This window comes from Convolutriloba macropyga, unplaced genomic scaffold, assembly GCF_964194025.1.
Source record: "Convolutriloba macropyga unplaced genomic scaffold, txConMacr16.3 SCAFFOLD_576, whole genome shotgun sequence".
Lineage (NCBI taxonomy): Eukaryota > Metazoa > Xenacoelomorpha > Acoela > Convolutidae > Convolutriloba > Convolutriloba macropyga.
This window is the reverse complement of record NW_027451316.1, coordinates 1-72,089: the sequence shown is the minus strand read 5'-3', so window position 1 is coordinate 72,089 and position 72,089 is coordinate 1. Positions and strand designations below refer to the sequence as shown.

At 37.6% G+C, this 72,089-nt stretch overlaps 1 protein-coding gene across 1 annotated transcript; it reads right to left on the bottom strand.

The window, feature by feature from the left end:
* Nucleotides 1–49,490: 49,490 nt before the first annotated feature.
* On the bottom strand, nt 49,491–69,195 carry LOC142356566 (uncharacterized; the record flags this gene model as incomplete). Its single annotated transcript, XM_075408439.1, has 7 exons — nt 49,491–49,936; nt 52,058–52,192; nt 56,956–57,158; nt 62,337–62,579; nt 62,994–63,211; nt 66,603–66,811; nt 69,041–69,195. Coding segments are annotated over 7 exons (1,407 nt in total), but the record flags the coding sequence as incomplete, so codon positions are not given.
* Nucleotides 69,196–72,089: the final 2,894 nt, after the last annotated feature.

The following is a 72,089-nucleotide window of genomic DNA, read 5'->3' as shown; positions in this document are numbered from 1 at the left end:
TGGAAAAGTTCTTTTTAATACGTTTTTAATTGTGTTCAAATTATTCTTTTTAACAGTCGGTTCAGTTCAAAATCCGTTTTCTGATCTAAATATTAGCTGGTGAAAAGAAACTACCATGAGCGATTTTTTTTTTCAAATTATTCAAAAGACCAATTTTGTCTATAAAGTAAAACAATACCGACGGATTTTTGTCGGAACATTTATAAGATCAATTTCATCCATAAAAGACAGTACTGCGGGGTTTTTGTTTACATAATCAAATGTCTATCTTTATCTATAACGAAAAACAGCACTGAGTTATTCGTATTGAAATAATCTGACAGTAACTATAAAATGGAAGCGCAGCATAAAATGGAAGTGGAACCAATAATCATGCTCAAAATTGCGGGCACTGATAAAAATTTCTCCACCCACAACTTGCCGACATTCGTGAAGTAAAAACGTGATTTTACGGGACCGGTGACGGAATTTTGTTACGATTGTCCGTAGTTTTTCTTGTAACTGTTGTCCACAATTTAACCAATCTTAATTCTACGCGAAATGGAGAGACAAAATGTAGCCACTCGTGTTCGCAATCGTGGACTCCACTGAATTTGTAGGATTGGCGACGTAGAGACAATTTCACAATTTCCAATTTTCCAATTGAGGATAATTCAGCTATTGAAGATAGTTGAGGAAAACTATGTCGATTCTAATTAGTCCTATTAATGCTATTAATGGAGATTTAGATCGGTGTGAAAATAATGAGGCGTAAATAAAAAGTTTTTGCAAATTATCCTATTCACCCAAATTTATTGCTAAAAATAAAGTTGAAAATTGGGGAGAACACAACGGGAGAACACACTGGAGAGAACACTTAAAATTTTGTTAACAAGATTTTCACCCGCAGCGAACTAGTAATCTCATCAAGCACCTAATTTGGCAACAAAAAGTAAATGAAAGTGAATCGAGCGCATTCAGCAGAAACTTTGACCCAGGTTTAATCAATTGATTAATTATGCTTCAGATTAGAGGTTCTCAAATTTAAACGTGTTCAGTCAAGGAAAAGGCACCAAAAAGTTGTAAATCTCTACCAAAAACGATTCAGTACTCATTCATACTTAACGATTCAGTAAGTCATTCAATGGCTTGTTTTAGTACTTAATCGTTTTTGGTAGTGATATACAAGCTTTTGAGCATTTTTTCGACTGATAATTAATCAAAAGATTAAACCAATGATCGAGGTATTCACTAATGCGTGAAAATTTTATAAAATGAGCATGATTCCATTCTTGCACAACTATCAGCTTAAACAAGGTTCGCAAATTTAAACAAGGTTCGCAAATTTAAACGTGTTCAATCAAGGAAAAGGCACCAAAAAGTTGTAAATCCCTACCAAAAACGATTCAGTACTTATACGTGATAAGTCATTCATTGGCTTGTTTTAGTACTTAATCGTTTTTGATAGTGATATACAAGCTTTTGAGTATTTTTTCGACTGATAATTAATCAAAAGATTAAACCAATTATTGAGGTATTCACTAATGCGTGAAAATTATATAAAATGAGCATGATGTCCATTCTTGCACAATTATCAGCTTAATTTGTCGACAAGTGATGAATTCAAGTAAGAAATGTGACTTCTATGAATATTCATTACAATAAGCGTTTATTTATGCAAGATGTCAGGTTGAGGTCCAGACCCAAATTGGTTTATGATCAGACTCAGTCGAGCGCACACCCGTGTGTTCCCAGACCGAAATTACAGGGTCTGGAAGGAAGTTCGACCGCACTACAGTCTGGGCGATGGTCTGGTCGATTTGGTCTGAAAAGTCTGATCATAGGCAGATTCGAGCGCACTTGGGTCTGATCAGAGCCGACTTCGAGCGCAATTGGGTCTGATCATAACCTCTTCGAGCGCACTTTTGTCTGATTAGAGGCGACTTCGACCGCAATTGGGTCTGATCATAAATATTTCCGAACGCAATTGGGTCTGATCACGGACCATTTCGAGCGCATTAATTTTTTTTAAATTTTTTTTTAATGAGAGATGCTGGCTCTGCCAAGAGGCAGCCACAAAGCAGTATTCTGATCAGAGACCCACCATAGGTCCGATATCTCTGATCAGAAAAAAGGAGTCCAGCTGGTAGCAGAGGCCGGTCCCCTTCAGAAGAAACTTCGATCAACTGGAGACCACGATGTTTCATATGGAAAGCTGTCTAAACTCATCCATTGAGTCAGAAACATGCACTAAACTGTACACTAAATTAAATTTGTTCTCAACAGTTGGGTTTCGTTTCCTTTAGCGATTCTTTTATATTTGATTTTTCCCTAGATGAATTAAATATTGCAAACATCAGTTTTTATGAAAACAATATATTATAGCAAAACTAAGAGGTTTTTTCATAAGTAATATTTTTCCCTGATCAGACTATTTTGAGCGCACTTGAGTCTGATCAAAACTGGTTTTGAGCGCACTTCAGTCTGATCATAAATGGCTGCAAGCGCAATTGGGTCTGACCATAAATGCTTCGAGCGCAACTGGGTCTGATCATAACATTTTCGAGCGCACTTGCGTCTGATCATAGTCTGATTAAGGTCTGGGCAACGGCCTGAATTTGAGTCTGGACCATGGTCTGAAGATGGTCTGATCAGAACACCTTCGGTGTGAAAAGACTGATCAGAGACCTTTTGTGTCTGGAATGTCTGAGCAGAGGTATTTTGGATCTGAAAAGTCTGATCAGGGTGAATTTCCGTCTGGAAAGTCTGATCAGACGAAAATTTGGGTCTGGACCTCAACCTGGGATTTATCCGCTGAAATATAACTTTAACAGCTATCAGTGCTTTTCGTACATGTTTTTCTGGGGTTAAAATCTGGACTCGGATATGACTGAAGTGTTGAATGAATTCGAAAAGATGATTGAAACAATTTAATTAAACTTTGTCTCTGAACGCCCATTTTTTGTGGAGGAAACATATTGACAAATACATCATTCGAAGGAATGAATACATTCAGGAACATGATTTAAATTACGGTACAAACATTGGGACACGGTACAATTGACAGTTTGTGATTAGGCTCTTCGTTAAATTTACTTTCGTTACCACAATTTTTTTTGGAACAGAAAGTCTAACTTGGACGTTTTCGCGGAAAGAAAATTAATACTGACCTTGAGGTATCCCCATCCAAAACAAAATTTAAGCTTGAAACTGTACAAAGAATAAAATTCCGAAGTAAATTAAACCAATATGAGAAAAGTTGAATAACTAAAAGTTGAGTCTGATAAAGATAAATTTAACAGTCTGCCTATAAACTTTCACCCACTTAAAAAAACTTTTAGATTCCAAATATGTGCTCTACTGATAAAAATTTAGGAAAAGCCTTCCTTAAACAATCCAACTTTTCCTATATGATGATTTTACTTTGGCTAAGACTCGGACTCAAGAAGAAGAATCAATCATATATTAGCAGTATCTATCCGACTCTTTCTGAGCCAATTATTTGGGAGACCAATTGGTAGGTTTAAATGGGGACAACTGCGGTTGGCACCAGGAGGCTTCGTTTCTCAGAGTATTAAGCAGCCGCGGTCCTACTTGGAGACGACGGAGAATATAGCATTGCTGACGGTACGACTGACTACTCTGGAAACATTGTGAGCCAGATTCACCCCTTTAGTATTGATGGTTGAACCAGCTAAGCTCCCAAGATGTCTACAGTCAACATAAGTTTCTGAAAGGCACTGGCTGAGCGTTCCGTTCAGGTTGGCTCATACTCTTCTGGATTAGTTTGAGAGTGACCGCCGAAAAAGTCCTTGCCTCATCTTCACTGCCATTCCAACAATATGTGTTGATCAAGTAATTAATGAGGGTAAATTCAGAACCTGGTATATTTCCAATTCGTAGAGTCAACCATCAATCTAATTGTTAATTGCTAACGCATTAGAAATCTGGCGTTTTACTCAACTTGAAAAGGCATTAAAAATTAGGCGTTAAGGTTGGAATCTATAATGATCGTAATTCAATTCTGAAAGTCAACGTCAACAACCTCACTAAGCTTTACGAGGTGATGAAAGTAGCGAAAACAACTCCGCTAATGTTTCAGTGGAAGAAAAAGAGTCTTACAAGTTGGGCGTACAGGGCGGTTAAAGGGGCTGGAGAACAAACTCAGACATCAGAACTGTCAAGACAGACTCTCTGGCCATTTGGTTAATTCTGGAAGGTGACAGAAGCAATAAATATTAGAGGTGCCTTACATTGGGCTTTCCGTCATCATCTGTAGAGCAATCGATTTAACTATGGAAGACAGCCAAGGCGACTCTGACGGTTGGAGTACCACGGCTGGCCTCCATGATGCACAGAGCCAACCTCAAGACGTCAGACGAAGTGAAAATGTGGGAATAGACCAAGACAACGAATAAGGTATATATAAAAGGAACATTGTTAATTTCCTCTGGTACACATAAGTATAAAAAGCAAATGGTAAAAGAGGCAATGTGAAAACTTCAAATTATACTAGAAATACTTGCCGCAGAACAGCATCAACTGCAGGCAGACCTTGGGAGGTTGCTTCAAGGGCAACAAATTCTCCTTGAGCAGTAGAAACCAACAGCCAGATAGAAAGTGCGATGGAGCAGATGCAAACAGAGTGGCCTCTTTAGCAAACTGAAGGCCTTAAAGTTTTTGCCCAAACTGCAGAACATCGTTGAGGCCACAGCCAAGTTAACAGAGAATTTAAAAAGAGACTGTGAAAAACTTTAGATCGGGTGTGATGAATTTCATTTTTGCGAGAGTTTTTCTGTTAAACGCAATTAATTATTCGTTAGTACATATAATCCAAATTAAAATAGATGTTGTTTTGTATACAAATACTTCAACACAAGACAAAGAACCTAACATAAGAAAGTATTAAGACTTTATTTTCAAGACCCAATCTCTTTTGGTGACTACCGAGGGTTTTCTTATTAGAAAAAGCTTTCCAAAAATAGAAACCAGTTTTCTTGTAAAAAATCTTTAATTGATTCTTCAACCTCCGATTCCTTTACGTCTTTGAGGGCAAAAATTAACGCAGTTTATGAAGTAGAGATTCCCACGCGAATAATGAGAGAAGGGTGTCTGTCGTACACTTTCAAACATATTTCTACAAAACCCGCTCCGTGCGGGGTTCGAACCCGCGCCCGCACCATCTCGAAGTTTTTTGAAATTGGGCTTAACCACTGCCCCAAAACTCATTCTCCCGAATTTGTTCCGAGCCTTTTCAAACCCATTTCTCATCGTCAGTTGTACTCCTTGTGCCCATATTAGTTCCTAAACTAAGCAATTCGAGTCAGAATTTATAGTTTCTCTTAATATCAATCAAAATACAATATTTTTTCGAATTTTTGTTCAAAACCAAGGCACCTTGGTCTTTCAGGAATGTCTAAACACAGTTAAATGCTGCACATGTATTCTACTGCTCAATGTGGTTCAAATCCTGAAAGACCGAGCTGTCTTCTTCTCTTTAATAGACAATTTCATTCGTAATAAAAATTGGTATATCTTATCTGGAAATCGTTCAAAATTTTCTCTCTTTCCGTTTCATTTGCTTCAAGGTTGTCTTCTAAATCAGTTGTACAGATGAGTGTTTCGAAATATTCTTCAACAAGTTACCGCTTCATTATATATTTAGCAAAATTACTTATTCCTGCAAAACTCTCGTCGGAAACAGCCGTTTCTCAAAAAAGAGGAAAAAACATGAAGCAAGTGAAGCTTCACTCTCAATCCAGAATCAAACTCGTGCACTCCTTCAGTGGGTTGATGCTCACACCGATTTCGACTTTGCAGTTGCGTTTCATGAGGCTGGCTCAGAGAACGCTGGTAGCTGCTTCCGCTGGTGTGAAGATTTAACTTCAGATCATCAACACATAACGGTATGCAGCGACAATCCAAAGCAGATGAAGAAAACAATGAAGGCGTTTGTTACAGCGTAAATGAACAATCTATTTAAATGTGCTATTCAAATCTATCCAGCGAGAAACTTTATTCCGTCATTATTTCTTAACCATGTAAGCCTTACAAAAGATTAAATGCACACAAAATACGTTCTATTTGGCATTGAAAGCTCGGAAAAAGTTCGTTAAACATAATTTTCGTTGAGCCTACTAATATACTGAATCGATTACGCTCTTTTTAGGCTTAATATTTTTATGTTTCGAAAACGTATCGGTGACCAATGTGAGTCGAAAATCGGCTCAGACAAAATACCTGCTAAAAAAAGATCAAGCTAGATTTGCCTTCAAAAAAAACGATGCTTTTGCCTTTAAAAACGTTGTGAATTTACAGTTGCTTATCTATATGAATTGAAATTCCGATGAATTAACATTATCGAGCGAAAGAGTGTTTTCCGTCACCTTTATGTTGGTGCCGCTTTCCGGCTTTCGAGAAGTAGAATTATGCTTTAGCCTAATTGTGATAAACTTATTAAATAGATGTTTTGAGTCTTCACAACGTTATCAGTTTAAACATATTCCCTAGCGCGATGACATTACATTAATCAACAAGTTACTCGATGTAATTTGGCCATATTATAGCAAATGAGGGTCTCAGCTGTTGTAGTTTTCAAGAATCAATACAAGTACAGCGTTACAGAGATCTTCAAGACAACAATTGAAACGAGGATCTCGAAGCAGTGCGTAATCAGCATGATCTGAGGTGACTGATCCGGAGCTGAGGTCTTACACAAATACACGCTTCTTACAAGAACCAAAGACCTACAAAGGCACAGCAGTTTAACAAAGTTCTCTGTTCTCATGAAGATTCAATGACCACTGTAGATGTCTGAAGCCTTTGCAAAAATGCTGATGCGCACTGGTGTCAACGGAGCGATCAATCTTCAAAAAAAGAGAAGTTACAAAAAAACTGTAAGACTCATCCTAAAACTTGTGATGCTTTAAATTGATTGTCCGGCAAATCTAGCCTCCCAGAACCCATTTCCTATCCCATATAGCAAATTTTTTTGTGTTCACCGGTCACCAATAACCCATCCCCATATATTTTTTTCCTTGAAAAAACATCGAATTTGAAAATTTTTGGTCAAAATTTTGGAATTGACCAAATCGGGCTAAATAATAGTTATTGGAAAGGGTAAAGTCTTATACGAAAAAAATCACGCGAAGCAAGAAAAATGTTTGAAAAAATTGACCAGATTTGAAAAAATTGGGAAAAAATCTATCCGATCATTCTAGCATACTTATATAGTAGTTAGATAGATTAAAACGTTGTAAAAAACAAGTTTGGTCAAGTTTTTCAAACTTCACAAAAAAGAAGATCAGGTAACTGATTTTTTTCCTCAAATAAGCGCTTATTCTTGGTAACTCGTGAAAATCGTGCCTTTAACATCAAGGTTCGGAGTTTGAGCAAAGCTCAAGTCAATTATGTTGTAAAAAACATTATATGGTTTTTATATTAGCTGCAAGTTCACTGCATCACGCCATAAAAACCTTGCCTCAAGCGTTACAAGACCATTATAAAAAAGGAATTTACGCATTACGGGGTCTGAGTTTTAATCCTAACGCTTTGAAAGTCCGAAAAACCGCGCAATTTCAATTGAGTCACTTCTTCCGTGATAAAAAGAGGCTAGTTATATGGCATGATGTGGTGAACAATTTATTGTCCCGTCATCGCAGTAACAACAATAAGCCTTTAACACCTTCGCAGCTTATTGAAGTGCTTGAAAAGTATCAGGAGCGCATGGAAGCTAGAGTGTATTGCCCCAGAGAGAGAACTCCTGATATTTACAATCAGCTCAAGCGTAGTACTCTAGTTACCATCCATTTAGTGAAAGACATTGTTTCTAAACGTAAACAGAAAGATCTTAGTTTACTTAAAGAGTACAGAGCATTACACCAAAGGCCTGCGCTTGAGCTGAAAACACTCACTATAGTCTTAGCTCATAAGAACAACCTCCGGTCCTTGATAACACGCTCCCGACCGAAGAAACTTTCAAAGCGCCGTCGAAAAACGCTTCGCACCCGTCATGCGTTTGAGGAGGCAGAAATCACACAAGCCTTTGTTAACCTGAATGTCACTTAGTCTTGCGCTGCTGTGGGAGTCTACCCGCTGACTGGCGGTGTGACTTAGTTAACTCACGAGTTACGGGTTAGTTTGTGGTCGGTTCTCTCCAATAGCGCTTTACTAAACGTTTCGCTCTCCCCATTCTTCGAGTTTTTCACTACCGTCCGTTTTCCGCAGGTTATCTGGTTTCATTTTCCGCTTCCGTCCTTTTGTTTCCGTGTCTCTTTGTTTCTTTCTATGCCCCGTTTATTTGTTGTATGATGTAGTATGCTGAGTTTTGCTGTAGTAAAATTTCTTTCTGCTAGTATGCTGGTTTGTTGTTTAGTCTCGTTCCTTGCTAGGGTGTGACTTAGGTTCATTCTGGAGTTACGGCTGGTTTGTTTCGTGACTTTCACCACACTTGTTTGCTAGCAATTTGTTATAGCTTTATTAATTTTTGTAGTATGCACTTTTGTTGTCTGGGTATGTTGGTTTGCTAGGGTGTGACTTAAGTTTGTTCTGGAGTTACGGCTAGTAAATTTCCTGACCTTCGACTTTTGGTTATACTACATCGTTGCCGTAAATTGTTTCATCTTTGATGTTTTGATGCCGTCGATAAAGCCCCATAATGTTTTGTGCTTGTTTACCTGGCAGTAGCTCCTCTCCTTCTTTCTAGGGTGTGACTTAAGTTTATTCTGGAGTTACGGCTAGCTTGTTTGGTTGAGTTTGTTGCCGTGGTCTGCTAGCATTGATCTTCCCGCCTCCTCGCTTGTGGTTTACCGTCTCCCTCCCGTGCTATTCCGGCTTTCCGTCCCGTCGCGCGCTACCCGCTCGACGTTCCCTTCTCCTCCGTACCGTTTTCCCGTTTCGTCGCGAGCCATCCGCCCGACGTTTCCGCCCCGCCCGTGCCGTTTTCCCGTTTCGTCGCGCGCCATCCGCCCGACGTTTCCGCCCCGCCCGTGCCATTTTCCCGCTTCGTCGCGCGCTTTTCGCCCGACGCTCCCGTTTGTCCGTCCGGTTCCCCGTTGCGTCGTGCGTTAATCGTTAGACGTCTCTTCCCGCCCGTCCCGTCTCCCGTTTTGCCCTTTTTCGCGCTTCCTGCGCACCGTTCTTTCTTTCTTTCGCCGGGTACTTTTGTACTCGACGAACATCTTTGCTCTTTGGCGGTTTGCTAGGCAAACCGTCACACTAGGGTTCGGTATAACCCATTTGTGTTGCGCTGTTGCATGTCTGTGTACTTTATAGTAGTACTAAATTAAACTTGTGGTTCCTGTTTTTCTTAAGATCATGACAACTTTGCAGGACAAATTTAACAAACTTTATAGTGCGAGGGCAAAATTAGAGGCTGAACTAAATAACATTTATGGTGAAATTAACAATGCTGTGGATAAGCAAGACAGGAAAGTTAAGATCGAACGTCTGATTGTGAAGTGCAAAGATGCTTTTACTAGAGTAGTTGATAAGAACGAAGAGCTCTTTGATCTGGCACAAAAGACTGAAGATCCAGATGCTGCCTGTAAGAGCCTTGAAAAATGGTTAGAGACTGTAACAAAGAAAACTGATGAGTTCATTGCTGCTGCTCGAGGGTATATCAATTCGGTCCATGACAAAGAGACAGCAGAGCAGTATACCTCTCACCATTCAAAATCAAGTTCACATATGACTTCCTCAAAAAGATCAAGTCAGCGTCAACGAGACTTAGAACTATCAAGACTCAAAAGGGAGGAACTTGAGAAACAACATGAAGCAAAGCTTCGCAATGCTAGACAGCGTCTCGAAATTGAAAAACAAACGAAATTGCGGGAATTGGAAATTGAGCAGCTTGAGGAGGATCATCGCAAGGAAGTAGCTGCTGCAGCACTTGAGGAAATTGAGTTGATGACGAAATCATCAGCAGACGGGTCTGGTACGGGCAAAATGAGTGGGCTCTTTACGGAAAGAAGTTCAGTCAAGAGCAAGAAACTTGTTCAAGATTGGGTAAATTCGTCACCGGCCGGGAACATGGCAGATGTTGCAAATGAACCGAGTTTGCACTTTTCTGGTTCCATCGCCCAATCCAACCAAGCAGTTTTCCAACGACCTTCTTCAACTCAACTTCCAAACTCACACTCCAATTTCAATACACATGGTCAAGTTGAGGCCAACATCAACCTCCCTGTCCATGAGCCGCAAGAACCAAGTAGTAGAACTAATGTAACCAATGATGCACATGTTGCAAACAACATCATGCAAGAGCAGCAGCAGCCTCAATATACGCCTCCATCACCAATAAACTTTGGTATGCCAACTCAACTAAACGCCCCAAACACAGCCCGACAACTGTCTCAAGCAACAATGCACTTCGATGGTTTACAGTTAGATCATCAATTCCCGCGCAGGTCGAGCATGCCGGGACAGTTGAATTTAGTCAGCCCTCCGCGTTCACCACCTTTAAACGCACTCGTTAATGCTCCGCTAGCACTTAATCCGCAACAAGCACACATAAATGTACCAGCCCCCCATCCCCCGTTCTAAACCCCGCACCACCGCATTTCCCGTTAATCCCGCCAGCATTCCGCTTTCCTCCCTCGCCGCCACAAGCACTCCCACTACACGCCACTAACCCCGTGGCAAAAAATGTCAATCTGTTACCCCATTCTCCGCCTGCACCAATCATTTCCTCCGCAAACATTTTTGTACCTCAACTAATTCATCCACCACCCCCACAAAAGAGTTTTCAGCCCCAAAATTTTGTCCCTATAACCCACGCACCTCCTGCTCCTCTGGATCCAAATGTCTGGCGTTTTCCGGCAGCAGTCCCATCTAATGCAGTACCACTTGTACGTACATCTGCAAACTTATACACCGCACAACCGGCCCCGTTAATCAACCCTCATATCACTACATCGCTCCGCTCCCCTCATGTACAAGCAGCAGCAGTGCCTCAAAATTTTGTAACTTCAGACTTCATGCAAGCGAATCCATTTAGTTCTTCCACAGGTATCGCCCCCACCTTTGTCACTCCAATCATTCCGCCAACGTATGGAGCTACCGTTCCGAACCCGTTGTGTTGGGGTGGCCCGCCGCATCCCACACCTTCGGCTCCTTCTTTGGACTCGGCGGATTTGATAAAGCAGTTGGTGGAGGCAATTACTTGTAAGAAGAACGATCCACTGCCCGAGTGGAAGTTGTCACAGTACAATGGTGATCCCCTGCAGTGGCACGAATGGTTCGGACAATTTAAAAGCGCAATAGACGCACAGTCCTTGACTGATGATGTCAAGTTAACATACTTAAAAACTCTTGTAACTGGAAAATCTAAAACCGCCATCGCTGAGTTCGCATACTGTGGTGTAATGTATAAGGACGCACTTAGGACACTCGAACGTAAATTTGGCCAACCACAGGCAGTAGTGCACACTTAGAAAAACTCAGCTCTTTTCCACCACTTAAGATGCACAATAGTGATAACATCATAAACTATTCTGCAACAATTTCAAGTCTTGTTGGGGTCTTCAAATCACTTTCATATGACGCAGACCTTAAGAGCGCCTCACTTCTCAACACGGCTGTGCAAAAATTGCCGCCCAATCTGAAAGAGTCTTGGTCACTCTTCACAGTGAAGAAACATTGGGTAAAGCCAACACTCCTTGACTTCAACGATTGGTTGAAGGAGAATGCCGAGGCACATGATTTAATGAAACAAACTTCATCGAAGGCAAGAACTGAGGATAACACCAACTCAGTAGTAAAGACCAAAGTTGCCTCAAGAACTTTTGCTGCTAAGACACAAACTAAGGGCACTCAGTGACCAGCCTCAACATCGGCAACGCCTGCAATCCCTCGCTGCATTGTATGTAAAGGTAACCACCGCATCTGGGAGTGTAGGGTATTTAAAGAAAAGTCTCCCACTCAGCGAGCAAAGGTAGTGGCGGAAGCAAAACTATGTTTCTCATGTTTGAGAGAAAAGCATATGTTCAGGCAATGCCCAAATCCGAGGAAATGCAGGACGGACGGTTGCAACAGCTCCCATAATACACTTCTTCATGGAGCTGAGAGGGTGTGTCCACAAAAATCCCCTTCAAACAACAACAACATTAATTCTAATGCTGGCGCAAATCAAAGTAAACTTCCTAGTGTCCAATCATCGAGTAAGACCACCACTTTGTCATCTGTGAGTAATGTGAAAGGCCTCCTTCAGGTGACTGAATTACAGTTAAAGAGCTCTTCTGGTAAAGATACCGCGGCTTTAGTTTTGTGTGATACCGCTTGCAGTAACTCTTGGGTGTCCAATGATCTTGCAAATAGACTTGGTTTGCACGGTACAGCATTGAAACTAACAGTCAAGGGTATAAATACCGAGGAGGTTGTAGACACTAAGTTAGTCGAACTAATTGTAACACCACGCGACAACCAAGCATTTGAACCATTTAAAGTCAGCCCTTACGTAAAAGAAAATTTGAATGTAGGCGCCGACGTCATTAACATTAAAGCACTTCAGGAAACATACCCGCACCTGGCAGTTCTAGACCCAGTTACATATTGCTATGGAAACATCGAGATGATACTTGGACAGGATGTGTATCATGCCATCCGCCCGTTAGAGTACTTCGCTGCCGACGAGAAGTCCTCGCCCTTCGCTGTTCGCTTGCCCATAGGTTGGGTTCTAAGCGGCCCTCTACCGTCTTCTTCAGGTTTAGTCTCGACTTGTTTCAAAGCTAATGTGGAGCAGGATTTTGAACTCGCTAGTCAGGTAAAATCTTGGTACGACATGGAGTCGTACGGCGCACTTAAGCAAGTAGATCCACGATCCACCTTGGATGCACGTGCGCATGATATTCTTGAAAACACCACCGTGCATAATGGAAAAAGGTACGATGTCGGAATGCTATGGGCTGAAGATAACATCGAACTGCCCAACAATTATTTTTCAGCGCTTGTTCAATTAAAGTCTTTGGAAAAGCTGCTCACGAAAGATCAGACATTAAGGGAAAAGTACTCGAATACCATCAAAGAGGACTTAGACAAAGGCTACGTAGTAAGGGTCAAGGATGCTCATAAGGTGGAAAGTCGCTCGGAACGAGAGTGGTACCTACCACACCATCCGGTTGTTAACCCGAACAAGCTGGGCAAGGTTCGAAGGGTACTGAACGGAGCAGCTAAATTCCATGGCGCATCTCTTAATAAGTCATTACTCACCGGACCTGACTTACTGCAAAACCTAATCTATGTACTCCTACGGTTTAGACAGCATCCATTTGCTGTATCCGCTGACATCGAGGGAATGTTCCTTCAGGTTGGAGTATTACCATGTGATCAACCATCATTGCGTTTTTTGTGGCGGGAGGACCCCACATCAAATGTTGTGGTACACCAGTATACGCGCCACATCTTTGGGGCAAAAGATTCGCCCACCTGCGCCAACTACGCACTTCAGCGCACGGCACGCGATAATGCTAAGGAGTACCCAGAAGCTGCGAAAGCCGTCCTTGAGAACTTCTACATGGACGATTACTTGGACTCAGTGGAATCCCCCGAGAGGGCCCTCATTAGGTCGAAGGAATTGGTGCATCTTCTCCATCTAGGTGGGTTCAAGCTTACTAAGTTTGTAAGCAATGTACCAGATCTGGCTGACCAAATTGATGGGTCAGCTCAATCCACTGAACCGAAGGTCATCGTTTCATCAAAGGAGGAATCAATGCACGTGCTTGGGCTTAAGTGGGATCACAACAACGATACTCTGGTTGTGAGCAGGGGTACTAACAGCACCATCACGAAAAATTTAACACAGCGCTTGGTCTTAAGTCTTGTGTCGAAGGTCTACGACCCAATTGGTCTTGTCGCACCGTTCACTGTTGGTGCTAGGTTAATATTGAAAGACATTTGGCGTGTCAATGGACAAAGTTGGATGATGAGTTACCTAAAGACACAGTTGACAGATTCCTTGCCTGGTGTGTTGAACTGCCGCGGTTAGCAGAGATCACTATACCGAGAAGTTACTTTTCAGGGCCATTCCAACATCTTGAACTCCACATGTTCGGTGATAGCTCGCAAGACGTATTCAGCGCAGTAGGTTTTCTTAGGGCTCAAGTAACTTGCAACTCCGGGGAGATTATAACAGAGCTGGCGTTTGTCTTGGGCAAGGCCCGTGTTGCACCTATGAAGGTAATGACAGTTCCTAAGTTGGAATTACAGGCCGCTCTCCTCGCTGCCCGTTTAAAAAGGGAAATCTGCCGAGCATTAACGGTTACTGTGGACAAAGTCTTTATGTGGACAGATAGTACCATCGTCTTGCAGTGGATAAACTCAACGAACAAACACCCCATCTTCATTGCAAATCGTGTTAGTGAAATCCTGGAGAACACCAGCGTTGACCAATGGAACCACGTCGCCACTTGTGATAATCCGGCAGATGCTGGCACGCGTGGCATGTCCGCTGAAGTTTTGCTATCAAGTAACTGGGTGAGGGGTCCTGACTTCTTGAGAACTAAGCAATTCCCCTTTGTACCAAATACTGAAGTCGTTGACAACATCAAGCTCGGCGTTGTAACTAAGGAACAAGATGATGACTCTATCTCATCTCTAGCCACATCCGTAACCAAGCCCCCTAAGGAACAAAGAATTAATCTAATCTCGTTTGATAAGTTCAGTTCTTATCAAAAATTACTTCGTGTCACCGCATATGTAATCCGTCTTTTACCATCTCATGAAAGTTACCGTACCGTAGACGGCAGCATAGCCGACCCTGTTGAGCTTGACGAAGCCGAGCGTCATCTCCAGTACTTGGTTCAAGGAGAGTCCTTTAATACTGAAAGAAAGGATCTTCTTGACAACAAATCCGTTAAGAAGAGCAGCCGCATTGCTCAGTTTACTCCGTTCATTGGGCCCCATGGTCTCATCCGTTCTTCTGGTCGACTCCGACGACTAGTGGAAATTGACTTTGACACTAAGCATCCTATCGTACTGGATGCGCGTCATACTTTTGTTAAATTTTTTCTGCGGCATACTCATTTGAGGAACCACCATCAGGGCATTGATTACTTAAGGTCAAAGGTACAGGAACGTTATGCCATCCTAAAACTACGTTCCACACTGCGTTCAATCAAATCAAACTGCGTCTTGTGTAGAAAGTTCCGTGCAGCAACCATTCAACCTATCATGGCAGACCTCCCAAAGGAGAGACTCGCATACCAGTCTCCTCCCTTTACCAACACCGGGGTTGATTACTTCGGCCCATTCTACGTCACAGTTCGTCGGACTACCGAGAAGAGTTGGGGATTTCTCTTCACTAGTCTCACTACTCGTGCTGTCCATGTTGAAGTGGTCCCGTCCATGGACACTAGTTCCTGTGTAATGGGAGTGGAGCGGTTCGTCTCCCGTCGGGGTACTCCTGCTATGATTTGGTCGGATAATGGTACGAACTTCATTGGAGCGGAGAAAGAGCTCCGTGAATGTGTGGAAAAATGGAATACGCTTAACATTGCCGCCGAACTTGCACATAAGGGCATTAAGTGGAGGTTCAATCCACCCAGTGCGCCACACCAAGGTGGCATCTGGGAGAGGTTAGTTCGTAGTTTTAAAAGAGTACTGTACACTATTCTCGGTATGCGTCGCCTCACAGATGAGGTTTTGAACACTACTTTTTGTCTTGTTGAATACGCACTAAACTCACGTCCTTTAACGTCCGTAAGCGCCGACCCGTCCGACCTAGGCGCAATAACACCTAATCATTTTCTACTCGGTAACCAAGCAACCAGAATTCCGTCTATCGTTGGCGTCGACGAGTTCGATCATCGTAAGCGATACGCCCGTGCACAGTCATACGCCAATGCAATTTGGGCACGTTGGCTCAAGGAGTATGTACCTGCGTTGAACCGTAGATCTAAGTGGCAGACGCCTGCCGAGCAACACCTCAAGGTCGGTGATTTAGTGTGGATCGTTGAAGAAAGCAACCCTAGGGGTTACTATCCAACCGCTCGGATTGAGGAACTTTGGTACGGCTCCAACAGCGGCGCCCGCTCCGCCGTCTTACGCACGTCATCCGGATCGCTCGTCCGCCCACTCGTTAAGCTTGTACCGATCCTCCCAACATTTTCTTCCGGGCCGGAGGATGTTACCGCGTAAATGAACAATCTATTTAAGTGTGCTATTCAAATCTATCCAGCGAGAAACTTTATTACGTCAATATTTCTTAACCATGTAAGCCTTACAAAAGATTAAATGCACACAAAATACGTTTTATTTGGCATTGAAAGCTCGGAAAAAGTTCGTTAAACATAATTTTCGTTGAGCCTACTAATATACTGAATCGATTACGCTCTTTTTAGGCTTAATATTTTTATGTTGCGAAAACGTATCGGTGACCAATCTGAGTCGAAAATCGGCTCAGACAAAATACCTGCTAAAAAAAGATCAAGCTAGATTTGCCTTCAAGTAAAACGATGCTTTTGCCTTTAAAAACGTTGTGGATTTACAGTTGCTTATCTATATGAATTGAAATTCCGATGAATTAACATCATCGAGCGAAAGAGTGTTTTCCGTCACCTTTAGCGTTCGTTCGTCACGAAGGAGAACTCTTGTATGAAATACGGACATGCATGTTTGTTCCCCAGTCGCCCCTTCAAGCTTTTATAAATCAGTTTCTTGGGATCGGTGCCGTCAATGTTGTTCGTCGCGGAGAACAATTTGAACATTTTCTAAGAGCAGATGGGCTGGGACTGAACAAGAGGACGAACGAAGAGATGGAAATTGTCTGGAAATTGAAAAACACATGTCCCATACGACCACTGCAACTTAACGAGGATCAGCGCTGCCTTCTTGCAAAAATTGGGAGTCTTCAGAGCAGCGAATCACCATTTAAATCGTCGCTTGAACTTTTTATTGATGTTTTGGCCGCTGGTTAGGGGAGTGCGAGCATGTCAGAAGATTAAACCTTTTTAGATATTAAATATGGCCTCACAGAAGCGCAATGTAGTTGCTGGGAATGTTGGGAAGACTCCATCAACAACGAAGGATCAGACGAGGAAAATGAAAACTAGGACTTGTATTTGTCACACCAAACAGACGATTGACAAAAGTTCAAAACCTAATCTTAAATTCAAAACGCGTCACATAAAATAGTTAGTTTTTCGTTCAATGCTTCCAGATTTAAGTTTAAATAAAGTTTTAGAAAAACTTTTTCTTTGCCGTTCTCTGTTCAAAAACAACCCAGACACTAAGAATGACTTTCTCGCATTGTGTTTAACAATTGATCCAGAGTGCGGCGTAAGCGAAGTGAATATAGAAGCTCCTGAATATAAAAGTGAATATAAAAACTGAAGTCATTCTCCTGAAGCAGTATTACAAAAAAATTGGTGTGAAGACATTTATTATGCAAAAAAAAATTGATTTAACACTCTCATAGCGCGAGCCCTAAAGCTATTGTAATATTTTCTTTCTATATCAAAGGCTAGTTCCAAAATTGGTCCACCACAACTACCTCAGCGTGTAATTTTTGGCTGATATTGACAGACTACCCAGACTGCTCAATAGATCTCAGCAATCAGGTGGTTTCTGTTAACCAGAATCAAGAGCGCCCACCTTGGAAGATTTGCTGCGCTCAAATAAAACGTTCTCTAATCACATGTGTTCTACACTCTTTCCTCTTATTCATTGCTTCATTTGTTGTTTTATATCAGTAACGTATAATCATTACAGTAACCCCCAAATCTGATCAAAACTTGGTTTTTGTCTTGGTTGTCTTGTTCCTACACCAAAGTAACCCCACAGCGCCGCATTGTTGCCCTTCAAACAATAAAGTTTGGTAACATAAAAAGATGAACAAAATCCTCAACACCGATCCACGGCCGTGGTTGGTCCCAGTGGTTGCGGAAAAAATACAACTTGTTGCAGGTTTACTGGTGAACCATTGCCGATGTTTTCGACGCAATTTTGATTGTAAAACCTACATCATTTAGCATTGGCAGCCGGTTTACGATGATATTGTCTCAAAATTAAGGCACAATGAGATCAACTTTGTCAGTGGCAGAGGATTGGAAGAAGCTGGCGGTGATGTCGAATCTCAAACGCCACCTTTGGTGTTTGGTGACGTGTTCGACTAACTCGCCAATTCATTAGAATTTTTGAACTTCGTTGTGTCCGGTTGCCACTAAAGTCATCACGTTGTTCTCCTAAAACACAATATCTATCAAAATCCAAACATAAAGACAATCGACTTGAACCTAACCTACTTGCTGCTGATGAAAAGCCCTTGCGACACAAACCAAATTGACTGCTTGGGACGACAGCTTGGAGATTGAGATCTTTTGTTGTCTGCCTGCTTACCGATCAGCTACAGAGGAGTCCTATAGTCATCTTTTGATTGGCTTGGATGCCCGGTGTGACAAAAAAATTAAGCCTAGTTTTCAATATTTGAGCTACGAGCAACTTGCTAGCATTATTTCATATGAACTTTAAAAAGTGCGATCATATTGAAATTAATGGGTCATTCAAAAAATCAAAGTATTTTACAGATTCTTACAACTGTTAAACCAGTTTTACAGAAATTGATTTCTATTTTGATTCTTGCGGATTTAACATTTATAAAATTTCTAATAGATAGCGTTTTTAATGTGGTTAAAGGGAACGTTTGCGTGTCAAATAAAAATGTTACTTCCAAACGCTTTCGTCACGTTATTGAGACCATATGTCAGAAAAAAGTAAATGTTTCTGAAAAACGTAGACATTTGGCGACCAATCAGGGAGTAGCACTCGTAAAAACAATTGCCCAGACGTCCTGCTTCATTCGTCAAGAATGAAATGAAGAAACAAATCGGGACTAAAAAGTGTTCTTTTATCGTATCGTTGAATTATTATAGCGACCTATTGTACCTGAAACGTACCTCAGTTAACTTAGAAGAGCAGCTTCCCTCCCAATCAGAACAAGCAAAATTTGAAATGCTGGGTGCAAACCCTAGCAGTCACACCAACTCAGCGGCAATAGCAAATTTGAGCGCTTCATCTCAACTCGTCACTAACAACAATACAAATAAATTTTTTTGTCTGCAGTGCCACAACAGATCAAAAAGGTATTAGCTTGCTTGAAAACAAATTTTTGTCAGACGACGCAGTCGTCAAGGTACTTGATATTCTGCTGGCAAATGAAATGAGCAGTGGAAATATTGAGCGAACGAAGCGTATTCTGAACATTTTCAGCCAAAAAGCTTTTACGATAGACAAGGAATCAGGTATAAAACAAGGAAAAGACAACCTAAAACCTTCTCGTAACTTACTTGAGTTCTTTATTGATATACAGAGTCCCAACGAAAAATTGAAAAAAGATGACCTTGAGCTTATTTCGCAACTTCGGTTATTACCTCATCTTGTCGCTAAAAGTTTTGCCAAGAGATTGGTATCTAACACGCCTTATTATCAAGAACAGCAGCAGCAGGATCAGCCCAATACAACTCCGACGCCTACCTGGCTTTCCAATTGCTAGGGCAAATTCTTCACTCCTCAATGTTTATTTGATGCATAGGCCAACTTTCTGCGGCCTACTTTTGTCTGCCTTGTTAAAAATTGGCGGCGTGGAGCCAAACCCAGGACACTTCAAAACAATTGTGTTTCATGTAGAAAGACTTTGAGAAAAAGTACTAAAACAAAGTCATTGCTCTGGTGTACCATTTCTGGCTGAGTCCATTTTGACTGCAGTGGTTTGGCTAGTGTCACAGACAATGAAGAGACCACATTTACTTGCACAAGATGCTCTCGGGAAAGAGTCGTTTTGCAAGTACTATCAGCGAACCCAAGTTTTTAGAAAGCACACAGACATTACTTTGACGTGTCCCATTCTATCACAACTCCAAACAACCCGCAAAACAACCGGGTGATCTGCATCAACCGTTCAAAATTATTTATCTACGAGTTCCACTAACACAAACTATAATTTCCCAAGCCTAAAGGTTCTCTCATATCGCTTGAACGTAATCTGTTCAATCGATTTGTCAGATATGCAATCTGTCCAGTCAATCAAAAATGGTGTTAGGTACATTTTGTTGGCTGTTGACACTCTGAGCCGCAATTTTAGAGTCGAAGCAATGAAGGAAAAAACAGCAACAACAAAAAACAGGCTTTTTGTCGAAAAATTACAAAAGTGAGGGATTTTACAAACAGTGGCGTTGTCCCCGAGCGCTTGTGGGCTGAAAACGGCAAAGAGTTCTTGGGTGCATTTGCCAAAAACTGCCAATCGGGACAATTTATCATTTATCAAACTTACAATGAAAAGAAGAGGGCTTTCTCAGAACGGAATGTAAGGTCACTAAAGGCATGAGTTTATCGTTACATGAATGAGAATCACGCAGAAAAGCGCATTAACCAGTTGAAAAAACTTGCTCAGGTTATAAATTCTTGAACCAATCGTGTAATAGGAATGGCCCCAAAAGACGTAACCCAGGATCACATGTGTTACTTGGTGCATTTGACTCTGAATAAAAACCTGCGCAAGTCCAACTTTAAAATTGGAGACACGTTGAGGATTCGAAGAAAATTCGAAACATTTCACAAGGGTTACAAGGTGCATTTCAGCCTAGAGACATTTCACATTTCAGCTTTTTTGTCAAAGAATCCTCCTAGGTATTGGGTGGTCTCTAACGAAACTAACAAAATAATATTAGAGCGTTTTTACGAATCTGAACTTGTCAATTATCAGGAAACATGACTGCTCTCTCGGATATTTCTACCTCTGGAATGCGGCGGGCGTCCACGTTGAATCTGATCTCCATTGCTTCGATGGAAACCTATGAGCAAAACTCTTTTGCACGCTTTAGAAATCTTTTACCAAATGTCATTGAGCTAAACAAGTCGTTGGGTACTTGGAAAGAGACTCTTTAGGAAATCTCTTGGCCCTCTACCATCAAAAAAAATACTGGCAAAAATTTTGATACCAAAGTTTCTGCCTTCAACGACGACGTCTCTAGAAACCACTGTTGATTTTAAAAGTATGGACAAGGAGGATCAAGAGGAAATCAAGCAAGAGAACTTGTTGCAAGCATCACCAACAGTAGTCATACAACAGAAACAATTGCTTTGTGGCGCTGGGAAAAATTCACGCGACAACCCCTCGTTTTCCTCAACTGGTCTAGCGACAAAGAGGATGAATCTGAGAGCGGAGAAGGCATTCGTTGAGATCAAATAGTCACTGGCCGACCCAATTCTGTTGATGACCTGATGTTGGAGCTATGTAAGAAGGTGTTCATCACTATGAAAAATTCACTGGCCCATTTCTTGGACAGTCAAGAGGGAAAATCAACGCATAGAGGTACATGCAGCGGATAATAGTTCTTTATCAGATAAAGAACCGAGAGCAAAAAACACATCTCTACCCTTTTTTCGATTGGTATCTACCGATTTGCAAAATATCTTGGGTGTAACTACACTAAGTGTGCAATCGTTCAAAAACTTCGAGCCCGTTAGCTGTTTCCCGGTGGACATCGACGCTGGTCTGCACAATATCCTAGTGTACTGCAACTTATTTCAAAGTCAGGTTTAGGGTGACAAAGGTACGTCTCTCCTTCGTAGTATTTCATTGACCGATGACGACGACAGTATGGTGTTCGCCGATTCCTATCGTTCATTTGCAAAATTGCAGTGAAAGATGTTGTAAAACCAGCCTTTAATTCAATAACTGTCAATCTACGGAACGGAATGGGTAGTTTAGTTCCTTTTCTGTCACGCGCTGGAACATCTCTAACTCTAAAGTTTCGTCTACAGAAGAATTCTGCAGCATCATTTTGACCACATCAAAACCAAAGAACAGTCGCCTTTACTCATCAACCAACTAGCTTACCAACTCTCGCGATGGACTCAAACTACGAGGCACAAAATAGATCTAACTCAGCGTACAGTGTTGGACAAGCAAGGGAAATTATTTCTGGTGCAGCTGGTTTGGGGGCACTTGCTGTGCGCGTGGGACGATCAGCACTTCCACTTTTGAGAATATGCCCTGCTTTCTGCCAAAAATGTTGGACGCAACCTAATTGAAGCATCGATTCCTGGGTCAGACTTTGAGAGGAAAAAAGAAGATTATGTGCGCCCTCAAAAACTCTGTAAAAAAAGTTGATTGCTCAAACTCTTCAAGAACGTGAGAGCGTCCCTCGGCGTGTTCGCAAGTTGTCAAAGGGCGCATCCAGACACGGCAAGCCAGCGTGAGTTGGCGCGGCGGCGCGGGCGGACGGGAAGGCGCGAGCGAGCGGACGGGAGCGGGCGGGCGGGCCGGAGCTCGGAAAAGGTTGCGCGGGAAAGGGTCCCGCGGAAAGTAATGCTTCGAGCAAACAAAATATAGCAATTGTTTTAAAAAAACATACCGCCAGCACTTGCTCCAAATCACCCTCAAAGCGCAGTCGATTCTCCACAGCTTCTACAGCCCAAATCCTTACAAATTTGAAATTTAGCCAATGTCATCAAAAGAGGTACTCTTCGGAACAACAAACAACATATTTTTCAAAAGTCTAGCCACCGACAATGCCAACCCAGTAACTCACACTGCTCTGGATTTTTTTTGAGAAACCTAGTCTTTTGGTCAAATATGAAAGTGCCTACGATCAAGAGGTTTTCACGCAGTACGGACACAATGGGCCCACTCTAAGTTTTGTTGTTAGTGGGGCAATTGGAATTGTATTGACATGAATTACATTAATTTCTCTCGGCTAGCAAGCATTTAAGATAAAGGCGGAATAGCTAAATTGAAAGCATCTGACTGCAAGGCAGTTTTTTTCACAAAAAATACGCTACATAGTTTGTTTACGCAAGTATAGCTTTACTTGAACGGTTGCCTGATAGCAGATAGCAACAACACGTATCACTATCCATCGAGCACTCATAGAGACTGAGCTGACCACAAACAAGAATAGCAAAGAAACGTGGTCCGCTTGTCAAGGCTACACCCACAGTCCTGATCCAGACGACACGCGAACTACAGCAGATTGGTACGCAAAACGACTACAAAAAAATTTAGCCTCCGATTATCGGCTCAAATTTTTTGGAGCTCTATATGTGGATTTTTTTGCGTGTGAAGTACCTTTGAAGCCAGATAATTGTATGCGGATCAAACTCTATCGCTTCAGCAACGCGTTCAGTCTCCTTGGCTTGGGCGATGACGCCAAAGAATCGTTCATTGCGGTCGTCGAAAAGGCAGCAATTTTTGTGAGAAAAGTTACCATTAAGGAATCCGTCAAAACTCTCTATTGAGCGTGCACTTTTGAAAACTCCAGCAAGGTATCCCTATATCGAGAATCTCTGTACAAGTTGTCGGGTCATTAATCAGTCGGGTCAAAATAGTTTTGTCAGGGAGACCATTTTTGGATCAGAACCATATCGGCGAATAACAATGTGCATAATAGCGAATGCATGGTTCAGGGGTACATTAGCATCTGAACCGTTCCAATACATCATATTTGGATTAACAATTTCAAAAATCAGTCACGGAAGTCGTTTGCCAATCGCTTGAACACCAGTTGATGCTCGAAACAACTCTCGTCTGTATCACAACACACTTACTGCTTTAGGTTTTAAAAACAGCTGTAACTGCATCCAATTTGACGATTTTGACTATAACTCTGTACTAATGTTCGACTTGACGTCCCCGCAAAAAGCCTCCAAGTGACATACACTTTTTCATGATTTTACCTAGCACGAATTAACCTCAAGTTTTCTTTCGAGACAGCTTTGACAAAAGCCATAGAGCTTTACTTGATTGGTGAAATTTTTAGCCAAGTCTTCATAAACAGCGACAGAGACATTAACAAAAACCAATTTTTAAATAGCAATAATTAAGCTCATGGATAACTGTTCTATTACTGCAGTTGTGAAAAAAAGTCCAAAACTTAAATTCGTCTTGGAGGAGTTTAGTCGGCGGGTAACTTTCCAAAATATTCAAAAAAGCGCTCTATGTTTCAAATATTAAACACATCAAAATCTAATATGGAAGGCACTCATTGGATTTTACTATTAGCATAATAATGAGGACTTCGTTTAGCACGAAAAATCATCATCAGTCCAGAAAGCATCATCCAAACTTTGTGGATTATATTGTATAAATGCGGCTGTTTTGTTTTTCTTCAGAGGTACTACTACTTTGAATAGCAAGTGTCTGGTATCTGATGAACAGTTTCGCTCAAAATGTGCCGCAGTCTTATATGACATAAACATTTTCACTTTGGTGCGGTTTTTCAATTCTAGATTACGTACCGATTATAATTTCACTTTGATATAACTTGTTCAAATACATTATTATTGTACTCAATCTGAATCGAGCAGGGTCGTCAATCTCCTCCGCTTCGGAAAAAAGAAGGAAGCTTTAGATCATTTTCTTCCGCTAGCTCATTGTCAACGTCACCATCACCACCACCATTATAATCATAATCGTCATCACCACCACCAAGACCTTCATCGTCATCATCATAACCATTTTCATCGTTTGCTTCGTCGTCCACACGATCGGTTTCTTCGATTGCTTCGTCATCAATGAAGGGTTTACGACAACTATCGCTTTCTTCAACGTCGTCAGTTGTGCTTAGTACATCCCAATCAAAAAGATTGCTTTCGTCACTGTCAGCGTGCAAGTCGTGTGGAAGAAACCCGGGATCTGGAACATCTGTAGCAAGAGTATCATTTAAGGCAGCACTGTTGAAACATTCAAGTTCATCTCGGTTATTCTGCTGGCTAACTAACGACAGCTCACTGCAACCTGATAAACTCTCGGTGTTCTTTTTGCCACCATCACTCTAACGAAACTGACAGAGTAAACTTTCACGGTCACCATTTGCATGTTTTGATGACTCTGCATCCTCAATCTCTTGTTTCAGCCAAAAGTGTCCATGTGGCAGGTTATCAATACTTGGCTCAAAAATGTATCGTTTATCGTCAAAACAGCACAAGGAAATTTTGTTTGGCATTGTTACAATAGTATGATGGTTCTCTGACGTAATGTATGTCATTGGTGCCCTTTCGGTTGTTCTGTTTCTCATGGTCCAAACTCTTTTTTACACTTTTTGCCATCACTTTGCGCTCTGCTTAGCACCACTCCGGTACTTGATGCTGTACATTTCCGAACGCAGAAGGACAACCTCCTCCAGTATTTGTCTATTGAGCTCGTCCGTCATTGTAAAAGGAACTTTGCTGGATGGCTGATCTGAGGGTTAGTCGGCTAGCTCGAGGAGGTGCTTAATTTCTTTCATGTCCTCATAGAGGTCATCTGTTTCAATTCGGTAAGGAAAAGAGTCGGTGTCTTAATACGTCACCAAAATTTTTTCGCGGCTTCATCTCATTGTAGTGAAAACCGTACAATGACAACTTTGAAAGATCTAGGATAGCCGCCACGACTGTCCCAAAATATCTTATGCTGAGACAACGACACAGATTACAGATCTTCACTACTAATCTGAAAATATTAACAATTGGGTTTGATGGTAAATTTCATTGCTTCTTTTTCGTTGTTGACAAATTGATCATTCCGTCGGTTTTGTTTGTTTTCCATTGTTTTACCAAAACAAGCATTTGACATCATTTTGTAGTTTTTTTTTCAAAAGGACTCTTGGTTTGCTCCCGCATCACTGTTTTTCTCTCTGCAAGATGATAGCCAAATTGACTGTCTGAATTTGAGTGCATTGCGAATTTTGACAAATTGAAGTCCGTTCTGAACATAAAACTGCATGTTTTTTATATGGCAAATGTAATTCTTTTTTTATCAAAAAGAGTTTCTAAAAGCTTTGGAACATCCTCAATTATTTTCTCATTGAGTTCAGAACAGAACTCGGACAACCAATCAGACTGTATCAAAAGTTATTTGGGAGCTAGTGGTACATCTTGATGTTTGATATTCAACTCAGAGGGATTTGCAAGATCAACTTCAACAATGAATGCGTATTCTCCCTCGCAATCGTGAGCCGAAATGATCTCCACGGTCAAGGTATCATCCCATTCAAAAGAACCGATCGGCATTTTTTTCATCATTGTCCCAGCGCACAGAGAAGTAACATCAAAGAAAGCTCCAAAAACCACAGTTTCATTGCTTTTGAAATCAGGAATATACTTGTTGTTTGCAGAATAACAACAATTCTTTTATTTGCAGAACAACAGTATGTCATAGTCTTGCAGCAATTCTTACTTGACACCAGTTGTCACTAGCATCACATCCCAACTTAAATTGGGCGCGCTAGAAAAGCAAGCAGACTCCAACTTGTAGACCTCCAAGCAGAAAGTTTTCAAAAACACTTTCAAGCAAAATTTTGTCAATTTTGAGGTAAACATCGTGATAATAATCAAAATTCTCGCAACCAATCAAATGACACATCTCATGAGCTTCCTGATATTGCTCCAGAGTAATATCAATCTTTCTTGATAGCGTATTGACCCAGTCAGGACCACAATCTGGAAAGGGGGCATCAAGTTTTTCGGAAGTGTCCAAGTAGCCATAAGGGAAAAAGTCTTTCCTCCTAATCTTTTTAAACATTTCCTCCGAATCAGGAGAGCAGTTTTGTTTCAGAAGACTAGGGTCTTCGTCAGAGAGTGTTTGTGCAGGTGCGTCTAACCCAGACGGCATGAAGTTAAGACTATCCAGAAACCGGATATCACATTTGATGCAATTTGTGAGTCCTCTTTTGTCGATGTAACTTTCAACTGGTACACGCAACGAAAACGAGATACAGGTCTCATCTGTTTTAGCAATTGCACTTAACTGTTCTCCATCGTAGATTGCAAGTCCTTATTAATATGGCGGGATTCGTAGCGGGACAAGTTGTGGAAGAACACTGGTACAAATTTCATCACACTTCAATTAAGATTGCAATTCCTGTGAGCAACCCCGTGAATATCTCCTGTCAAATAATACTGATGAACAACTTTGCTCTCTTCTTCACAACCGTCAAATTCTCCGTTGCATATGCAGCAAGGAGCAGACCAAGATGCAAAAAATTAGCTTTGTCTACCAAATCTAATGAGAGTTTTTGCAAGTTCTGTTGCTCCTGGTAAGCCCATTCCAACCACTTCCGATGGGTTTCCATCATTTCACCAATAACTTGGTCTCAGCGGTAACCCATGTTGTTTAGGTCGCTTCTAAAATAGTCTCCCAACAAGTCGGGGAAAGAGTCTTTTCTGACAGCAAAGGCCTCCAGGTCAGCTTAAACACAAAAGGACACCGTATTTGCCGGTTGAAGAATTCAAACTTCAATATTTTGAGCGTGTTTGGCATTTGGATCAGCAGAAGCTCCTGATTAAACCCAATTCGTCTATGTTGCACCATTTTGCCCTTGTCAATACTCTCTATACACCAATCACAAAACTTTCGGACATTATTTTTGTATCTAGCTGTTGGCTCGGAACAGCGTCTTCAGGAGCCTATCGAGATCTATAATAAGACAATAATGAGATTTTTGATCGTCTGACACAATCAAATGTGTATTTTAGTGATTTGAACATTCTTCTGTTTCATAAGATAGACAACAAATGTTTCATTTCCCGTTATGTCCATAGACATTCACTGCTAGATTACTTTTTTTCTCAAACGCTGGAATAGCTGAGCGGGGCATTGGCATAATCTTTTTTTGAAATTCAGGCTATCAAAGTGTGATCGATAGCTGCTCGGATGTTGTTGATTTTTTCAAAACGTGAACGATCGCGGCCAGAACACAAAAAACGAAACAAAAAGTATCGCTCAAATTTTGATGTTAAAGATACGTCTTAAACTCTCCAATGTCTTTGGAGTCGGGATATATGTTGCAGTTCTCAATGGACTGTATTTATTCATTTTCACGTCAAGACTTTTCATTCGATCAATAACCCAACCACTATCACACATACAAAAGATATTAATTTTGTCAACATGTAAGTATTATTCTTCTGATGTCAATTTTTGTCAAACTGTTTCCATTGAGCTGGTGAAGTAGGAAGTGGTTTTGTCTAAAGCTATGGGTTTTAAAAAAGTCAATTGAAGCACACCGCGAAAGTTTCATGGTCTGCTAATCTAAGTGGTCGTCAATAAAACCAATTAAACACAATTCGTTTGCTACAAAGAACTCAAAAGAATCAAAAGCCGCGTCAGTTGACGTCTTTAATTGGAATGTTTGAAAGCAGCCGCGAATAGATTGCCTGGTTTGCAAAGCAGACATATTCCAAGTATTTTGGACTCGTGCATGGTAGGTTAATGTATCGTTGATGTCATGATTTGTAGCGCAATGCTCATTTAGTTTCTGTAGTGAAGAGAAAAATGTCTGTCATGGTGAACAATTCTGGTAACGTCCACTGTTATGAATTGTCCTCAATTGTCTGACTATGCTACTCGATGTAGTATAGTAACCGGAACATTCACCGCATTTGTACGATTGACTTTGCTCGGTGGTGTGTTGCTGTTCCCGATGAATTATTAGATCGCGTCTGGTATTGAACGAGGTTTTACAACTGCTACAATTCCACATTGTGAAATCTAAAGAAGGGAAATTTTGAAAAATTTCAAAGGAGGGACCCTTTGGCTGATTTCGAAAAAATTTGGGTTTTTCTGTAAATTTTCAAAAATTTTTAAAGGGGGGTCATTTTGATTGACTTGGAAAAGTTTTAGACTGTTTAGAAATATTTTCAAGGCGGGACCCGTTGGGTGATTTTGAAAAATTTTGGAATTTTTAAAAAATTAAGCCCTCCACAAGCTTAGTCCATATCTGCTCTTCTTCCTGAGTAGACCTTGCAGTTTCTATAGAGCTAGAAGCGATTCTTGAGCCAAGACGGAATTTTTCAAGCTGGAGAACCTCTAAGTTTGCTTGAGGGTCACAGTCCTAGGCATCAAGAAAACTACATCTCAGTGGGTCATTTGTCAAGCGGAGTTTGGAAAATGTCCAGCTGCAATTATTTTGCACCATCTTTTTGACTGATTTTTGAAATGGAGTTTTCCCTTTACCCCATTAACGTAGAATGATTGGAACAGAGAAGAAACCTCTAATTGAAACCATATACTGGTATATCTGCAAGAGCGGCCCTTCTTTTTTCCAGAAAATGAATCTAGATTTAATACTTTATTCATACTGTTTTACTGATTTCATACTTTTTCTCCCATATAAAGGCATTCATCTTTCTTTTATTAAATATCATTGAACTCAGTTTTTACTGAGATACTTAATCATAAAATATTCAAGAGTCATGGTTTCATCATTTTCAGAAATACTGATTCAAATCTTTGTCATAGCTTTATGGATTAATCAAACGTTTATGGAATCAAAAAATTTTGCCGTTAGTGCGGAAGTTCTACCATAAAACAAAGTTCAACAAAGAGATTCAAATCTTGGTTATAGATTTTGCCCACATTTCTGTTTTATCGATGAAATAAACAGCAAACCCAAATATTATGACAGTTTTCCCTCCGAATATTGGGGAACGCCATGTTTGCCGCAAAGATAACTAAGATTTACGTTGTTATATTATATTTATTGTTATCATCGATAAAAATATCAATGGGAAAACTGTAAGGTGAAGCAACTTTAGTCGCAGAGAAGGATTGACAGCAATTAAACCAACCAACAACCGCAAGGTATCAATTGTCGTACATATAATTTTAAAGCAGTTAGTTCAGACTTACATTTAAATAATTGAATTTTCCTACGTTGCCATCTGATTTATTCAGTATGACATTGAGAGACTGCGATTTTGATCTCGTTTCCTTTACACAATGAGAAGCAACGGAAGAATGCTCACGGTCTCTCAGCCAAGCTGTGACACCATCCATCTGGAGAAACAAGACGGAAGCACGCACCTTATTGTGGAACAGCGCCTTATTGTCCTGAGGAACATCTTCAACTGAATGATTGATGTTTTTCATTTAACCGATCAAACGGAATACATTTTTGCTCATGGGTTGCTTGATGATGCCGTACATCAAGCAATATTATTCAAGTCAAGTAGAATCATGTAAGCAGACAGTGAGAAGTGCAAACTCGTTGTTGATTACATGCTAACTAACAAATGTTACATGCGGTTGAGTTCTGTCGTGAACCACCCCAAAACTTATAAAAGATCATTTTATTTTCACACAAAGAAATTTTGCGACCTGACGCAAGAAAAGTGAGAGAAAAAACAAGTGTCCAAGAACCTCCGCGAGTTCCGTGGATTATTTGCCTAAACAAGGAAACATGAACGAATGGAACGAGAATCAAGGCTTGCTAATAGTATCGGGGTTGGTGTTGTAGAAGAAAAGGTTTCAGCAGAGAAAATTCGGGCTCATAAAGAAAACACAGAATCCGACTGATCAACCAAAATAGTTGTATTCAAAAACTTGAGTAGAAATTCAAAACTGTTGCTTTCTTTTAAAAAGTGCGCGCACAGCGCATTCAGATAGGGCAAAATAGAGTGGCCTAGCATAACATCCAAGCTAGAGGTTTGAAAAGAACCAATTGCCAATAGCGCTGTTTAAATGAATCCATTGCCTACAGCGCTGCCTGACATAAGAAAGAGTTTAAATCGATGTAATGGCGAACAGCGGAGCCTAGTATACGCAATAGCATACGAAAAAGCTTTAAAGTTTATCAAAAACCACTTTTCCAAAACTCGGATGGCACAGTGGTTACAACCACTAGCTCAAAAACATTTTGGAGGCGTAGGTTCAAATCCCGATGGAGTTTTGAGCTTAACAGATTAGGTGGAATGTGTCTTAAAGTGTGCGACAGACCCCCATTTTCTGAAAACTCACGCGCAGTGAGCCTCAAGAGACACCGAAAGCAGCAACAACTTTTCTGTAAGCGTTGCACAGAAAGAGTGAGAGTTTTAGGTTCCGGACAGACAGGGCGGTAAAAGTGTGCCGGGGAATGCTTAGATATCAGCACATCAGAGTTGCTCCAGATATTCTGGCCAGTTGGTTGTCTTGAAGATCAAAGAGATAGCCATCTTGGACAATTTGAAGGAGCTGCCTTGCATTGGACTAACCATCAACATAAGTAAAGCGATTGATTTGACCATGGAAGTAACACAAGACAAATTCAACAGGTGATGTACTGCGAATGTTGTTCATACTGCGCAGAGCAAAACCCGAGAGTTGGAAGTTGTGACGATTTGTTAATAGATCACGACGTATATGAGGAAATCAGTCAAGTGGATCCTTATATTTTGCTGATTTCTTGCAGATTAGCATCGACTACTTGCAGATTTATGGTGGTTGCCTTTAGGGTAACAAATTCTCATTTAGCACATACTAGAGACAAACCCACGACATTGGCTACGATGTTAAACAGGTCCAGGAGGAACAACTTCAGCTTACAACAGCAACCACTTTTACATTTACGCAAAAGTGTATCGAGTTTGAAGATCTCGCAAAAGCTGAGTGAGGCCCTGTCGGTCGAATAAGGCAGTTGATTGGCCTAATGTCTCACGAAAGTCTCAAATGCAATAAGTGTTCAATCGTGTTTACTCAAGCCAACCAGCATGTTCACCTATGATTTCTCCTAATGATCAGTGGATCTCCTCTTGGTGACAGCAAGGAGCTGTTACTTAGAAAAGAAAGAAATAAACAATAATTATTGCAATTATCCACAAAACAGATCGCACTGTTTTAAGACAAAACAACTGGTCTAAACTCGCAGATATTCCAGCAAAAAACGTGACCTGTCAAGACTTATTGGAAATGTTGTCAAAATATTTAACCAGCATAAAATTTAACCAGGAAAACAAAAACCTATTTTAGATCCTTGACACCACACTTCTAGTGGTTTGAATAAAAAAATACTTGAGTAAAAATGAACAAAATCCATTGAACAAACCGCAAAAATACGAGACCGAGATATCAGTCCGAAAACTTGGATGGAAGAAAACGCAAATTTAGTGGAATGGGCCGCACAGCAAAAAAACGCGGATGGTGGTTTATTTTTACTTACAATGTTTTTTTACATTTCCGTCGCAGTACTACTCAGAAGAAAACTCCAGTCGGTGAGGATGGGAAATAATAATGAAAAAACATCTCTCGGAGTTTTTCCGAAAAAAACTTTCATTATAGTGACCTTTAATTTTTCTCGAAGCAAATGCAAATTCATGGTTTAAAACTGTACAAACATATTATACCCAAATTAATTAATTTGAAAAAAGTTAACTACGCAAGAACTGATTCTGACAATGTTCAATTAAATATTCTCTCAAAACTTTACCCATGAAAAAAATTCCATTTGGGGTAAATGTTATCAAGGTTTTAAATGAGCCCCAACTTTTCCCCAAAAAAGACACTTTTCCCAATTGTTAATTTCAAAATTGGTACAAATTCTAGTCAAGAATCAATATCAAGCAATTATTAGTGATAATTATAGGACTAGCTGGTAGTTAATTTTGTTAATAAATTGAGTTATATTACAAACTAATTCCCTTTCAGGGCGTGATATAGTTGGTAAGCCGGACACCTTGAGAGAGTACTAAAAAACTGACTCATTTTATTTGGATAAACTAAAACATTCAAATCAAGCAGAGTTTAGGCCCTCAAAGTAAGATTTCACGATAAAAGTTTAGAAATTGAACTCATTTATCTGAGGATTAGCTAATTTATTGTTGATTAAGCTTGAGTCCTTTTGTTCACCCAATTTCTTGGTTCAGATTTAAATTGCTAATATACAATAATCGTGTAAACCTGCGTTGACAGCCTATCCTTTTTTCAATTTTCTCTATCTTTGTTCGCACATTTATTCGATTGAGTTGGTGGAGATCATTTCGGAGATACGCTTTGATTGATTCCTAGCGTTGAAATAATTAAAAATTAAGTCTAAGTCTGTGATGCATTTAAAAACTTCTATTTATGTGACTGATCTCTTATAGAGAGAGTTTTATATTAATTCAGAGTATTGCAAAACTACATTAAAAAAGATTCTAGAACAATTAAAAAACCCATAGATGAAGTTCTAATATCTTCGGATTAAGACATCAAAAAAGAGGACGATCGACTGCATCGAAGGACTTTTTTAAGAGTATCAGTTGCCCCGCTTCTCTTGGAAAAGATCTAGCGAAGCTAATCTAATGTGAGAGTTGCCTGCTTGTTGTAGATTTTGCTAGCAGGATTAACACATGTAGTACGGATGCCCAAACAGAAAATTCATTTATTGTGGTCTACGGGAGCCCTGATTTCTTTGTGGACAAAATTTTCTGGCTTTTTGTTCAAGTGATTGATGTTGGTCTGATAGTAAAGTGGAGTGAACAACGACAAGTTTTTCTTCATCATCAAAAATTAGTAGCTCCCTTTGTTATAGATGTTTGTTTTTGTGTAGTTTGGTATAAAATTTGTTTTGCCTACCGCTAAATCATAATTGTTCTTACAACTGAGTGTTAGTCAAAAAGAGAGACCTCGGAATCGGACTTCCTTATTCCTGTAATGTATGGGTTATTGCCTACAAGATGGAAGCAAAAGTAACTAAAGTAACTGTTATTATCCTCTTCGTTTCTTAGGATTGTGGGCTAGCAGATTTAACACTACACTAGTTCTTTTATGACAGAAATTTTGGTTTGCTTTGGTTGGGATTTGAATAGAAAAATTTTTCAACCCCATTGTTCAAATTCTTCATGGCCAATCACAGCGGGGTAATGGGAAACTAGCTGCGCGAATTGCAAATATACAAAACAAGAGAAAACAAGTGGGAGAGAAAAAGTTTTTGAAGTAGTAAATAAAAAGACTGTGTTGGAAACAAAAGAACAATAGTAAATCAAAAGGGAAAAAATCAGCTGAAATAAAGAAACTTCACATCCCCTGGAAACCAGTCCTTGAGGTTCATAAATCTTTTTTGATTACAACTGGCTCTGAAAAAATAATTTAGCTGGCAACTTTCATTTTTTTTCATTTGAATCTTAAAAAGCAATAACATGGAAGGTTATAGAAAAATTCAAAATGGAGACTTACAAAAACTCAACAATTTGATATACGTTTGACAAGTGCAATTGCAAATAACAACAATAACAACAACAACTACAAGTGAGTCGTAGTTCCCGCCTCTAGTTCTTTTGCGTTAAATAGTAAGGAGTTTGACTGCGTCGAGCAATGGATTGCCCATTGTGAGGCAATTGAGAGGCAAACCATTGTGATGAAGAACTGCGGCGAGCAGTCTTTCCACTCGCCTCAGCAACTACGTTTTCTACGAAAACCGTAATCTCCAAAATCAGTATTCAATCAAATGCAATCAGGGCAATCATGTACCATCGATTGAAAGAGCAACCATTCCACATAACAACCGAAATGTCAGGATCCTCCAACAAAACAAAGGGGTAGCATCCGCGAAATGTCAAGAGCATATACTTCCCAAAGAAATTCCGAAAATTTTGATACATCATCTGAAATAGTCACAGCCCTTGAAACAATTGCAAACAATGCGAATGCCCATTAATGATCAATTCAAACAGAAAATGTCCACTAGTTACAAAGTGATAGCGTTGAGAGTGGAAAAAAGAACCCAAGAACTGTCACCAAATGTGGGCAGAGAACTCAGTCAATTTTTGGAGAAAACAATCAAGGAGTTCATAAAATTTTTTGGAACAGCTGGAATGAAACACGCAAATACTTGACAGTACCTTAGATACGCCGAATATTTTTCATACATCTTACTGCAGCCAACAAAAAGTTGAGCTGTTCAGAGAGATTGCTCAGCTTGTCAGCTAAAATGCTACCACTATCGGCTCTGGAGGCAGCTTGGAGTCAATGGAAACAAGCCAGTTGTTAAGCTTATCATTCAGAGAGATCAACGAGAAGAAAGTCTTAACAGTACAACTACCGGTAGCGCTAGTGGCACTTTTATTTTTGTTGTTGCAAAGCTGAAAGGGAAGCTTTAGAGAGCAGTACTAGACACAAAACGATTCTAAGCTTTAGAGACAGTTATTTTGCAAGAAAATAAGTAGTTAACTGTCGATCAATAAATCTTTTGGTGGGCGTAGAAAGTAATAAATCAGTTTGATATTATTTTCAAATTTAAAAAATTAGGACAAGTGACAGTTTGGGCAGCAGCGGAAAGTGAGTGGCAGCTTCGAGATGCAGATGAAGGCTAAGATCACAACCAAACATCAGCGGAAAATGAATCTATTTTCAAAATGTTAGCATCCTAAAAAAGCTGATAATGAAGCTGAACTGAAAACACTGTAAATTGTTGCCTTCTTTCGGCATGTTTCGCTATAACCAATGAAAACTTGGAACAATTTCATTGGTGCCACAGAATGACAATGGAGAATCTGTCCCAATTAGGAGCTCCTTTTCCGAATAGCCCCGGCAAGGATGGCATCTATAAAACAAAAAACACAGATTGGATGTAAAAATTAGATAAATTTAACAAAATACGACAACATATACTTTTGCTTACACTGGATTGATCAAAGTCTCATTTGTCTCCAAGAAATTGTCACAATTTCGATACTGGAGTTAGAGTTTCGGTATTGGCAGGTCCAAGTTGGCAATCTGCAAACCCGAGCTCTGTCACGTATTTGGAAGAAAATTTAATGCCCAAAGAATATCTCCGATTAAGAGAAAATCAAAGCCTTGAAATCTTGAAACATTCCCTAACATTATAGAAGTGACATCATTCATCGGATTCCCTAACTATTATCGGAAATTTTCGTAAGATTTGCCCTAAAGATTGTCATCGTCAGATTGATTTATATCAGATAAAAATACAAGTAAAAACAATTTGGGCGCTGTGTCTTCGAATGTCAAATATCATCTGATGTGTTGAATTTTGAAGCCGGTGAATTTTGAAGCAGAATACTATCTACAGTCAAATTCTACTATTCAGGAGCAAAACAACCTACTCATGTTCTAACCCAGGCAAAGAAATGATACATGCTGTAATTATGAGGTTCGAAATTTGTTGACATCAGAGTATGTTTCGCCTCTGTGGTTGATTAGGTAAAACATAAATGACATGTTCTTCCGGTTCTTACCGTTGGTCCATCACGCTGGTTAGAAACATGGAAACCTTGACGGACCGTGACAACTGATTGAAGCGGAGCAGAGAGAGATGTTTGGTGACTACACCTCAGCTGAAAGCACGAGGGAAGCCTTCTACCATATGCAGATGTTGATTTCGCATAGATCCGACCCAAGTTCGATAAAAAAAGTTACGTTCGTCCTCGACATGCAAACAAAAAATCTTAATTTTGTTAGAAATTATTCTGAAACCAATAAAGATTCAAATTACGAACCCCGGAACTCATAGAGTGTTCCCGGTTTATTCTAAGTCAAAGCTCAAACAGAAAAAAGCGAGAATAACGCAGATTATAAAACGCACTATGGCATCATTTTGCGAAAATTGTACTATGTCGTGATCAAACGGCCGACGTTAAGGGGAAAAAGGGTCCTGGCAAGATGACCGACAAAGGGAGTGATCACTCTATCCACACTGGTTGTGGCGCAAATCTATTTATCAGTGACACCTGCAACCCCTATGCAACCAATCTGAACCCTCCCAATCAAAGGTAATTAGGGAACTCTCCCTAAATAATAGAACTGTCAGATAGACTTGTGTATCGGAAGTGTCGTGTGGAAGAAACAAATACTCAAATCCGACAGTTTTTGTATCCATTAGTCTGCAGGAAAAATTTCAGGTACAACAAAATGACACTACGAAAACAATTGGCAGGGAGAAACATTGTTTCAAGCGGCCAAATACGCCAAAAAAATTGTCAAGCAAACAAAAGGAAAATGCTTAATGTGTAAATGGCGATCTACAGCTGGAAGTAAGAGCAGCTCATCGTTGCCAACGATCAGCGTCTCAATTTATTTCAACAAAGTTGCAGCCGATTATGTTGTTTTTCAGGGTACAAATATCTTCTTGTACTCACGAACCACTTCAGTTGGTTTTATAATTGCTTTTTAATTCTGGGAAACACAACTGTTGAAGCCTTGACAAAAGCATTCTTTAGAAAGGGATTGTTTGATGCATAAGAGAAAATTCACACCTACCGGTGCTCATTTTTAGCCAATAGTTTATTCTTGAGCTCACCATAGCACACTCGGTGCAACGCCCTGCTTGAGTTTCACAACCGGGTCATGGCTTATGCTATTTCGAAAACCTCTGTGCAACATAGGAATACGTGGGCGAAAATTCTTCCGTACCTGAGCTTTGTCTGAGCGCAACAATATATAATCAAAAATGGACGTTTCCCATTTTCTCTATTGTATGAAAAAGATTGCAAGTACCCAATCGTCTTATTTTTAACCAAGGCATCAGTTCATAATATACAAAGCTATAGTTTTCCTCGAAAAATATTCTTTTTGACAAAGGTGCCCCATGAGGCTTTAGATCTAAATGTTTTGAATGAGTATCTGCTCCTGCAGCAGAAAAACTTCCGAATTTTGAACAAAACCAAAGTTTTAAAAGCAGGAAAAAACATCGAGTCAACCTAAACAATGAGTAAACTAGAAAAAAAACACAATTCTTTGAAAAACGTCTTCAAGATGGTGAAATAGCATTGCATAGGAAATTTTAGGTGCAATCTAGAAAACCCTGCATTGATTAGGAGGAACACACATAGTAAAAGAAACATTGGGGGTTCAGATTAATTATACTAGAAAAAACATACACTTTTTACTTGGGGCCCAAAATGAGAACAAAATATGAAAATTATTGATGACACTTTTGAAGAACCCCCTAGAGCTCCCTCGCTAAACTAACAAATTTTCAAGTTTGCATTTTCAAAACTCTAGAGCAAACTGATTTCAGCAACTGCTTTTTTGTTACACTTTACAACGCATAAGATTCAAAGATGACCAGTAAAATTTAACTGACAGATGAGTAGAATTAACATAAACAGATGTGTCCCGTCGTTTCATGCAATCGAATTGTTCAGTTTCAGGTCAAGGACTGTTGGAATCAAGTTCTTATACTTGGGAGAAGTTAGTTGTTAGCATCTGAATGATAGGGTCAAAGGATAAATATACAGCCATGATGGAGATCTAAATCGAATCAAGTTTAAATTTGTCGGCATTAATCATTGACAGAAGATCAGCATTCGTCAGTTAAACTTTTTCCTTGCTTGATGAAAATTTCATAATGGAAAACTTCAAGACCCCTCGTTCAAGATCACATCCCCCTCTTTTTGGTAATTAATTCTGGTTGGTATCACTTTTCCGAATCCCTGCTCTTGTTTCTCCATTTCAACATGACATTCCCGTTCTCCGAGAAAGTCGCTACCCTCCAGTTACTGAAGCATCTCCAGTGGTATCTCTTGGTGCAACATCTAAGCTTCTTCGTTAGTAGATTTTGAAGAGTTGTTTTAGTCTTTATTTAAACAAAACGAGCAATTTAGTTGTCACTAACCAGCACAGTCTTGTTTGAGTTCTTTGGCACGGTGAAAGAGGATATCAATCCACCAAAGAAAAAGCAGGTAACTCGAACCGCTGGTGAATTCCGTGTTGCTTTGAAAAAGACATATCCAGCTCAGCAAGTTCGTTATATCTTGTTTGATAGTTGCGTGATTTTATCCTTATTATCCCCTGTGAATGACAGTTTGTTTTAGATCCACACCTATAAACTCCTGGTCATTATCTAATACTAACGTTTTTGGCATAACAAACCTCACAAAGATCTCGCACAAAAGGAACCATTTTCCGTTTACCCACTTCTGCCTCAGTTAAACGTTAAAGCTGTTTTCCCCAGTGTAGTCCAATTTTCATTGCAATCTCCAGGTTAGTTAAATATCGAAGATCTTTCTGACTGATTCAGAGTCACCAGGCCAGGCTACCGTTCGGTGTGGGTTTTTCAGTGATAACAGCTCTCACTAGGGGGAGAGGCACAAAACCCTGAGAGATGATTTTGCTGCAGACACTTGGGGCATCTTAATGTTTTCCAAAACTTTTTTGCTTCGTGGAAATGATTCCAGTTGCCAATTATGGTCTTTTCATGACCTCTTAGAACAATAAAATCGAGTTCTGCTCAACTCTACAAATTCTAGTCTTCTCTTAACATCAGCATGGGGTACTTGCACACCGGTTGTTTTATAACAGCCCCCATTGCCAATCTCGTGATTCTATCTGATTCCGTTTTGTGGTTTTCTTCATGTCGTGCAACGAAATAATTGAGAGGTTTCTGGTCAGTCTGCAGAGTGAATCTCCAAATGAACAGAAAAACAATGGCCAGTTCCTCTTCTTCTATGTTTTTGTAATTTTGTTTGGCTTCGAACAGAGATTTTGTTTAGTTTCCCAGAGTCTAAGCTGATGAGAGGTCTCTTCTTTTTTTGTAACTCGTTTGTTGTCACAGTGGCTCTAATTTGTAGGCCTTAACAGGTGGATTAGCTGTAAAGAAATTCAGTGTTTTTTCTAAATTTTATACTTCTAGCAAAAGTAACATTTTTGTAAGCAAACTTTGGATTCATTCGTCCATAAAGTTCATCCATTACATTTTTCGTCCACAAAATTTTATGGTAAAACCCGGCTATAAAAATTTATCTACCAGGCCTTCTCCCAGAAATTTTATCACGTCCTCGATTTCTTTCGGAACTAATTCAAACAATTCTCAAAAATACATGCAGCTCTGAAAATTCCCTCAAACTTTTGGACCAGAAGAAAGCCTGAATACTCCTTGTGATATGTAAATTGGACATACTTTTTTTCAACTTGTTGATCAGTTTGATAGTATGCGTCAGATTAATTAGTTTTAAGATTAATCAGATTAATAAGATGGCTACATTGTTGGGGATTAGTTAATCGTTGTGGCCCCGTTTATTGTAGTTTTGATTTCAGCCTGTTTTGCAGAGTTTGAGGTTTCTGGTCTAAGGGAATTTTGGTTGACATCCCGTTGTGCGCTTCTTTTCTGCTTTCTAAGCTTAGGCCACCGGCAGTTTTTCATCGAACACTAAATTGACGTTTCCGGAAAGTACAATAGCCCTTCCAAGTAGCCCACCTTTGTTTTCTGCTGCACAACTGGTAGTTGCTTCTGCATGTGATAACTTGTTTTCCACTAAACATCACAAGTTAATGAGCTGAAAATTGTGAGCTGATGGCAATTAAAGGCCTCACTACGTCTGATTTTATCATCTAAATTTAATTCACCAATCCTTATCCAAATATTCAATAAATATGCGACATCGTGCTACTTGCTCATATATCCAGTTCCTTTTTAAGGATTCTTTTTTAATGTTTCCCCGAATTTAGTACATTTCCATCTCCGATTCTAAATATGTTTGACCAGACGATTTATCTTTTTCCATGCAGAAGTTGTGTCGGTCACTCTAGGGCTGGGTTTTACATCTTCACGTTTTTGCGGTTTTGCCAAACATTACTGTTGTTACAATTTTAGTTCAGAGACCGTTACGGATCTCTGCTGTCTTTCTTAAATTAATCTAATATACCAGATACCATTGTCTTTTTTAACAATAAATTTTGCATTTGGTTTTTTGAAGGTATTCTTGAAGCTGTTAATTCACTGTAAAGGGCTTGTTACCTAGTGAAGAGCTGGCAAAAACAATTCTCGAAGTATGAGAAACAAAATCTTGGTCATTTCCCTACCAACATTGTTCGTTTTGCTTTTATACTGTCTGGTCTCCCAAGTGAATGATTGGCCTCAAGGTCTCTCAAGTCTGAGACGAATTTTTATATCTACCTCCTCCAAGATTTTGATTGATTTTTAAGCTGTTTCAATGTCGGGGTAGTGTGCTTCTCTGAAGCGTGCTACAGAAACATCATAAGACTATCCTATAGCTAAGATAACGGACAGAATTATAGTCTTCTCTGCAATTATTAACATATCTATGAGAGAAATATAGTTTTTAATTACTATTTTAATCAGTTTGAAATGAGTTTCTTATGGCTTCTTCGGGCTCACAAGATGTGTGCTACCTAAGGGTACTTAATCATACCAGTGGTGTCGACTTCGTTTTGAATTTATTCAACGAGTTCATTTCGTCAAAAATAAAATCAAATAATTTAGAGTCGCTTAAGAATTGCGTTTTGGCGACACGTACTAATAAAAAAGTTAGTTACCAAGGTGTTCGCTATTATAATAGCAGTTTTGACCTCAAACTCCTGTTCCCTGCAAACACTGAAATCATCCGGACTGTACCAAAACTATCCGCACAAGACTTATCTTGTCCTGTGCTAAGACCACAACATCACTTACTTTGAAATTTCTTTTGAGTTATTTCTGAAATGCTTTTGATAATATACAAAGCTAAGATCGTACTTTTGTACTTTTTTCTATTTATCAATGCAGAAATAACAGAAAAAATTTAAATAGGCAAGAAACATTTTCAATTAATTATACCTTGCAATGGTAAACAAAATTTGCTTCCAGTTCTCGGATGTGATTTTCTATTTTTTACGTTCATGTAATCTTGTTTATCAAATCGAGACGGGTTAATGTTAGAATCAGGTTTCTATGTATGAGAGATTCTAGCTTATGATAACCAAGACAAAGTTAGAATTAGAATGAAATCATCCGGTGTTTTCTTGCTTAATGAAGCTTCAATTAAGAAAAACTCTAAGTCGTCTGAGGTTCAAAGTCATTAAAACAAATATTTTGCATTTGAATCCATGACATGTAAAATCTTTGCAAGATTAAAGCATCGAGTTTTATCCCAGGCGCAGTAAATTGACGATTAGACAGAAAAACAACAGATAGAAGACTAAATTGAGTGATTTTTCACAAAACAAGAAACCATATATAGCAATACGAAAATGCGAACATTTAGCAGGATCTCTATGCAACAGATTCAACCAGATAGAACAGATACAAACAGTCTTGTTCTTCCATGAATCATACCTATTGAATACAAACATATTAGGTTTTAATTAAACGTATTGCGTCTTCACTAACAAACGCAAAACAAAAACATTACTTACAACACAAGAAAAACATCCTGGACATCAATTACCATCTGGAAAATAGAATCCGCCAATGCCGCCTAAAGTTAATTTTTAGTTCGATCTCAGTTTAGAATGGAAAAGTTTTAATTTTCAAAATCCTTGGTTGAAGTTTATTCTTAGAACAGTTTTCAATGTTTTCTTCATGATAATGATTAGAAATAAGGATCAGAAGTTAACCTATTGTTTTTTGAAAAATATTGATATCAACAGTAAATAATTAAATATCAAAAATAAGTGAAAGTTTTTTTACTTTAACTTTTGGTTGTTTACTTCACAAAGTAATTCATATGAGATGGTCCAGGTTTTGATGGTAATATCGCTAAAGATCTTTGTATGGCCGTTAAGCTGGTAACCTTTTTTTACGAAAACAGATAGAGAACAACAAACCTGTGATCTCAATTGGATGAAGAAACAGAAACTGCTTTTGGAGCTTACATTCTAAATGCTTGGGCAAAATCAGTGAAAAGAGATGTATATAATGAGAAAAGAGATGTTTAAAAGACGTATTCAAAAAAATTTTATAAGTAAACAAAGCATTTTTTCTTTACAAAAAAAGAACAAAACATCGGTAAAAGACACAATTTCCAACGTTCAACAACAAAAAACCTTCGTCCTGAGTTAGATTGGAACAAATGTTAATAAATTCTATTATGTGGTTGTCATACGTAGTTGTGGTACCAAAAATAAACGAGCAAAGGTTGTTAACACTTGAGATTATGTGAAATAGAAAAAAACGGGAATTTATGAAAGAGAAACAAAATAATTACCGAATATATTTTTTACAAACCAAAAAAAAAGATATAAAAAGATGATTCAGTTTCGTTTTTTAGGAGAATACATAATTTTTATCTCGCTGGTTTACAATGCAGATGCTGCTCTTTTCACTTTCAAATATATAGTGATTAAAAACGTAAGCTGGTGAACAGAAACACGCACAGATGCATAAGCTTTTTAACATGTGAGCTCCAAAAAGCGAGAAAAATGTTCAGGTATTTTCTAAAAGCTAAAGATTTTTTTTGTATAATACTGACGGTATTTTTTATTATTAAACTTTTTAATTATTGTCTGCATTTTTGTTACTTCTAGCAATGATTTTGGGATGTAAAAACACTATTTTTTAAAATTCAAATTTTCAATTTGCGTGATCTAATTCGTTTACGTATTTCGTGAAGAATAAAGTATTTCGTGAAGAAAATCAAGTCTATTTTTTCTTTGATTTATGAAATATTATAAGTTTCTCATATTTAAAAACAATACAATCCCTGAATTTTCAAAACAGTTTTTCGGGATAGGTCCTTCAAAACTATCTTGTTGTTATCTATTTGAGTTTGAGGTTCTCGCGGCTCCGAAACGTTGCTTCTCTTCAACTACAGAAGCGTTTGAAGTTGCCACAACTATCTGTTCTCTGCCTGGGGATCAATAGACCGCTTACCAGTGGATGCCGTCTTCGTTTACTCATGGGTTCCATCCGACCAATTTAATTGTCCCTAACAAACACTGTCTTCTTCGAATTCTCCGTCTGAGTGAAAAAGGTGTTCTGTTTTAGAATTGCCTGGAATAGTTGCTGAAGTGCTGGTGACCTTTAAGAAGACTGGTTAACACATCAAAATCTGTGACTGCTGTAATTATCACTTTCCGTCTGAAGAGTAGTTCTAGGTTTGTTCTGCCGCGAAGTGTTTCTGTATGTCGACAAGTCCTGCAGCGAGAAAAAACTCTAGATGACGCAGTCAAGGAGTCTGCATACTGAAATCAAAACTCTGCGACTATTGGAATCAGGGTCAATCCGAGAGTTCTCACGGCAAGTTCGTAAGGTAGGTGAGGCAGTCAAGCTCATATTAAAGTTGCGCGACGACAGAGAGCTGAAAAAGATGCCTTTAGTACGGACTATTGGCCAGCAAAATCAGAGAAACACTCTTGAAGGAAGAACTGCGGAGCTTCAATGCGGCTACACAACGAGCCATTACTCTAGACGCCATCAGTAAGGTGGAATCCAGTCAACTGCGAGGACGGTGAAACGGACACGTGAGACAAACAGAAAGTGGACAAGATCATGATGAATCAACAACAGCTGACTTAAGAGCAATCAAGAATTTTTGTCGATTGATCAAGTTTCAGATCAGAAGTTTCAAAAAAATGCTAGAGCAGCAAGATGGACATACATAGATCATTAATAATATTCTTGAGACCCCGACCAGATTTCTGTCACAATCAGTTCAAGCCAGATATCAGAGTAGGAGTCCGGGAAGACCTTAATGCTTTCGGCCCAGGACGTCTGCATTGCACTGCTATAATTGCCGAGAATTTGGCCATTTGTCAAATCAGTCTCCCCAGAAAGCAACAATACAACCGCGTTTATCTGTGATCTCAGACACCAATATACCAGTCATAAAAAGCATTTTACAATTAGCGAACCCTCAAAAAGTAAGCTGTATCAAAAAAAGTTCAAGTGGAAGCAGTTTTTGAACACACCGCTGCGTAATTGATGGTCTTGACGGACAAAAACACACAGCGTTAGTGGATACTGGGAGCAATGCAAAAGAATTGGATCGTCTTTCTCATTGGACATTCATTAACAAGCTACAAGTGGAGAAACCGAAGCGTGAATTCCGCAACGAGCCTTTGGTGGGATTTGCTGTTACGTTGAGCGACTGACCTGGGCATCAGTGACGCAACACAGCCCCAGCCACAAACAATGCGGGACGATGAGGACACTTGGATTACTACTTCAACAATTGCGAAACAAAACAACAGAGATGTCAGCACACAAGCAGATTTGGAGATGTTAGAGCCAGCATTTAGCCCAAAAATTTACTTCCGTTTGACTCAGTTGGACATTTCTGAGAAGTGAAACATGCAGTGGACATTAGAGCAGCTGATCAAGGGACAAACGAATATAATCGGGGATCAGCAGTCAAAGTCAAGAACTCGGGTGAAATGCAACCGATTTTGGCATGAAAGATACTACAGCCGTGGTTAAGCGGCATAAAAGCAATCTATAGAAGTCAATGAACGACAAACTCGAGAAAATTTATTAAACTGTGTTATTTATTAGTTTATGATAATGAAGGAGACCAGGGACTCGCTAGAACTTCATATCAATTAGACCTGTAATTATAACGTGTTTTCAGTTCATTAACGTAATTCTATAATTTTTTACCATTAATTAGGAGAATAGTCCAGTCTGAGCTGATGGTGCTGAAAGGTGATTTCCAACTTAAAACATATTATGAAATTTAAGAATATTGACAAATTGTTAGCAGAAGTAGTGTCCTTGCGTTAAATGTCAGATTTTTCGATTTAAATTAGAAGGAAGTTTAAATGTCTAACTAAGTTATGACTTTATACACGGTTTATAACCAAATATAAATCTTGATAATAATTGCAGATCTGATTTGTTGAAATAAACGGACTAAGAAACTTCAACGATATTCAATTAGAATGCGGACTTGAATATATTTTATTTTTACTTTTGAGGAGTCTGTAATCCGATTGCTTTTTGTACTTTTTCAGAGCTTCCTTTCTTTTTCATTTTGTAAGTAAAAAAATGAGGCGCAGTTTTATCCGAAGATTTCGTGCAGAAATGGGACTGAGATCAAGCCATTATGGAATCCAATTGGAATTCATTAATCAATACAAAGATTTAGTGATCTTTGACAACCTTTGCCAAAAAAACAAAAGCAGCAACAAATACTCTGTATTTCTTTCTACATTTATAGCGATTATATAATCTGGAACAGTAACCTTTTGCATGATGTTACTTTTTTTGGACTGTATTATCTGCAACTGAGGTACTTCTTCGAACGTTTCTAATTAGAAAATCCAGCGCTCAAGTTATACTTCAAACACAAACTCCCGTGTCTCTGACAGACTCCTTTAAAACAATTGACTTCGGGATACTTTTTTCAAGACAGCTTAACATGGTCATTCAAAAGTTTTTCAGTATAAAACAGTCGTCTATGAAGTAGAATACAGGAATACTCAAAATTTTTCAACAATTAGGAACTACATCTACAAATGCTCCACCACTTTGACGATTTAGTTTCTTCCATTGAGAAGGAGTGTGGCAGAGCACAAAGTAAACGAAACTGACAAATGGACGAATTGAGGATCTTTAGTAATCAGACAGATCTCATACAGCGTCTAAGACAATCTCCCGTCTTGTTTGCGATGGGAGCAGCGACTGCTATAACTTCAGAGAAAGTCGTCTGCTGATTTCTCTCTGAGTTTGGTTGCCAAAGTGCAAAACAGAAGACGGAACAATTAGAATGCAGACTACACAATCTCGAATCACAAACCGTTCACCTTAACAACTTTGAAACCGATTAAGTCCATGTTCGAGCAAGCAGCAACTTGAAATTATACCAAACTACACAGAGATACTAAACGAGTGTCAAATTACACAGAGAACAATTTTCAGTGATCGGAATCCAACTTGGACAATCTTCAGTATACAATGGAAGTCATACAACCAGCACAAACTTGTGATCACCGGAAAAAGGGAAATTTATTTGTTTGATTTTCGAACCGAGAGTGCAATCAACGTCAGTTGGAGACTAATACAATACACAGCGATCTACAGTATTCAACGCTATTTAAGGAAGATCAGAAGACAAAGTTTGCTAAAAGTCTGGGTGTTCTAGCGAACGGAAAAACACCTGCAAAACTGAAATTTTACTTGGATTTACAGGAATTGCTCTCATCGTTGAAAATTAGTGGAAAACAGTTATCAATTCTCCCAAAACATTCCACTCTATATTACTGTTTGTCACTAGTCAAGAATGTCTATGTCAACAACGACTGAACTCCTGATCAATGTGATGATTCCCGTGTACAGTGGAGAGACTATTCACAACGTCTACAAGGCAATCGCGCTTCTGCAACGCATCATAAATTCTACAATGGCAGCAACAATGAAAATAGACTTGAACTAAATAGTTTTGTCAAGAAGCAAAAAAACTATGCAGAAATGAACATTGAAGAATATATATCATAGTCTAGTACGTCGCAGTTAACACTTTGCACGAAATCTTTGACGTTGGTGATCACGCAAAATCAGTTAAGGTTAACGATTCTACTTTACGGCCATGAGGTGGCGGCATTGAAGACCTGTGTACGAGAAATAACTGAATTGCCAATTTTGCCGTTGTCTACTGGCATAACTCATTGTCTACTTTTTGTCATCGGCAAGTGAGTAGCTATTCCTCTACAAAATAACGTACTCAGATGAAAAGAAAATCTCTACCAGGGTGAATGTTGGCAAAATCCACTCGTTACAAACTCCGTTCAACGGAAAACTACGCCATTAAACTAACGGATCGGAGATGTTACCTTAACCTGCAGAATGTGTAGAGCCAAGTGGATCAATGATAAAAGTCAGAACTACAGATAATCTTGACGAAATTTTTATTATCTCAATTTTTCCTACAAATCTTCCACCAAACGAGCAGCAGACGCTGGTGCTAAATAGGGTTAGATCGGAGCTCCAAAAAGTTCAAACGCTGGTCGTAACACCTCGATTCATTAAAAAATGGTTGACAAATTGCAAACACAGTAAAAACGAACAATAGCAAAAAAACTCATTTCCAGCTCTTGTGGTGGGCCTTTTTTTCACCTTATGGACGCTGGAACTCATACTTGCGGCTGCTGGCTGGCAAGGAAGGTTTACGTGGACAACAGAAAAAGAACAACCATGAATATTTCGTCAACTGATCAAATCAGAAATACGGGAAGTGAATATCACAAGGGAGAAAAACTAAACCTGGTAGAAGGAGTGCAAATCGACGAAACTCAAGTTGATTAAAACTATCGTACCGCAAATCATGTTGCGGTGCTGTTTCCTAAATAAACTCTATGCTGGCATTGGGTGGCATTGAATTGTACTGAGTTTTGTTGTACATTGTGCATTGAGTTGTACTGTTCATTGAGTTGTACTGTTCAGGAGAATAGCTTAGTCGGAATGAGTAGATGTAGCAAAGAAAAATTGAACTTAAGAATTTTCGGAAAAGAACTAATTAAATACTGACCTTGAGTTATACCTCAACAAAAAAAAACAAACTTGAAACTGTACCAAGAAAATATTGTTCAAGAAACTGGAACTGAGGAGAACGATTGAATGAGTAAACATTGATTCTGATAAAGACTCTGCGATATATCTACTGACAATGTCTCACACATGTAATGAAGGATTAAAAACCCATATTAGGAACCTATGGTATCAAAGTTATTAATGATCTTTCTAAAATTTTCCCAAATAAGCTTTTTTCACACAGTAATTGGAGATCTCCGGTAAAAACAGGAATAAACTATCCTATCAAAACATAGATAAGCATTATAAATATGGCTCAATTTTGGCCATCCTTTGTAACAAATCCATTTTGAAAATAACTAAATTGTTGTGATATTCACAATTGCGGAGTAGCCTTGATTCGATGAGTGAGTTAACAGATCTCTGTTGAAATTCTGAAAATTGTAATGTTTGTTGAAGTTAGTGTAATCCGTTGATAGTAATTTTTGTTAATTAACTCAGCATTTTTTCAAACTTTTTCTCTTTCTAGACCTGGTCGTATGAATTAGTAGAAATTAAGCCGGTCTCTTTCGGTTGTGGACTATATATTTCGCTGCTTGGGAAAAACAGAAAACCTAAACTAGTTGTTCTAAAACAACCGGAACCTAGTATTCATTAAAACTAGGTAATTACTAATTAATTGCAGTTTTCTTCCAGATCAAAAGTGTACAATTTTACAGATTTATTAACATCACATCGCATCCTTAAAGTTCTTAAAAAATATTCAGCTCGAGCTTCAATATAGTGGATATGTCTTAGTTCGATGACTATTAAAAATAGTGATCAATCAATCAATAATTAGGTTAGATTAAGTTACGAAAGTAGAGGACAGTACTGAGGCCGGCGACAACATCAAGGTTATTGATTTCTCATTGTACCAATTGGCCAAGCACCTTCAGGGATACCGTACAGTGCAGCCGCTCTGATGCAAAACTGCCTGGTCGTAGAGGACTTGGCAAGTTAAATCAAACCATGTAGTATTGAATGGTGATCCAATTAAATAAATAAAACGGTCTGCAATAACCTAAAAAACCTGATGGGCAGCGTCTTACCGTTCTATCAAGTTGGTTAAAACTTTTCTTATTGGGCTCTGATGTGAACACCAACGAGCTCTTCCTGTCATATACTCTCTTTTTTAAGTATATTGGCTGATCGGTAATTAGTTAGTTTAATTGAAGACCTGGTATCATTGTCAATCTTGGAGTAATCAATTTGTTTCATTTGTTACAAAAATTTTTTATGAACTAAAATATCATATAACATAGAGAGGCTTTTTAAACTATTTGTAACATCATTATTTTCTTGGCAATTGAGTACAGTTCTATACCGCAGTAGGTTTGTGAAGTTACTACCCCGTCCTGTAGTTTGTTTTTCCTCTAAGGATTTATTCTAGGATTACTTGTGGAATTGTTATTAGGGTAAATCTCCATCTTAAATATTCAAATTCTATCCTCAAATTTTATCCTTCCAATATCCTCATGGTTCTCATGATCCCTGTGGGACAACCAAACACTCATGCAAATCATATAGGACCCATTAGATTTACAAAAAATCTTCTCCTTGCACATGCTCACTGATTGTTCTCTCTGATACAACAATGTCGTAGAGTACAACAAACGATCTGCGTGATTTTGGAAAGATTAAAAATGAATTGCTGTCAATCTTTGCGCGACCAGTAGTAGTCCATACGTATCATATTTCTTTTCAATGGCCATGTTAAATAAAAATCGTACTATACGTATTAATTATGGCCTCCATGAAATTTTGTATATTATGTTACCCCAGAAGTTTTTGTCCATTTGCACCGTAATGAAAATAACTAATTCCAGTCTTAGCAAGCGGAAGAATCCAGACAGGATCTGGTAGATCCAAGAACAGAGGCACTGGAGTGCAAACCCACAGAACTGACGTTAGGCTCTGAATTGAAGTCTTGCGTTGGGTCATCTTCTAAATCGTACGGCAGGTAGGCATTGGCGATGTCAAATTTTCCATGAAACAACTCGTCTACATTTGTGATTTTGCGACTGGTAGTGTCGTCGTATTCAAATTTGTCAATAATTCGGCTGTATTGGTACCTAGAAAGAGAGCAGCGTGTGATTTCATTTTGGAAAAGTTCAAGTCACATAAATCTTAGAGGCGCTCATTGATATAGGGGAACAGTGACAAATAAACACTGTCAATGGTTTCTATTAATTCAGGAAATATATAAATTTTGTTGTTAAGCTCCAAATATTCTGCAATTAAATAGTTACCCATACCGACTCCCACTGCGTCTCAAACTCAACTTTATAAAACTTTGATTTCAAAACTATTCCCTTGAACAAAATTTCTGAACGCGCGATGATTATTGAGACGCAAAGTTATCAAATTTCTGTTACCACCAGTGGTTGCCGGTGATAAGAAAAGGCGTGTAATTCCCCATTTTGAGCTTCGCGCGCATACAATCTAAATGAAAATGTTAAGTTTCTAGCTAAGCTACTACAGTTTAAGATAACTGTTAGGAGCCATATAATAGCGATGTAAAACTGATTTCAGCTATATCTCGATGCATATTTGTGCACTCTGTCATGTTATCAAATCTGCTAATCCAGGTTGAGGTGCGCGTTAATGATCAGACCCATCCAGACTAAAGTCAGCCATGATCAGACCCATCCAGACAATAATCAGCCATTATCAGATTTTAGCTCGTGTTTCGTACGTGCTCGCTTTTAACTAGTTTTTGCTGTGGCCATGATGAGAACCATCCAGATGATAATCAGCCATGGTCAGACTTTACCTCGTTTTTGATACGTGCTCGTTTTTACCTTGTTTTGGTTGCCATGATCAGACCAATCCATACAATAATCAGCCAAGATCAGAGTTTAGCTCGTTTTTCATAAGTGCTCGTCTTCAACTCATTTTTGTTGTTGACATGATCGGATCCGTCCAGACGATAATCAGCCGTGATCTCTCTTTAGCTCGTTTTTCATACGCGCTCATTTTTATCTTGTTTTATCTCGTAAAAGCGAGCTCGTGTTTCTTAGGTGCGCGCTTTTAACTAGTTTTTGTTGTTGCCATGATGAGAACTATCCAGATGATAATCAGCCATGATCAGAAGTTAGCTCACATTTCATAAGTGGTCGTTTTTTAATTGTTTTTGTTGTTGCCAAGATCAAAACCATTCAGACGATAACCAGCCATGGTCAGACTTTACCTCGTTTTTCATACGTGCTCGTTTTTACGTCGTTTTTGTTGTTGCCATGATCAGACAAACCCATACAGTAATCAGCCATGATCAGAGTTTAGCTCGTTTTTCATAAGTGCTCGTCTTCAACTCATTTTTGTTGTTTCCAAGATCAGACCCATCCGCACGATAATCAACCATGATCAGATTTTGGCTTGTTTTTCATACATGCTCGTTTTTAGCTCGTTTTTATTGTTGACTTGAACAGACCCATCCGGACAATGATTACCCAGGTTGATAACAATCCAGACCATTTTTGTTTATGAAAAGACCGAATTGATCTGTGATTCAGATTTTCACTTGTTCGCAGTTTCAGCGCGTTCATATGCTCGTTCAAAACTCCTTATATAAAAACCCGTTCAGTCCAAAACACGATATGATCTAGATTTTGGCTCGTTGAAGTTATGACGAGACTCAGGCAAAACAAAAAGTTCAAGATCCAGATTTTGCTTCGTTTGTGTTTAAAAAAAGACCAATCTTTAAAATAAGTTAATCCATTTAGGCATTCTGGTATATATTTTGTATTTGTATATTTTCCATTCTAGAATCCACGGTGTTCACTCTTCCATTCTTATCCTTAATTTTCAACCGCGGCTTATAAGGATGAAATTGGGATTGAATAAGTATGAAATTGAAATCCACAATCTTCACTTTTTCACTTCTATCCCCAATTTTAAGCGTTGGCAAATGCTCAAAGTCTCAACCCGGGTTTCCTTACATTTTGGTTCCCCCAAACTACATTCCAAACCTACAATTTTGTGACCCCAAACCTTAACGTACAAACGAACATATTTCATTCGGAAGCCACTTAGTATTTCACCTAATGTTTGGCTGATTTGTAAATCCAATTTGGGAAAAATCAGAAAATTATTCAAAATCAAAACAAAAGAGCATGAACACAAATCATTGTGCATGAATCTATTTTGAAAAAGTGTATTAGGCACGTGGTTTGTAGCATTAGACTGTTACTCACTTGTCGCCCTGTTTCTCGAACACGAAGTATGATTGGGGTGACCTTCTGATGTAGAGAGTGGGTGCCAGAGTGTCCACTGGCATCAACTTGTGACTCCGGTGTCTCCGAAGGGACTCCTCGTGCATACTGCGCTTCCTAAAAATGCGCGAGAAGTGAAGTAATTCTCTTGACCAGAAAAAAATTTACGAAATTGGTAGAAATTGTTCTGTTGTCTTTATCAATCTCTCCATTCAAATGATATTAATTTGAATACATACTAATAAGTTTCTTTTAAGTTTATGAGTTTTTTTTACTTAATTACACTAAAGCTGTAATTGAGCGTGGTAAGATGTATCGACGGGCTTCTAGGATAGTTCTAAAGCATTAAAAAATCCCAAACAAAATCAAAAAATTATTCAAAAGCAGGTTTTTGCGCATAGTTGATTCCATAGTTGAAACAAATCGTCTCGGCATAGAAATAAGAAAAAGTAAAGAAGCATAACAAGAGTCTTGTAGATTTTGTTGCTTTAGACGAAAGAACACCGAAGCTAGTTGATTTGTAAAAAGAGCTTAAATGACTTACGTCAAAAGAGTTGCTTTCCAACTACTAGGACAGACATTTTTTGCAGTTTGCTTAAGGCTTCGAATCATTTTTCAGAGACCACAAATCGAATAGCATGTCAAAAAGAGACAAATTTGTAGCATTTTTCAATTTAATTTTAATTGTAAACTTCCGCCAACGGTTAGAGTTTGTGAATGAGAGAGCAAATTTTATCACACATCAACGATTCAAGGATGCTGAAATCAAATTAAAATTCAAAAAGGGGTCAAGCCAAAACCTTCCTTTTAAAAACACACACGAATTGTCATTACGAGCGTCTGCCGGTACTCAAAAACTAGTTACAAAGAATGTGGCTGGGACCTCCTCTCGTCTTTTGACGCCTTATGTAGAAAGCGCTTGAATTACTTGTAAGTATTTTCCACACGACAATTAAGTAGCCTCAAAGAGTAAAACTTCCACAGAAAAGGCCTTGGTATTTTACTTTCGGCGTGCACGAAGTTTTAATCCTTTTTGCGTTAAGTGGATTTGAACAATTATGAAAAACCCAAAACTTTATTGGAAGAATTTTTCACAAAGAGATCTTGAAATGATACACTTTGAAATCGAGTAAACATATATAATTAGCAAATTGGCGAATTGCTTTCCTAAACAGGTGGCAGCTATTAATGAGACACTTTTGTCAACCTTGACTACTGAAATGACGAATTATACTGCAAATAATCTGCCACAAAATTGTTTTTACTTGTTTGTTTTTGTCTTTCATGTTTTGATGTTTTGTGGATTAGTCTTCCCTTATTAGACAACTATATTTGGTGTTGCTTTGTGAAATCTAGTAATATTTTGAGCCAGTTCACCCAAAAGCGAATTCAGCTACTTTTAAAATTGATTTCTGTTTCCAATCTTTTGAAACGCAATATTTGCAGCGAAAAGTAGGTTCCATTTTTGAACTTCGAGTTCATAAATGGAAAACAGTGTCTGAAAGTTTTACTTAGGGCACTGGTTTTTCATCTTTGAAGTTTGTAAATAAGTTTCACACGTACAATGTAATACGATAGGAGAAATGAATTGTGGTTACAAAAGTGAGTAAGTTTGGTGGCCAAATTTCGGTAGCCATAGACGCTCGTTGTGGCCTTATTCCTTCAAACTTGTTTGAAAGCAATTAAAATTCGAACTTTTTTGAGCTATGCTGGCATAATTTGAATACAAAAATTACAAGGCTGCTCAGCAATGTGCGATGACACATAAGGTTCCGACCCCGCACATCCACAATTTTGGCATAATTGTCTAAACAATAAGGAACAGATAGAGAACCCAAAAATTATTTTTTGGGAATACCAAAAAACCCATAAAAGCCCAAGTATTTTTTCAAAAAAATTGTGTATGAACGATAAGATAGCGTCCGAAGCAAATAACTCAGTGGAGTAAAAATTGAAGCATTAAATTGGTGTGATATGCCAATACTAAGAAAGCGAGTCAAGACGAACAGCAAAATCAAACAACAACAACAAAAACAACAAACATTAATTGCATCAGAAACTTTTTGTCCGTTTTAAAAAACAAAATTTAACACCAAAGTCAACATACCGTCAGATGAACCTAAAACTAAACAAAATAACTCATAAATCACCAGAAAAGATATGGACCAGTCCATAAAGAGGTTTGGTAACAATTAGACAAAAAAGAACAAAAACATTAAAATTGAAAAATTCGCTTATTTTTTTTAAATCAATTAACTTCAAAGTTATTAAAACCATTAGATATCAAGTAAAAAATCACAAATGTTTATGATTACGAATGCTTCTATAGAAGGGCATTAGGAACTGTCCTTATTCACTTCTTTAAGCGGCTAAAAAGAAAAAAAATAAAACAAAAGTTCAATTGAAACTTGCCAGAAAACGCTTTCAAAACCGTCGCGCCATAGTTCGGCCCTCAAGATATATTCGTTTGCACCTTCTTCAAACAGCGATAAAGTAGTATTAGGCCATTTATAAGTGAGACAAGGTAACAAGTAGACAAAAAAGAGAAAAGGGCAAAAGTATGTAATAATTTTGATTTTTTTCGAAACAAAAATTTATCCAAAGTCATGAAAAACATTAATTACAATATGAAACATTTAAATAGGGTCGTTTATTCATCCAAAAGAATTCTTTGAGACCTGCAATTATCCAGAATAATTCTTGCGTCTACAAAAAGAACGTCAAACATGAAAAAAATCAAATTAATTTACTTATTTTGGGAAAAAACCAGTGTCGAAGTCAGTGAGGTCATAACGCATTCTTTAAAAAAAGACTTTGGGACTCAATGCCTTTTGACACCTTCCCTTGACACCCATAAAGTCATATTTGACCTGTAATTAATATTAGGTACCAAAAAGAAAAATAAGAGGAACAAACTTGCGAAGTTATCAGAATATCTGCTCATCTATTCTTCATGAATAGCCAGTGAAACCTATAACTATACAGGAAATTTCATACAACTGAATTGACAAAGTAAAAATGGCAGCCAAAGACAAAATTAAAAAATTCAATTAATTTCTTGAATAAAGAAGTGTCGAGGCCGTTAGAACGATAATCTGTATCCTTAAGGATTTTAATATGTTCAGTTGTGTTGCATTTTGAACGCTAATATTGTGATATGAGAACTGTCAGAAATGTGATAATGTGACTAGAAAACGTGAAAGCTGGCAAATTTCTGAAAACAAAAAAATCTGAAATCTAGTGGTATCAGAGCCAGAAATTAATAACTTCAGGCTTAAAAACGCAATCGATACCAAATTTCAAATCAGTAGAATCAAGAAGCATTCTTTCTTTTCTGACATTAAGCTGCAAGTTGACCAAATCAAGAAAAAAATGGAGGAAAAGTTCATTAAGCCATTATTTATTTAAAAATCAATTTAAAAAAGTCGGAAATTTTTAAAAAGTCGAAACGATCATAAACTTTTAAGTGAAAAACTAAAAGCATTAGCTTGGAGCTGCTTCGGAAGCCAACAGGACCTGTCACTCCATAGCTTGCATTTGATATGTTCTGTTCTTTATTAATAAAAGTAGGCAGTTTTTCAAAAAAAACCGACTGATTGCAATACGAATTCTTATTGGATTGTAACAGTCCACGATGGGCTTAAAACTAGCCCTGCTAATGCTTATTTTCTGTTAGGAACCATTAATTTTTCGAATACTGTAGATATAGATAATTTGTTAGTTGAAAACTCAAAAAAAATTCTGCATTTTTGATAATAAACGAGTAAAGCTAGCAAAAAACGACAAAGTTTAAATTACAGAGCCCCTTCCGAAGTAGGAAGTAGGAATAGCCCCCTTCCGAGTCTACAAAGATTATATTAGTGTTGTTTGGGGGTGTAGTGCCGACAAATTTAATCAAAGTGGACTAAAGTAGCTTATTTCGTGCTGTTTTTGACGAAAAAAGCTGAATTTTGAAATATTTATGCAGAGTTTTCGACCAAAAAAAATTGAATCAGAATAATCAAGAATGCTTTTTTGTCTTTAAAAATAAAATCAACGTCACTATTCTTAAAAATTTCAACAAGTTTTAGCAAAATTGACGGAAATTTAGGCAAAAATTTCGAAAAATGTGAATAAAAACAACGTGAATTCACTCTACTGTTCTTAGAAGTTTAAACCTCGATAACTCCCTGTAGAAAATAAAAATTGAAAAAATCTTTTTAATTCCATATTCTACGCTGGACGAGCTTTCTAGTGATACCAGTCTCAACTCTCTACGATGAATATATCGATCGGCGAAAATTGACTGAACAAAAAACCCAATTGAGTATATAGTTCCTCGCCCCTCAAGAGGGGTCGGAACAAAAAGATGGTCATGAGCAAAATTATAATGGTGACATTACTTAGAAATCTGAAATTCAATCCAATTCCATTCTGAGTTGGTAAATTTTTGCCATAAAAGGTCAGCGATGCAAGAAAATCATGTTTTAATGACCTTTTTTCTGATCATCATGTGCTGTTTGATTACTAATAAAGTCACGCAATTTAAAAAGTTGTTTACATATTGTCTTTATCTATAGAACCATTTTATTTATGGTTTTTTAATGTCAAATTTGTATTTTTTTAAGCTAGGCTCCAGTTCTTGAGGTTATATCAACATTTTCACTTCCCCAAACTATCTGTGAGTCGCCAGCCTCTTTGTATTTTAGTTAATACACCTTAATGGCTTGAATTTTCTAACTATTACGCTTATCACATTATTACGTTTTTAACCCGTTAATAAACAGAGATCTTAAGATCTTAATTTTGTTTACACCCCTTATCACTTTTTACCCTGTAATTTTTGGCGAAAAACTTAAACCCTGGATTTTTTTAATCGAGCATAAGTCATACATGCATACCTCTCTTTTGAGTGCCTGGAGATGGCAGCTAGGACTGAGAGTGTGGCAGAGACGCATGCAAGAGTGGATGCAATCTCAAATGCCAGTCTGTAAGAGCCACTCAAGTCAAACACTGCTCCTCCTAGAATGGGTCCGAACATGCCCCCAGATCCGACCGAGAGAAGGGTCCAAGTGAAGGCGTTCATCTTTTTACCCAGCACTTCCTGAGGCATAAAAAAAATTTAAACAGGATGAAATGATTTGCAACAAATTATAATTAGGAAAAGAATTGAATAAAGTTTCAAAAAATTTGACTATTCAACAACTTTACGCAACTGTGTTGTTCTTAAGCAAACAGTGCGTTCTTCCTATAGAAAAAACCAGCAAATTAATCCGTTGAAAATAGTACATCCGCAATATTGTTCAGTTATTTCAAAGTTTTTACCCTTTCAATCAATTTAAGGAGTTGGAAGTTTGAGCTTTAAACACTGCTGTGAATTTTATCAATTAAAGGCCCCTAGATAGCAACAGCAGTGTTTTGAATTTATTTATAATGTTTCATAAGTCCATTTATAAGAGGCCAAAGTATTATGTCATTAAGAGTATTTTAATACCATGTGAAACCCTTTCTTCATTTTAAACAAAACTAAAATATCGCTTCAAAAACTTTCCCGGTCTTTCCGCTCTCATGTTTTCAAGCATAGTTTTTTATGCGCCAACGGGACTCCAGTAACTACGATAAAAGTGATTTGTTTGTTTGCAATAATAAAGCAAAACACCTGTTTAAAATCAAGGATTCAAACTTGAGTTGAAAAATGGAGTGAACCGAAAAATATGTTTTGCTTCTATTTTTGGGCCGTAAAATTCATTGAATATTTATATTTCAATTTTGATAAATTAGTTTCTGTCGAAAAACAGATGACGATTTATTTCATGAAGTTGACCATATGCCTCATTAGCTGGTGGCGCCATCTCCGGAAACCAGCATAAAATAATGCAGCCGATATCTGTCGAAATCTTCATACCATTTGATCCAGAAAACAATGTATAATAAAAAAAATATACAAGAAAAAAATATCCAATTTTGCAAAATTCAATAATTTGATATTCAATACTTAATTAGAAGCACGATGAGTAGGAATTTGAACATGGCATGACTTTCAATTACAGTCGGACTTAAAAATTATTGAATATATTGAATACCTGTTTGCAATCATAACTCTGCAAAAGATCAATCATTGCCTCTTTGTTTAGGTAACTTTCAATCACACCAACTTGGTAAGTTCATAATTCACATTTAACAAGATCTTATGCAAGTAAAGTGTTCCACAGCTAATTTCCATGCGTTGCTACTAAATTAAGAAGAGCGACTGCTAAATGTACCCTAAAATTTATATACCCTTACATATACCCTTAAAATTGCCTCAACTGCTGCTATTGCCTCAACTGCATAAAATTAACCATCATCGCAATCAGAATGAAGCTATCATTGAAATTCAGAAATCAAAAACTTTTCCTGATCCAGAAGATTGTTACGTGCGAGTATAACAGACACAATTTTAACATGGTAAATTGCTGTTCAGTTTTTCAATGCAACTTCGAAAAAATTGGCAGAGGCAAAATATTGCATGGTAAAGAATTAGAAAATAAAATAAGAAAGTTAATTATATTTTCAAAACTTTTAGTTCCTCTATTTTTCTATTTTTATCTCTATCTTTCTCTCTTCCTCTCTAAAACAGAAATGCAATTCTGAGAGATGAAAATAACAAAAATGGCCAGTGAGAGAAAAGTTTTGAAAATTTTGTTAGCAAATGAATTGAGAAATATTCAAATTTTTATATATGTTAATAAAAAAAACTCTATGAAAATTCATTTATTTTTTTTCAGTTAGAGCTATAGACAAAAACTCCTAATAATGAGATTCTTCCGACAATAAAGACTTCGATAAAAACATCCCACTGGTCATTAAAATTTCATTTTATCCCCAAAAATGGAAAACTGCGTGCCAAAAAATAGAAAAAGTTCCACGAAAATTCGTTTGATTTTGCTTCAGTTAGAGCTATTGTAGTATTACAGAGCTGCGCTCTAAACGAACGAATAACTATTCCCGCAGAATAAATAAACCGCTTACACTTAAGCGTTAATTAACACCAATCTTAGCAACCGTCAAACAAATTAACGCGCGCTTAGGCTAACAAAATATTAGCATTTGAGCCTTTACTTTTATAATATAATAAACGAGCCTCAGTTTAGGCCCGGATTAACTAACACCAAATTCAATCTAGAATTAGAACTAAATATGAGTAGGCGCAGTAAATTTAAATTAATTTATCTCTCGAAAAAAAATACTGTTTAAACAGTAACAACTTACACAATAAACGAGAACGTACTGCAGTAACCTTTAAAAGCTTTTTTGATTAACGGAAAAACTCTCCGACGCACAATAAGTGTTGAAACAAGCGCGAACCAGCTCATCCTGATAATACAACAACGCAGCTGGTAATTAGTAAGCTGTACTTTAATACCTACTCTTTTATAATTTAAACACTTTCAGCCCCCAATCTTTAATTTCAGACTTATAGCACAAACAGGTCTTAGACATATATCTTTGCCTTCGATTTGATATATCCTATATCAAGCTAAATCGGCATATATAAAGAGATCACGTATTGTGATCTGTAGCAGCCCACTCTAGTGTGATACTATAGACAAAAACTTAAAATAAGGAGCTCCTTCCAACAAACAAAACTTTGATAGAAAGTTCTTACTGGAAAAAATAATTTAAAAACTGTGTGACAAAAATAGCCGCACTACTGCCTAATACAGACTTCTAAAAAAACCCTATTTCGAACAACTTAGCAGATTCTATTTAGATATTATAATCTGTGATCTTGATACCATTGTAGATTTTTTTTAATTAAGATAAATTTGTAGCGATTTGAAACTGCAAAATATAAGAGTAAGTCCTGAATTGCAAAAAAATGGGCATTGATATCAAAATTTTTAAAATTCATACTTAAAGTCAATGACATATTACACCTGAAAAATTTGAACAGTCTTATCATTTTAGTGTTAAATTAGCCACTTAGAAAATCAAAAGAATACTAGAACTTAACTCTTGCGTAGATTATCTAAACCTTGTTAAGTAATGAGAATCAAAGAGCCATCGAATTGTGCACACATTTTTTTTATTTCACAAATATCTCCGTTAAGTCTATAGGTGTTTGTGACAATTGAATGGCCCGCATTTGTGTTTAAATGTTTTCCGCTGGAAAGACAATTAACCAAAAATGATGACCATTCAGTTTTTTCAAACACTTCTAGACTTAACGGGGCTAATTAAGAAATCAATGAAAACAATTGTGCCCTAGTTTGATAGCGCTTTTACTATCATTGTATTAGATGCTTTCAAAACAAATTCTTCTACATCTCTTATTGCTTTTGTGAGCATATGGACCTCACTCGCCCAAATGGTGGACATTAATCGCACAGTTTTGCATAAATTCCTCGGATATGTGGATAAATTAAAATGCACATTTCTGTAAGCGAAATCCGCAGACACATTACGACGCAGAGGTATACTCCAAAGTTTCCGCCTTAGTAAAATTGGCTCGAAAATTAGATACATACAATGAACGAAATTCGGAGACATCCTTTGTATCTTACATTTCGCAAAAGGGGCTCCGCCAGTTTTGCGAAATAAAAGAACATTCGGAACGAAAAATAGGTTGCAAGTCTCGTAGCACGTTTCCGCTCAATTTAGGTATCTATTTTTCTCGCGCATTTTGAGCATGCAATAAGCCCTTTAATTAATATTTAATTGAAGTTTTCAAAGCTTTAAAGTGCATGAAATACTTGCAACCACAAAAACTGATTTTTTTCTCGAAAAAATCCCCCGCACGTCAACGGCTTTATATATCAATGTGGGATTGGCCAATTTTAATAAGTAGTAATAAATAGTACTAATAATTAGTAATAAAATACTATAAGTAGTAATAAAGTAGTAACAAAGTACAACTAGTTGTGATGAGTTAGGCTTAATTAAATAGGTAGTAATTAATTTACGCTTAATTGAGAATTATATGCGAAATCGAGCTACATTGTGAGCGAAAAATCGATACATAAATTGAGCAGATGCGTGATACAAGTCGTGAAAAAAATAGGTTATAAAGTTTGTACTTTTATTTCGCGGCTAGGATTAGAACACTTTTGCGAACACGGGTTGCTAATTTCCCTTCCATTTTGCCAGTTTCTGCTAAAGTAGCTGTTTTCCTCAATAATGTTTCATTTTCAATGTATTAACATAGTAAAAACGAACACGAGATACACGCATCGGGCATATCTGCCCGTAAAGATTTGGGTATACATCTGCGTCGTAATGCAAAAGATCTCAAAATGGACCAAATGTCAACAGTCTGTACTAGCTCTATGCAACTTGTAGCGACGATAGAATTTTTTTGGGGTTCACATATTTCCTATAATTGCTTGTACTCAACATATTTGCACTAAATTTTTCAAGATGAACACTTTTACCCGGGTCAAAATTTTGTGAAAAACATAATGTAAGAATTGTTTTGAATAGTGGCGAGGAGAAATGTTTTTCACTGCAAAACGCCTGGATCTTTTAGCGACGAATGCGCTGAAAATGCTGAATTTTTTGCAAGATTTGGCATTCTTTTTTAGTGATTTTTTTTACCGCATTCTCCTGCAAGCGGTTTTACAAAAATTAACTGTTCTCAGAAGAAAGCAATGAAAAAAATGCTAAGAAACGCAAACCTTACAAAAATTCACCGCTTTCAACACTATAAATCGCATCTTTTCAACTCACTTATAGCAATACTTACGTTTTTTAAGCGATTTTTAGCGTTGGCACCTCGACCCGGGTATCAAAAACGCCTCCTGTGGCAACACTCTAAACATAATCAATTTAATTAAATTATGCTTTGTGTGTTCTATTTTGTTTTATGTCCGTCATTGCCACGTTTAATATATGTTTTTGATTTGGTACACGTGTTTATGTCCCGATCCACGTTAGATTAGACACGGTTTTTTTATCTCTCGTTGCCGTTAAGGGTTCACGATCGAAAAACTGGTTCTGATCAGATTCAATAGGGGCCAGGAAGAGAAGCCCGGATGGAGCATTTCGGATCTTTTCCGTTTGTACCCCCCCCCCCCCCCCCAGCTTAGTGGGTGCCTATTATTTGCATTCCCACCGAAACTCGTGCCATATTTTTACATAATGATTTATCATGTAATGGCACGTGCTCTGTAACTTGGGGGGGGGGGGGGGGGAGGTAGGCGCATAACGTACTGGGGGGGGGGTCACAAATCGAAAAGATCCAGCATTTCTTTAGCTCCTCTGTGATATTATGCTTCTTTAGAAATCGAATGCCAGTTCATACCTCTGATACGTTGAGGAGAGGTGCCCCAGCGATAGCACTTGACAACCCCACCCCCATAGTGAGCACGTAGTAGCTCCAGGGTGAACCAAGCGCAAAACTGGACAAGAAACACACAGCCAGAATTGCGCCCTTCATTGGAAATATGCGGAAGAACTTGATTTGTCCAGGTAGGAAAATGGGCAATGCAGAGAGACCCAGTCGACCGAGTACTCCTGTGACGCCTTGAAGGGTAAGGATTTGGATCTAAAATACCCAAACTTTTGATCGTTGAGCAGATAGAAAATTTTTCCTGAAGAAATGTACACAATATCAGCGTTTATAGCGAGGATGGAAAATTTCAAAGTTTCATTTTTTTTATCTGTCGCATCTTGGAAAGTTCAAAATATAATTTAAAACAACGTAGCGGATTTGGGCACGTTAGTTTCATATTTATGGTGGCTTTCTGTGCAGAAAACTTCAGGCTATCGAAAGATAGATACTAGATTGCTATCAGTATAGTTGAATGAATGAAATTATAAGTACAGCTTAATGAATCAATCTAATAATAGCAATAATAAATTCTGTTTACATTAACATATATCTGAAAATTTGGTCTTTGCTACACGCAATCTCAAAAACATGTTTTAAAGCCTTAAAAGATCAAATAATCCCACCTACTTGCAAATCAGTGTACCCATTAGCCTTCATCTCCGTCGGCAGAAACATCAACCCAACTAAATTCGAAGCCCAGAACAAGAACAAGTCCATATTTAGCCAGTAGAAGGCAGGCAGGCGAAGCGTCTGAGTTGAGAACTGACGCTTGAAGTTGGTCACCAGCTTCATTCGAACCGATCTCTGTGCCTGATTTGTCTTGGCATTCTTTTGAGCTTCTGGTTCTGAAAAGTAAAGACAACGATTTAATCTTCGACCTTAAAATATTAATGGCCGCACTATTCTGGGTTGAAATTGTCCTCTCAAAAAGACAGTATTTTATTCAATTATAAAACAGCCTTTGCTTTAGGAGAAATTGCGAAGAGTCCAGACATCAGATCATTAGAGAAGTTGTTGATCACGTTTGACTCTTCATGGACTTAGGAAAACAAATAAAACCATTTTTGTCATCGTTTTCTTTTTGATACCCTTCTTGGGCTCTTGGTGTGTGGAAATGTAATTCTTTTTCCGAAATAAAGAACTTAATATAATTCATAGGATTAAATATTAAAGATTTGCAGTAACGATATCTTTCGATTTTGAGTACGTTAAAAGCCAAGCATTCTTTCTCGTCAAGCTCGCTATTTTTGGTTTGGGGTGAGGTTGTAGAAATATAACTCGAATTATACTCTTTGAGTGAGAGTACCCTCCAAGGCAATAAATGTAACAGATGGACCAAACAATTTTTCATGTCGTGCTACTTGGAGTCGTAAGCCCACTGTATCGAATTCCTCTATTTTGCGCTCACAATGTGCAGAAGTCTCCGTGATAGTCCAGAAGCATCCAATTTTAAATCTGCTATTTTGAATCATAAAGCAAATTTTTTGCATCTTAAGTTTTTGCCATCAAAATTCTTTCTTTTGTGTCGAGCTAAGAGGACCGATCTTCCTTCATGTCATAAGGTAGTGCATAAGAAGCAAAATAACAGCTGTCAAAGTCCCCCAATTTTTCCACACATTTTATGCAATTCATGTCAATATCGTTAAAAGTAGGTTTCTTCAAAAAAGATTTCAAAATCAAAGGCATGGGTTGAGTTAAAACTTTTCAAAATGAACTCTTAGAATGAAAACGTTATTTGGGGGTCAGAGTAGTGTTGTAAAGATACAGGCAAAAAAACTAAAAATTGAAGTTTTCCCTATGGTTATTATCTTCCACCAAAACAGCACACAACATATTGCTAAAAGCTGTCATAAAATTCCAAAAAAAATTAACGCCAAAAAATGAATTCAAAAAAGGATTGTTTCTTACTCTAAAGTAACGAAAAAAGAATTGGATTAACAAAAAATGGTATGTGAATGGTTTATCTTCAATAACTTTTGTATATTTTTAACCCTCAATAACTGGAAAAACCAAAATTTTGATAACTAATGGGTTGCCTGTGTTTTTGCTAACGCTTAGATAGATCGGGTGACTGTTTTTTACTGAAAAATTGAGGAAAAATGAAAAAGTTTCATTGACTCATTTTTTAAAGCATTTTTGATTTTGGAAACTGCGAAAATCAATTGCTGAAAACTGAGCAGAAGAACACATACAAATAGGACACATATTTTCAGAAATGCTGATATAATTGGAGAAAAGGCAACAAGAAAAGTTAATAAGTTTTTTATATACCAAAAAGACACACTCTTTCTAATTTTGAGGTCTCAATTCCGGGGTGTCCTCAGTAAAATATTTAACGCTTCCATCATAACAGCTGCCTCAAATGAAAACTTGAATCAGAAATTTTTGTTTCTGCAAAAAGTTTTTTCAAGACAAAATTTTTTTTACTAATGTCAATTTTAATTTTGTAGTAATTATAGAGCTGTTATGCAAAATTACAAACTAAGCGATTCTTGAATTCTACTAGTAGGATTATAGATGGTTGTTCTCCATAATAAATAATAAAATAATAGAACATTTATTTCATGTTTAGTTTTTTTCTGACCACGAAAACGGTAATATTATTCAAACAGATTGTTTTCACTTAAAAATTCCATTATTTTTTACAAAGTTAGGATTGATATGAGAAAAACTTCTTATAATATTTGAGAAAATACATTTGAATAGAAAATCTCCTTATAGACGTCTTTTAATAATCTCAATTGTTCTCATTTCGACATTTATAGAGATTATGTGAACAGTGAGCACATCAGATATTTCATGTATACTGACAAAACAACCTAATCATTTTTCAAAATTTTCGTTAAAATGTTTTCCATGTGCAGTGATTTGGTGTCTTCTTTTTTAAGGAAAATCAACCGCGGAGAGACAATTTTGATTAAAAAAGACAGCCCGAACGTTGACAAAATTGACCAATAAAAGTCAGGGAAGCAAAATTCCAATCGAACAGGAAAAGTTTGTTGATTGAAGGACTAGGCCGGGGTGTCAAAAAGGCGGCAAAGCTTTTGGGAGGACAAACAACTGTTCTTTTGTCTCTTTTCAATTATCTTATGAGATCAACACAAAAAAATGCTCTCAGCTGTGAAAAAAAATGAAAAAAACATTTGATGGCGAAAATTGCCAAGATTCCAGGAATAGATTTATTTCATTTTGCTGCCCTTCATACTACATCTTTTGGAATTTGCATAGTTTTCAAATTTGTCTTATAATGGTAAACATTGTTTAATGCTGACTACGTATCTATAGCAAAATTCACGCTCACCGACCAAACATTCCAAATACAATGATGTTTTGAGTTAAAAAATGGGAAGAAAAGGAATTTTTTTATCTTTGATTTTTGTTAAGAAAAATCAAAATTCTTTATGATATGCGCTGAAATTAGCTCTGCAATTATCGAAAATTTAGGTTTTTAAGCTATCTTAATGGTTGAAATCTGTCTGCAAAAGTATATTTTACTGCAGAAACTTCAGAAATGAAAAATACATGTTTTAGAATACTGAAATTTGTTCTATTAATTTATCATATTTTTTCATGCAATTTCTCGCACCCAAAAGTCTGTTTTATCCTACCTACCTACTTGTAATTATTCTTCACCTCACGGATTTCACACTTGCTATCAACGTTTCCAATATGAGAAAATAAATATTTGTAAGTTTGTATGAGACGTTTCATTATAAAAATCTAGATAAATTGTTACCCGATATATCTAATGAGTAAATGATATGACTGGCAGTTGTCAATATATTTTGTTTCCGCAGCTTTTCGGAGTTCAAATGTATAAAAAATGCAACAAAAAATACCTCGGACAATCATTTCAGAGGACAGTTCTTTGTTTATCCAGCTTTGTTTTTATTCTTTAAACTTAGAAAGAATTGGAATCCTTTTTTGAGCAGCGAGCACATCAAATCTTTTATTTACGCCAAAATTTATCAAATATATTACCAAATTTATGGCCTGTCAAATCATAGTCGCAGAATTTTGCACGGTCGAATCATGAATGTTTTAAGCAGCAGAATTTGGTGCACATTCTTACAATTTCCAAAGTTTCAATTTTTTGTCTGGATGTTTTCTGTTCATGGCAATTTCTCGTCGAGACCACATGGTTCATTTTCTATGCTTCATTCAGAACAATTTGTGATTTCTTTTTTTTTTCTTTTTTGGGGTCTAGCTAGCCGATATAATTACTACAATACTCACGGCTCTTAGAATAGGACTTTGAGAGATACTCTAGGGCAGCCAGGCTGAGGTATCCAACCACAAAGAGGAGAATAGCTGAGAACTGAATCGCATCCTGCCACCCAGAACTGTTCTTGAAGTATGTGAAAATGAATCCAGATATCACCTGGGCCAGAGGCAGAGCAATCTGGGTGAAGGCATTGGCTGCTTTGCACTCTTTGATTTGTGTCCTGTCAATTTTATTTGAGTGGGTTAAAATCTAATTTTGCTCTAAATTAAGTAACATAACAAGGGATATTGCATCTTTTCATTCTTTTCTGCAAATAGGTTAACTATTAACCCAAATTATCAACTGCTTTTAACGACACTATTTTGAAATAGATAAATAGCAATGTTTTTTTTTCGTTGAAACAGCTCATTTATCACTAGTACCTTAATTATACAGCAAAGCGTATAATTTGAAACTTTGGTATCTTTTGATGGTTTCTATGGACAACAGTGACAGTAGATCGCCACATATTCTCCCTTTAGGTCAAGTATTCTCACTGAGAAAAGTCCGTTATGAATGTCTACCGGTACCAAAAAAACTAGTTACAAAGAATGTGACTGGCACTTAAATTACGTGTAAGTAGTTTCCAAAGGAAAATTAAATATCCTAAAATAGAAAATACTTATCCATAAATGTGCTCTGTACTTACGTTAGGCTATAAGGGCAATTCACAAAATTTTAAACTTTTTTAAAGCGAAGCGAATTTGGACAATTAAAATAAGCCCATCAATTTTTATTGGAAATATTTTGAAGCAAAGACAGCTTGAATAACTACATTTCGCATTCTAGTACACATATTTAAGTGCCAATGATGGATGTGTTTTCCACATTTACAACATGACCTTCAAATACAGAATTGATCAAAATACTACATCTAACTCAAAAAGCACTAAGCACTTCCAACTCATATGACTAAGACATTATATCAGCATTTATAACTAAAATGAAAAATTATACTGCAATTAAAAAACAGCTCTAAACATTTTCCAGTTAATATACAAACGTTTGGCGCTACTTTGTAAAATATATTTTTATTTCGATTCACTTAAGAGCAAATTCGGTTCCTTGTAAAAGTGATATTTGCTTCCAATCCATGAAAACGCAATATGCGCTCCCAAATTAAGTAAACTCTAATTATGGTCAATTAAGCAATGAGGTTCCACAAAAAAATGCGGCTGGAAGTAGGATCACCTTTTCAATTCCGAGTTTTAAATTGGAAAACACTAACAGAAATTTTCATTTAAGGGACCACCTTTTTATCCTTCAAGTTTGTAAGTACTTTTCACTTGTAAAATGTAATAGGATGTGAAACGTGAAATGTGTTTACAAAGTAAGAACATTTTCCCCCAAAATTTGGGACGTGCAGACGCTCATTTTGTTGATATATATCAATTGTAGACAACGGTAGTGAAAATTGCTTAAATTTTTCACTCAGTAATGAATTTCATTAATTTTTGGCAGATACCTCTTTACAGAACTTTGCAAGTAGCCGAAAATTTTGTTTTGCGAATCCAATCGTTATTTACTTGACATCTGTTTTAGAATTTAGTAAATCCTTTGAGCTATCAACTGAGTAGTTGCAACTGATCATCAGTTATGAAATTAGGACCTCGTTTTTGTCCTAATTGAACTCTTCTATCGTGTCGATTAGATATTGTAACCGCGAGTAACAGTGACGTTGTGGGCAACAGTGATTCTCTGTTTGAACAATAATGACAAAAATTTGTTACCAATTTCATCTTTTTTTTTTCTAAAACAGGCATCGTGGACAATAGTGAGGGATATTTCAAACTTTGAAGAAAGTTTGAACCAGGTTGCCTTAAGGTCAAACACATTTGCAATAAAATAGGGGGGCGTATAAAATTTCGAAAAAAATTCTTTTTAACAAATGAGATATCATATAGTATTGATATTCAAAAAAGCCATATCCGAATTTTTTCCTTCTAATGGGAAGCAAGACACTGGAAAACAACCCCTTTGAATACTCTAAACAATTTTTCATTTAATGCTCTTAAGTTTTCTGAAGCCTCTCTCAAGTAATGATTTAGAAAATGTTGCAAACCGTTGTTTATTTGAAGAGGAGGAAATTTCGAAAAGCAGTATTGAAAAAGACGTACAATAACTAAAAAGTTAAGGGAAAAGTGCTGAATTAAAATTTTAGCTCATTTTAGCCCATAAGCCATTAGCAACTCTTATCAGCACTTATGGGCGCCGTTTAACTCTCTTTATCTATTCATAAGAATGTGCGTTCAATTAGAGTTACACCACTCTCCCCCCCCCCCCCCCCCCGCCTCAAACGTGTATGTACTGTATGCAAAAATCAGTACATATTTCTATTTAAAATTAAACACGCTCGACTATAAACATCAAATTCGCTAGTTGCGAAGAAGCGACATGTTTTATACAATACCTGGAAGGAAAGTAAAGAGTTCCCTGTATGCTGACGGAGTAGTAGACTAGATTGCAGCCGACACCATAGCCCAAGCCAAGAGTGGAAAACATTGTCAACACATTGGTGCACTTGGAGGCTAAGTACAGACTCACTACACAAATGAACTGGCCCAGCTGAAACATTGAGGAGAATTGCATTGGGTTTAGACCGACCAAGTCTTCGCCAGAAATTTTTGAAAGACTGACTAGTGTAAAAAATAACGTGCTGTAAAATCAGTACTGAAATAAGACTTGCAAATAGACGTTCAATTAGACTTGCCCAGTGCTGATATTGTTTTGGTTTTACTTGGGGCAGACTTTAGCTTATCAAAAGGACACGCTCGACAGGAAAAAGTAATGTCGCCATGCTCAGTTGTCACTCCAAAAAATTGAAGGATCAAAAAGTGAATTTTAGTCAAACCATAAAGTCATTTCTGTTTCGAAATATCGTAATGATCACGTGACAATTTTCATTATTTCCATGATTTATAATCAGTATTGACCTCCACCGCCCACCACTAGACTATAAAGTGCTGTAACACGTCGAGATCTAGACGAGAGAAAAATTCAAACATGGTAGATATAAAAAAGAATGTTTTAGACGAGAACGTTCTTTTACTTGTCTTTTTTGTTCTCAAGACGCATCTTAATTTCTTGGGTTCTTTCGCATTATAGCCCACCACGAAATTATAGCCCCCACCCCCGATATGGTACGCTTACCATTATGGATTATCTGACCATTAAAGTCGGGGGGTCTAAAATGGGAAAAACCCATTTTTTCACTTGTTGAAAAGCTTTGCGAAAAAAAAATGCGAATACATCTCAAGTCCAGATGTAGCTAAGGAGCCTATGCTGTGATAAACGATATCTAGCATACTGCTATTATTTTATATATATATATATATATATATATATATATATATATATATACATATATACATATATATATATATATATATATATATATATATAATTATGATACAATGATGTAGATGAGTTGGACGTTGACGCAAAACTAACCAGTGGCATTATAAAAGAACACTAAACAGGACTCTGAATCAGCACGTAGATTTTGACCAATTAGAACTAGTTCTAATTGGTTAAATTATATGAGATGATTCAGAGGCCTGCTTAGTGTAATTTTATATTGCCAATGCTTAACTTTTTTTTTCAAAGTCCAATTCATCTATATCATTGTTTGTATCATCGTTAAATATATATATATATATATATATATACATATATATATACATATATATATATATATATATATATATATATAATTTTGAACTTTGCTTAGGCTGACTAGCTGAGGACCGACTAGCGCCCAAAACATTAACAATTCGAAAGGGGTGTTTTGATGACTCTCGGACTTCTTTTGGAGGGTTACTTCGTTCCCCCGGTGCTCTTGTCGGCTGTAAGAAAATCTAGTTGGAATAATGAATTGATTCGAATAATCAAATAACATCAAATGAATGAACAAGAAATGTAAAAGATAACAAAATCACATCAAAAATCAACCAAAGCTCTAATATAAAAGATGGTTCACAACTTTCACCGAATTCACAATTAAAGCAATTAAAGGGCTACTATTCTCTCAATTCTACGAGCTCTCAATTCAGCCGCTTGATCTAGCTGCGGTTCTCCGGTGTTTTCGAAGTGGTCTGATTTCCAATCGTGCAAACCAGTTTTATGAATTTATCAGGTGATTTCAACTCTCTCAACAATGTTTTTCGTTATCACAACGCCTCCACAGGACAACTCCTAAGCTACAGCTTTGTTATGGAAATGTTTTGGTGATTGTTTTGTTCTACTACTTATTAACTTATCAGGCAACAAAGTACAAAAATGATCGAAACGAAAAATTTGGTCACATCGATTTATGGACCACATTAGTTAAGCCTTTCTTGCATAAAGTTTGCTATGACTCCAAATGAACAATTGAATTACCTGAACGCCTTCTTTATACAATAACAACTTCTACTCAAGCTACTTAAACTAGACAAAAACAGTATCAGACTTATGACGCTACCAATTAATCAATCGGTCGTCTTCAGAGCTTCAGAGTTGTTCCAGCTCAATTCAAACTATAGCTAGGAAATATTTTCTCAGCCCGTCTTCCAAAAGTTATAGTATCATAATGAATCTTGGCATTTTATATCTATAAATCACTCTTTAAAACCATGCGGAACTAACGTTGGGAAAATGAAAAAGGAACAATGCACTTTGTCTCACCTCAATGGTACGATTGCCGCTATAGAAGTCGAAAAACAGATTTCCTAAATTCTACACTCCTCCCTTCTACGCAATTATTCTCACGAATAATTGCTAGAGTGGCATATTTGCCCTAAATGCTAACCAACTTTGATCTCAAAAATGTTCTCCTTGTCTTGTTGATACGTTTAGACTCCTTTATTAGAAGGTTTAGCTTCATGCATACCTTATCTTTCAGTATTAGTTCCAAAACAGGATTATTCACTCAAGTTAGGCCTAACAGACTAATTTTAGAACCATCGCTATCTTCAAATGAGCATTATTAGTACATCAATTTTTTACTCCAGAACATTTCTTAAATTTACAGCCATTCAATTAAAATCAACAATTATGGATAGAACTACTAGACGGATTACACCAATTAAAATTTTATCTCGGTTTATAAATACAACAAATAAAAAAACATTTAAAGGGTCAACTCAACACCAATTTCTGTTACTTCATATCTACACAGCAACTGGTTAGTTGAACCATTGAATCTTTTCATCAATTATCCCGGTCATCTCACCAAAAACTCTCATTCAAACATTTTAGTAACTATTAATTTCAAGTACTTATGGTTCAACCCATGTTTATAATTTTATTACGATGTTCATATTCTAAAGTTATGTTGTCCATGATCAGTTGTCACTCCAAAAAATTGATGATCGAAATGTTTAGTTTTAGTCAAACCATAAAGTCAGCCATTTCTGTTTCAAAACATCGTAATGATCACGTTACAATTTTCCATATTTCCACGATTTATAATCAGTATT